At 38.5% G+C, this 72,089-nt stretch overlaps 1 protein-coding gene across 4 annotated transcripts; it reads right to left on the bottom strand.

Moving 5' to 3' along the window:
• Positions 1 to 21,050: 21,050 nt before the first annotated feature.
• On the bottom strand, positions 21,051 to 63,627 carry RAMP3 (receptor activity modifying protein 3). 4 transcript variants are annotated; one of them, XR_009419925.1, is made up of 5 exons: positions 62,983 to 63,092; positions 46,223 to 46,252; positions 43,054 to 43,186; positions 38,329 to 38,498; positions 22,306 to 22,523 (listed from the first exon to the last, which is right to left on the bottom strand). XR_009419925.1 is itself a non-coding variant. In XM_059488067.1 (4 exons), exons 1-4 carry the CDS (start codon positions 63,493 to 63,495, stop codon positions 22,268 to 22,270), a joined length of 471 nt encoding a protein of 156 aa, XP_059344050.1. In that variant the 5' UTR covers positions 63,496 to 63,627; the 3' UTR covers positions 21,051 to 22,267. The 4 variants fall into 4 exon arrangements, 2 of the variants coding, with proteins under 2 accessions (XP_059344050.1, XP_059344043.1); XR_009419926.1 differs by having other exon boundaries at positions 38,329 to 38,394; XM_059488067.1 differs by lacking the exons at positions 38,329 to 38,498; positions 62,983 to 63,092 and adding an exon at positions 63,444 to 63,627 and having other exon boundaries at positions 21,051 to 22,523.
• Positions 63,628 to 72,089: the final 8,462 nt, after the last annotated feature.

The following is a 72,089-nucleotide window of genomic DNA, read 5'->3' as shown; positions in this document are numbered from 1 at the left end:
GTTTGGTCTCTCTTGTTATGACTGCAATCTCTTATACACCTAATTAACAAAAATTTCATAAGAATATTTTTTAGCTTTTTATCTATCAAGGTAAAAATATGTAAGACTTTCAGTGTTAGGTGGAAAAGCCACCATAATCTACTGTAGGCAATTCAGCACACCCCGACAAAGCACTAGCTGAAACAAGGGGTGTTCAAAACTCAGCATCACAATTTGGGACAAGTCATCAGCAGCTGTAAATCCTTGTAAATAATTTGAATCAGCTAAGATCTGCATTGGAAACATTGTTCAGTTCATGTTTAAAACCTTTCCCTCTGGATTATGAAGCAAAGCAAAATTATGATCAGCAAAGTACCTGTTCTTCACATTATCAGCTACTGATATCAATGGCTTCCATTGGTTTTCATCCAGAAATAAAGCTCAGGATATGTTCACATAAAACATATCCTCTCATTTGTCAGTCACAATTCCAATGCTCAGGACTACTAGGAATGAAAGGTACACAGTCTATGGGCAGAAAGCTGAGAATCTGCAAATAAGATGCATGCTGAAAGTTTCATTTGGACATAGTTGTAGACTTAGAAATAAATCGCACTTTGTGAAAAAAAGATCCTCTTCATAAGTTGCTTAATGTCTGTAGAACAATTTGAGGTGATAAGACTGCAATATTTTGCAAAAAATTAAAAGCTCTTTCTATTTTCATCATTATTATGAACTTTCCTTCTGAGGCTCTTTGTGTCCTTTAAGAGTCTTTGTCTCTCACTGGTTTTGCCTATTTAAGATTTGCCTACTTAAGTGACATCTTCAAGACAGGAACCAGTACTTAACATTCTGCAGCATCATAGCTTAATACTCTGTGGTCCTAACAGCTACCTAGATTCAAAAAGGTTACAGATATTCTATGATGTCAAGATTAATTCTCCAAGTAGTTTCTGTTTAAAATAGATGCTAGGATTATTTTTCAGCTAATCTAAAATACTTGCTGGTCTCAATCACAGATACAGAAACAAAATAATTTGCATTAATCGGTAATTGTAAAGCAAATTTTATCTGATGAGTATAATTTACATTTGTCTCAGGGCTCATATTCAGGTAAATTGCTATTAAATACAGCTAGAGAGACAGGTAGCTTCTATATATGGTGGGGAAAATCACAGTGTGGCTCTTCTGCTCATTTTGCCATTTACAAAGCTCCAGAAGAATGTGCATATTTAAGAGAACAGGTACTTTGGACTTAAGCGCTTCCTACTCCAAGACCAGCGGTTACTTCTCCACACCAAATTTTTCTCCCCATAGTAGTGAGAACACTGCATTTAGCTCTTCAGGACGTTTGGACAGGTTTCCATTTCGGCTCTGGCCTTTCCCTTACGTGTAACACAGCACCCATGCCCCAGTCTCATAGTAGTCCAACAGTCTTCACTCTGAAATATTTGTCTTTGCTAGCACTGCAGACAAATTTTAGCCAGCCTTGCAACTCCTTAGTTTTCTTCCACATTTGCTGTCATATCTCAACACCCATAGGTGCAATGACTTACACCAGCACACCTGCAGGGACTGTCAGGTGCCTTTGAAATAGGTCTCCCCATCCTTGAGGACTTGTTGACCATGAGTGAGCATGATTTTATGAGGACTCTAACTGTGAATACCTCCTGAAAGCATTAGAATTGAAATAATCTTTCCCTTTTATGTTTTGAAGTTTTAGTTTTTGGCAGTGTAAGTATTTGACCCAAGCCAGATGTTAAATATTCTCAAAGGGAAATAACCACATTACCTTTGGATCTGGATTTTCTGAGAGAAAACATTTTACTGGAGCAAGACCATAAAGAGGTAGTTAAAGCTGAACTTCAAACATGAAATGTGCAGTACAGATGCAAATGGTGCTCTAATTCTTAGACAGACTTTGTAATTATGTTAATGATTCAACTGCATTCTTCTAACAAGACTGATTCTGGGTTTGTGAGCAATTGCAAGGCATATTTCACTCAATTCTAACACTTCCTAGATCAGAGAAAATTAGAGAAATTCTGGTCTTTATTAAATTGTTCCTTGAATAACTTACATAGATGTGACTGAGGAGGAAGATATAAGTGAAAGGTCTTCTTACTGGAGGAAAGGAGGTAATTTCTACAAAGTAACAGAAGAATCAAGTATTTGAAAAAAATCTCAAATGTTCAACATACCTATTTTAGAGGCAGGTAAAGGTATAATGTGACTCACTACATATGAACTAGTTTCATAGGTATTCTATACCAACACAAATTTCTTCAATTATATTTAAGAAGTTTAGGTTTTCTTTTCCTAAATAATCCTTTTCCTACATTGCTGATGATTTTTCTTTTTTATAGCTCTATAAACAAAGCCTGAAGAAAGATAAAATTAATCAATTAATTTAATTCCAGATTTTTCCTAAAAAAAATCTAATTGGGAGATAGCTACACTATTTTCATGTATCAGAACTTAAGTGAAAGCTTACAATTAAAATGAGTAGAAGCAAAGAACCAGTGCATCGCCATGGTTGGAAGGTACCTCTGGATACTCTCTGGTCCAAACTTTTGGTTCAAAACTTGATCAGCACGTTACTGAGGACCAAGTACATAATCCGATTGTTTGATAACTGTTTAGCTGTAGTTACTTGAAAGTCTTGATTAACAACAGAACAGAATTTACAGCTATAAAGCTAAGCTTTTTTAAAAAGTAAAATCCTGAAATTAAAACATGGATACTGAAAATAGGAATTTGTTTTACTTTTAATAGTCACCACAGTTCTTAAATGGAATATATGAATGTTCAAGAAGTACTAACTGGAAAGCACAAAGTAAATAGTCGAGATTCCTTGCATTTAAAAATTACGTTTCCATATTAAAACCAGCTTTTAATGTGGCTATGATTTTGTTTTACCAAACACATGAGTCAAGCTTCAAGGTGCAAACAGGAGAGAATCTGTATTTATTTTCATTGCCAGATTATACTCATGCCCGTATATTTGCTGACAATCATAAAAACAGGTAATTCTCACCACAGAGAATTAAGGCTAAATTAAGGTTAAATTAAGGCATCCATAGGCTAAATCAATCTATTAATCCACAACATATTGCTCTTGTTTAATCGGATCGCATTTATACGCATTTTCTATGTCAAAAGAAATGTCAAAAAAATGTGTCATTTATACATATTTTGTATGTCAAAAAGAAAAACAACACATTTTATTGTGTTTTGTAGCATGTATACCCAGGCTATGGCAATAGCAGGAGTGCTGTACTTGTGCACAGAACTGCCAAAAGCACTCTTCATGCACTTCTGAAAGAGTAAGCATTACTTACAGCAGTGGTTCAATAAAGCCATGGAGGAGCTGGAAGACTGGTTCTAATTTTAAAGACGAAATTTGGAGCTATAAACAATAAATGCAACAAATCTAGTCAACTCCTTGATTAGGAGAGACTATGTAATTTAGACAGAACATACACTTGGATCAGTTGCTACTCAGGAAAAGAGGAGTCATCCTATTCCAATTTATTTTTGTACTAATCTTAAGTAATAGCAGCCATCTAAGATCAGGATATACAATCTTCCATTCTCTCCAGCGAACAATGTATGTAGATTCTAAAAAATAAGGCCTCAAAATAGCCTTGTTTTGAATGTGCTATATGTTTTGGTACAAGGAGCTGACACCATATACTGCTAAAAGAAGGCTAATCTGATTTCCAGTACAGCACAAAAGTTCTATCAGGTTGCAGCCACTACAGACACTAATGATATTCTGGAACCTCCACATTTCCTGTAAAATCTGTTTTCACCTACAGCAAAATAATTTTACGCTATCACAGTTCTATCGGAAAAAGGAAAAAAACCAAAAAGGACGGCAAGTGCAGCCATATTAAATCATGCTACTTAGGAGGAAACAGGATGGAAACCTCTAGAGATGTAGCTGGATGTATAGGGGTTTGTACTGTAAGAAAGTGAATTGAATCTTCTTATACAGCCTGATCTTCACCTAACTCAGAATAAGTCAGCTTGTTCTGAGGGTCTGGGCCAAATTATCAAAATGAAATTTGGTCTTTTGTACACTGTTCTTTGCTGATCACCTCCTGTAAATAAAGTGATCAGCACTTTTCCTTCAGTAAAAAGGAAACACCCTCTTGCCTATAAGTATTCTCTTTCACTAGTTCTCCCATTCACATTTCACCTCCTGTTTTGCAAGGAGATTGTGTATTTAAAGAAAAAGAGAGACACAGAATACATATGTGCGTGGCATTGCTTTGCTTCCAGCAGTAAAAGCAATAACCATAATTCTCTGTAACACGTTACAACAGGAATGTAGTCATTACATCATTACATTATTCCATATCCAGTGGTGTCTGATAAAGAATGACTTTATACAGTCTATGATTTAAATATTTATTTAGTTCAGAAGAATTTGTTCTTGTTTGTATGCTTGTTTAAACAGAACAACAGCATGACAGTTGTTTATCTTTGCAACGTTTGTTCAAAAGAACAATGGTCTTGGAGGTACTTCACGCTCTATCTAACTTGGTTATACTGGAGGGAGCACTAAAATAGAAAGTAGTTGTTTGAGGCTGATGAAGGAGATAACACATTGATATAGTGTTTCTTTTGTTTCCTTACTTCCCTGCTAATTCAATTAGAATGTAAACCTTCCCTAGTAATAAACTAGCATAGGCTCCAGCGCCAACAGCAAGTCTGGCTTTTTGAAGATACCAGGTTATCAGACATACAGAAGAACTGAGTATTTCAAACAGGGATTCAATCAAACAGGGCGTTGCTATCCTTATCTGTACAACTAAAGATACTAAAATGATTCAGTTTTGCTGAAGGTTTAATCCCTTTGGAATTAGTTTCATACTGAGATAGGGATCTTATTTCTTTTCTAACTTAGTGCTAAAAGAAAAGACCTAAGTTTGTTACTCACCTAAGAAATACTGATTTTCTTCTTTTTTTGAAAAGTTTCCTTGCAACCATAAAGCTGTCCTTTCCATTTTAATAAAACCCATTGGAAATGTATTGCGGCAATGCTGTTGTACCACTAAACATAAGAATTTTCCTGTGCTAGTGTTCTGCACCTCTGGGATTAATAGGTCAGTAATAAACATTTATGATTCCTACATTCAGCCTTTGACTGTGAATTTTAAAAAATGAAATATTTTCCTGTTTCTGGAAAACCAGGATGTTATTCATAAACAACAAAAGTGCAACATTTCCACTCCCCATGTGATGGCTAAGAACTGCACTTGGGCTCTCCAGTTTCACATAAAATGAAGAGAACCCAAAGCCAAACATCATGCTTGGATCCATACACTCAGCAAGCCACTGAAAACCTTTCCAGAATGTAATGCTGTTCCTTGCAGACTCTATGACAAAATTAAAGTTGATCTATACAGCAATTTTGCTATCCCCATGCAGCAGTTCAAGTACAGGATTTAAAGCTTATTTTACAGCTACTTGTGCCCAGCTATGAACTGAAAAAATAAAACAGCTGTTCTGTAGCATTTTCTAAAAGAGAATGGTTTCCAAAGCAAAGGTACTGTAAACTCCCTGAGAACAGTGTGACATAGTCAAATTACATTTGGATCCAGCTTTTCCATTACAAATCCCATAGGAAACTATAGTTTGCAGATGGAAACTAAATGTTTCAATGAGATGTGATCTAAGTGGTCCAGAGAGGGTTTTTGTTTTTTTTATGAAAAGAAAACTAAAAAAATAACAAAGTTATTATTGATTTTCTCTTCATCCCTATTTCTCTCTCACACTCATTCAAAATCTTACTCTAATTCACAAAGTGATCATTACTTTCCAGGGATGTTTTAATTACTATTTTACAAAAGAAATACAGTATTTTTTTATTAATGTGATATCCTTCAGACATCCCAAATAATATGTTTCATTTAATAAACCAAAATCCAGATATGGGATGAATCTTTTTCAAAGATTGCTCTACTGTTGACTTCACAGATTCAGAAAAATCGTATTTTGTTGTTGGAGAATTCATTGCACCAGTTACAGTAGTTAGCCAAGTCATGTGCTAAAATCCCAATTACGTTGACAGGCACTTAGATCAAAAATGTATCAAGATTATTGTAAGTGGAAGACCTCAGATCCCTGCAAAGATCTGCTTTATTCAAAGTCCTTTAAATACTTTTGCTCATGAATATCCAAACTTACTTCAGTTTGGTACCACCAGTGATAAGAGTGGCAATAACAGCTTCACTTTTCTTCACTATTCTCTTCAACTTCATAATTTCTCAAACCATAGGCTCACCTTCAATAAGAAATTGTTGTAATATATCTCCAAATTTTCCAAACAAGGGCTCTTCTCTGCTAAATCAACATTTCAAGAAATGTATATATCACTGCCCTGTCTTTGTTCATCACTTAGCTTTTCTTGATTATTGAAGAATTTCTTGCAGACTAACTATGCACAGGAGAGTTACTGGTTTATTTACTTTGGGGGCATAGAGTTTTGGATTATATGTCTTTAGTGATGTAGAAGAAGATGATGTCTGTGTCCTTGTCAGGAAAAGGCTTGCAACCCTAAACTCTCCTCCCAGGGAAGACAAAATTCAGTTCTGCTGCAGACTGCAAACTGTGAATATCAGGATTATGCACCACACACAAGTATAAAATGCCAAAGTATGGGTTTCTCAACAGGTAACTAAAATACTGGAAAGAACTGGAACATGAACAAACCTACAAAAATCTTCAGCATGCAACAGAAGGGGGCATATTGTAGCCTAAAGATTAATACAAGAACAGGATGTATGCCCTGTAAGACTTACATTTTTAATTTTTGACACAAGACACTAATATTTTTCCTTGTATAGTTTGCAACATGAATGTGGATGTTAGCAGCTCTATGTATAGCAATGGAAAATATCTATTGAATTGTTCATCCAAGTTATCATAACTGTTGTTACCTGTACACACCACTTGTCATTAATTATCTGGCACCATTAGCTTAAGTCAGAAGACTACATTGGTGAGGTAAGGCATATCACAGGGTTCTTCCTCATATATGCCTATGGCAAAGAAGACAATGTTTTGTTAAAACCATGAACATATTACTTTTTTTTCTTTTAATAATGTAGGCCTGTTTGTTAACAGTACAAGGGAATTTTTATGTTCCTTGCATAACTGAATCCATACAGCCGACTAGTAAAGTACAGCTGCTCTCATTTGGGGGACCACCTCAGTAGAGAGGCCTACAAAATGACAGTGTGCTCTTTGGGTAAGCAAAGCAGCAGCCAAAAGAGCGTTTCAGTTATTAGACACATAAAGTCAGCAAGAGTCAATTGTCCTAAATTTATTTGCAAAATAAAATTAGTTTTCCAATTGAAAACATATTCACAAGAGGAAGCTGAATTAGAACATAAAGAACGTCTGCATCCAAGAGGGAATGAAAGCATTGGAAGTAGTACAACAGGGTAAAAATTTGCAGAGTTGAAAAATTAATTAGCATACACAATGAACAGGCACAGACAGATGTTCCAGGGGACAGGGCACTAGAACTAAGTTCAGAGGGCTTTGTTCTACCATTAGCCTTAAAGGAGGCTGGTTTTAGGAAGTACTGAGTGTCCAGACTCTGAGAGGTTGGCCAGTTTAAGGTAATAGGAAATCACAAACCACATCAGTTGATTCTGGAAGTTCCCTCTTTGCTTATGAGAACAAAGTATACCCAAGATATAGTTCTGAATTTATTAAAGTATAATGCCTTCCCTAGCTCTGCTCCATGCACCTCTTTCCCAAGGAATCCTGAAAGATGCAGGAACATCAACAGCAGTACTGCAAAGCAAATCATGAACTGAGCCATTCAATCCAACCCTCTACACTCTAATGCTTTTCTTTCAATGCTGCCAGGTTTGCACCTTTTACATTCACAGAAAGCATGTTTCTCCACACAACAACTCTGTGAAGAGCAGACTTTGTTTACTATAAAATTTTTATATTCAGAAATTTTTTTAAAAACCCAAACATAATTCATTACCACTAATTGTTATTTTGGAGTTGCTCAGTCAAATCAGTGGATTTACTGCAGAATAAAACTGGCATATTGTGATGATGAATCAAAGTCTTAGCCTTTGATAATTTCAGGTTATTTGTGGCCAGTGAAATGGCAACTGCTTATAAAATCACTGTAGCAATCAATTTTTGACCTTGGTTTTCCCTATAATTTGAATCATGATTTAGAAGAAAAATCCCAAGGAAATTTAGGCAGGTATTAATCTAATGGGAAATGAGAATCATGTAGATTAGGTTATGTAAGCAAGACTGTGACCAGGCAGCAAAGAAACAACCCTCACAATTCATGACAAAAAAAAAACAAAAAAAAAAAAATCAGTAGTCTTACTGAAAAGTTTTGAAAATGGTAAATAAAAAGCTTAAAAGGAAAGTCAATACCTGATCCACAGTCCTACAGGCTTTGCACTCTTCTAAAGTCCTAAGTACATTACTTTTGTAAATATTGTTTCACATAACGGAGTATCAGCATAAATATCTTGGGGAATTTGGGAGTCTGTTTAAACCATTGCAGTCCAAGAACATAAATACAAAATCATCAAACTACTTGATTCACAAAAAAAAAAAAAAAAAAAAGGAAAATAATTAGGCCAGAAAAGACATAGAAATACAGAATCACAGGATGGTTTGGGTTGGAAAGGGCCATCAAAGATCATTGAGTCTCATTCCCTTGCCAGGTGAAGGACTATCTCATACTAAATCCAGTTGCTATAAGCCCCATCTAACTGGACATTGAAAACTTCCAATGATGGAGCATGCACAATTCCTCTGGGCAACCTGTTCTAGGATTCCACCACCCTCACCACAAAAATCTCTTCCTTATATTCAATCTAAACCAACTTGCCTTACATATAATTTCAAAGACCAAAACACATTTTGTTTGCAGAGAATGAAGGATATTGCTTAATGCAGAAAGTACTTCAGATTTACAGATCTAAGTGAGCAGTAACTACTGGTCACCAGAGCCATCCCATTCCCATTCTAAGATTGCTGGCACATCACATAAACTGCAAACATGTAAAATGTTTCTTGAAATTAGCTCACTTGTAGCCTGCTTGTTCTGTAAAAATAAGCATTAAATGTCTGGCAAAGCAGAGTTACACTAAAATACCTCAGCAAGCTGCTTCACAGTCACAAGCAAGACAAGGCTTGGAGTGTCCAGATTTTTATTTTATTTTTTCTTTTATTGTGAGTAGCTTTTCTTTTGGAAAAGCAGGGGAATGTTTGAGGATGTATTTGTTAAGAACTCTTTTCCCCTTCTCTAATGCTTCCTTTCACCCTCGCAGAAATCTGCAATGGCAAATGAGCTAAAAGAGCTCCTTTGGGGAAAATGTCACATCAGTTTCAGATACTTTTCTCTAGATTTAATGACAGTTTATTACTCTCTTCTCTAAGGTCACACTTAGGAAAGCTAGTATTTCTCCTTCTTAAATACCTTCTCAATCTCCAGCAGTCAATGTATTTATTTGACTAGGTAAAGAGCCCAAATATATTGTGTATTAAAGAGACCAAATGAAAGTTGAAATTTATACATGAATTACAAGAAGCATTCACACATTTGCTTTGATTTCAAAGTCACTCTCTGCATTGTATATAATTTTTTTATTTCAATTTTGAGGCAGAAACCTACCTGGACTCCAGAATTGCCAATGACTCCTGTATGCTTTGGTAACATTAATATTCCTGATTTCCATACAGTCAGACAATTTAGTTTTTGCTGCTGCTATCTTATCTATCTCAACAAATTCCTGGGCCAATAAGTTCCACAGTTTAATCATATTTTGTGTGTAGAAGACCACTAGATTTGAATTTTGTACCTATTAAACCTATTTAATATTTCCAGAGCCTATGTTACACACCAGGGAAAACGTGGTTAATAGAAAAAGCTAATTGGAAAACTGAAGACTCTTTGCAGCATCTACTGGATTTCATTCAAAATCTGGATTCTTTGGCACCACTCTGTCATCAGTGCTTTAAAAAAACTTGGGCAGGAACATGAATGGAGATTTTTTATCTACCAATAATATGAATATGCTTCCTTCTAACTGGAAATAACTTTGTTTTCAACAAAATCAAGCAAATTATGACTAATTACTGCCAAATCTACTGTGTGCTTTTGATCCATTCAGCTAAGCTTACTGATCTGTGACATCCTCATAACTCATAAAGGCTAATTCCCAAAGACTATGACTGTGTAATTCTCATCTTTTGATCACCAATTAACATTCCCCAGGAAAACAAACAAACAAACAAACAAACAAACAAACAAACAAACAAACAAAAATCCAAAAAAACCCCAAAAAAACAAACAAAAACCAAAAACAAAGCAAAAAACAAAACAAAAAAAAATTTCTGTGTCATTTTACTGTACCATGTCTGGTAATATTGCTTATGTATTTGGTAAGTGGCAAGTTACTTCTGCAGACTTTTATTTTAAAATAATTATCATTGGCATACAAATAATTAATTTATTATTTTAGAAGGTTTTGATGCAAATTTTCATCCACTTAGAGCTGTGTTTCATTAATGGATTTTCTTAGTTCATCTCGAAATTCTCCAGTATTCATAACTATGAGATTGTTGCACACACACACATACACACACACATATAGCACAGCAGGACTCTACTACTCTAATTTTTGGCCATGGTATTCAGCTAAAAAATAGCAGTAAATTCTTTGCAGTAGCCATGCCACTTTATACACATGATGTGAAAGCAGGTAAGCATGATCAATGTTCTGTGGCCACTTTTCTTTCCCTTATGTAAGTAATAATTTTGGAAGAGTATATAACCAGTTATATATACAGTATATAACCAGTTATCTTCCCAGAGCATCCAAGAGAAACTTGTGTGGCTCTAATGAGATATGTACAGATGCAGGACTCCCACTGCCCAGACCTATAAAGCCAATAGAAAGAGGCAGGCTCCTCTACTCTAATCATTTGCAATGGGTTTATAACCTGTGTGCCATCCCTCATGTCCTTGACACTGACTGCATTGACAGAGATCCAAAGCATGGTACCTTACAGAGAAAGGATCAAATCACTCCCCTGAACTCAATAGTTATATTACACACCTTAAAGGAAAATGGTTTTCAGGCACCACAGTGAATAAAGGGTCAAGCATATCCACTGAGCTAATCTTCTGTCTGGGTCCACATGGACAAACTGATGCATGGGAAATCTGGAGAGTGCCTGGTTTGCACTCAAACATCATTGCAAAGAATCCACACCAAGGAAAGACACATTAAGTATTAGTGGAGTCTCTTATGCATGATGTCGTCAGAGTGAACTTGCCCGGGATTCTTCTTCTTCTTTGGAACCTCCCCCAAAACACAAGCCAATTAAAATTTTAAATTTTCTTCTGAATTACATTATAAGCCAGCTGCAGTAAAAGTGACCCTCTGCCATCATGTAGGCTTCTTATGAACTGCATTGTCCTTGTTAAATGCTTGACTTCTTGTCAATCTAACCCCAGTCTCAAAGAAGGACTATAAATAGAGAGCAGTTATTGCACACTTCCATCCACTGCAGCAGCCAGGAACCTGGCAGTTTCTTAAGAGAGAAACACACAACACAAAGCTATAAATATTTCTATTTTCTTTTTTTCTCAGGCACTCTTTTCACCCCAGAGAGTGGAAATAAAATTGAGGAAGCTGATCATATGACCCTGGGAGAACTGAAATGATTGCTCTGATATGAACAGTCTTTGGTAGGATCCTAAGGAACAGTATGCACTGGTGACATTGTCAGCAGTCATTAACTTTTTGTCTTGATCATCGGTCCCAGGAAATCTGTGGCTTGCAGCATGTCTCATATTTACTGCTGCTGGTCTAATATATGGTTTACCATGACAAGCAATCTTCAATTTTGGGAGGCCTGTGGTTGTCTCCAAAACATCATGTTTAGTGGGAGAATTTAACAAGAACTTGTATTCAGTTTTCAAAAAAATGGGAAACGTTTGACACAGATTTCTGTGATTTCAGGTGTATTTTCTGTAACATTCTGTTAAGCTGTAAGACAAGATATGGTAAGGGACAATACAGTTGCAGCTAATTTTTTCAGCCCTTTTTTTACTATTACTTTTAAATCTCATGTATTTTTTTCCTTAAAAACCAAAACTTCTTAAGAGACTAATGTCTACATAATGACTACCAACACACAGACTAATAATTCCCACAGCAACTGATGACTAATGCAAGAAGAAGATATCTGCTTGAAAGTTCTTCTGTAGCTGGAAATGTTCCCTTGCCTTTTAATTCCTTCAGTCATCAAAAAGGGCAAAATTTCCTCACAGTATTTGGGGCTGAATTTGTGATGGCACTCACAAGACCAAGTTTGCGTTACTTTGAATCAAAAATTCATCATCAGTCAAAGTCAAACCCTATTTTGGCATTACTCTTTCTCTTCCATCAGTTTCAGAGCTGGATCCAAATTTTTCTCTATACATGTCATAGTTCTGGCATGATCCAGCCAAAGGCAGGTCAGCAGACCAACTCAACCGACTTCACTGGTGCATGAGTAGATTCTGAAGTCATTTAATAACAAGTGAGGAAAATACCATGGAAATGTACAAGCTTACAAGCAACTGAATCCATCAAAGACACTAAATTTTGAGCAAAAATAAACAGCTTCCCAGATCAGGGATTATAGTCAGTAGGAGTACTGACTGGTGGATTGCATGTAATAGATTGTTCTTTCATGCAAGTTTGCCTTCTGGCTTCTGTTCAATTAAAACACTCCCAGGTTAACCAGGCAATTTAGGTCTACTGCTCTTATTACCATTAACTTATAAACATTGTGACATTTGCCCTGGAGACCGCTCTTATGTTACATGCTGCTAATGCATTCTTTCACTCAGATTTGTAGGGGTTTATTTCATGGAATGGAAGGGGACAGAAGCATCTCACTGTTGTTGGCAATCACAAGCTTGTGAGAACGATGTCATGCCCTTTTGGGGCAGCAAAGTGTGTACAATAAGTTAATCAGTGTTTCCCTGGTGTCCAGATGTCAGGGAGCAAGGGCAGGGCAGTGCACCCTCATCCCTGTGGCACATAATGGGAAGTGATGGCAGGGACTCGCCAGGCTGCAGGGATATGCCTGGAATGTGACCTGGCTGGCAAGCCATGGGGTCAGGAAAAATCTTCTAGAGAAAACTTTGCTCTTAATGTCATACTTGGTTTTCATCAAGGATATATATTCTCTAGCCTGGCTATCACAGTGAAATGTGACACTTCCCAGAAGTCACACTTTATAAAACGACTTGGAAAACCTAGTGCATGAGTTACACATGACAATCACCTACCCTAAGAAGCAGATTCATTCTCTATAAAGTGCACTGCACAAGGGCAAAACAGAGCCAACTTTTGTTGGTTGCTCATCACACTGTATTGTCTGGTTATTTTCAAATTCCACCAGACAGGCATCAATTCCCTTGCCTATATCCTTGAACACTGAAATAATGCTTCAAAAGAGACACCATGAACTGTATTTTTCTTTTCTTTATTCCAAGACTTTTACTTTGGATAGTACTTTACACACGGGTAATAAATGGTGCATTCCATTTATAACAAACATTAGGAAGAACAACAGCCACATTTTTCCTTTCAACTATGTATTCCCATAAGCAAGAATAGCATATATTCAAAACAGAGACTGATGCTCTATTTTTGTCTATGAGCTGGGTGGTCCAATTGGTTAGTGCATTAGCCTTTCTTCTATGAACACTTTGATTTTAATAATAGCTTTGGGCACAACAGAATATGAGTATGACAAATTCATCCTACGTGTCCTGACTTGTTACAAACCTCTGTACAATATACAATGTACTTTAATATACTAGGGAAATTTAGAAACAAGGGAAAACTGTCTGTAACTTCTGCATAAATTAGTTTTACAAATACAATAAAAATTTAAATGAATACTTACATTGATTATATGATTTTTGACACCACACTTGTTACAGGAACTGTAAAATATATGTCAAGTTTTACATCACCAGGAAACTTCGTCATTTTTCACTCAAGACAATATGTCTGTTGCCTTTTACTTCTCCTTCTATACATCTTTCTAACCTATCTAGAAGTCAAGATAAAGGGGAATAGGTAATATTTTCCATTTGATAACATTTATAAACATCAGCAAGATTTTAAAGAATCTTGAATGCTATATTTCTGAAGGGTAAAAAATTTTAAGACTCTGGAGACTGCACTATGAATGAAAGAGAATTAAGACATGCAGTGGTGGAGATAATGCTTGACTGACATTTGTTTAAAGCCATTGAGCTAAAATGAAGGTTAACCTTATTAAAGGAGACTGTTAAGACAGGCACATGCTGTGGTCCAAAAGGAAAGTTCTTGTTCTTTGAATTCACTTCTCTTCAAAGGAATTTGAGCCTAACAGAAAGGATGCACTGCTGTACTTCTTACCACACTTCTCCCTGAAATTCCTCATCATGGCAATTGGAGTGATACTAATTGCAAAGGACATCTATTGTCTCCAAACAGAGAGCTGACCCTTTTTGTTACTCCTCTGAGAGCAAGGGAATCCAACTCTGGTTTACCATAAATTACATTGGCAGAAAATGAGCATGCTCATAACACTCTATAAATACCATACAATTAGAGAATGTAAAATAGAGTTTGGACCCATAAAATTAACCCATCTCTAAGCAAGTGAAATCAAAACTTTCATATTTGCAAGCCTAAAGTGATGAAAAAAGAAAAACTGATGAGCAATGTGGGTTTTTCAATGTAGAATTGAATGCATTGTGGTCTCTGGAATACACACATTACTTAAGTTGCACTGTTTTTTAAATTTTACTTGATTAACTTTGTTTCTTCTCTTCAACTTAATGTTCTTAAAACTTCTGGAACCCAGAACAAGTAAGCACAGCAATCCATAGCAGGGCAAAAACATTTGACAGACTCAAATCAAACACTGTTTACATTTGGGAAACTTCAGTAGCTGATGCAGATCTAGGCCTTTGCTCTTCCAAGCATTCATCTAACTGTATCCCTGCTCATTACTAGGGTTAGGGTTTCATTTTTTAATGAAAGCTTCAACTAACATCATAAACTATCGTATTGGACCCTTCATGTAAGCAAATACTATAATGTTGATTTTTCCTCAGCAAAATCCTCCTGCTTAATTAGTGCACTTCTGCAGTATTAGAAATATTTGCGACCTATTGTTGCCCTTGATTTGTATTTCTAAACTGTTACCCTAGAGTATGCATTGACAATACTGCATATTACACAAAACAGCATTTCCTTCAGTCTTATAAGCTACCAAAGTATGCAGACAAAGCCAGAAGCATTTTCCATCATGTTTAAATAAAATAATTTCATAATTATTTCAGATAATATACAGCATGCAGATGGAGAGGATCCAGTGCTCAATTACCACATCTTAAGTCCTGAAATTATGCTTAATGGTTTCTTTTCTTGAAAAGAGCATAAGAAAATCAAAGTGTATGTAGTAGATTTATGAGAGTATTTTGTGTTGAGTATAAAGGCTTTAGTAATTAGAAAGGACTACTAGTTCTGCTAGTCTGCTAAAGAAAGTACTCCTAAATCACGTTATTTTTGCTAGCAAAACCAAATCGTTGAAAGACAGAAAAAAATCAGATAGCCTGCAGATATTCTGCCAATGTGATTGTCAAATACTGGTGTTTCTCCAAGTGTTTTAAAAAGTAGTTTTAATGCCTAGATTAATTCCTAAAAAGGGTAAAATAAACTGGGACAAATTAGGCATCCAAGAGAACTGGGATTCACTCTCTGCTGACAGGAAAATTCATTGCAACCACCTCATAAATGTTATACTCTAAGCAAATATCTCTCTTTAGAGACTGAAACTCATGGGAATGCACTTATTCAAAATCCCAGCATGGGGATCCCAGTGCACAGGTCTCTAAGATGCTGATCCTATAGTTTCTATAAACTGTAACCTCAATTGCTAATAGTTGTCCTTAAAAATTATTCCCTTTATCAAAAGACAGCAAACTCAAGTCTTTCCAAGTGAGGCTTTTCAGTCTGCAGAGTGTCTCCAGATAGCCCCAAGGAGCACTCTACTACAGTGCCCCACTAGGGTTGAGAAGGTTTCCTTTATAATCTGACTTGGCTATTCCTTCAGGTCTGCTGTGACCCTGACAGTATTTTCATCAAAAATAAAACAGAAAGCAAGGCAACAGTTGTCAGTATTAATACCTTCATGTCTTTGAAAAAGTATCCATGCTGACCTTAAAGAAATCAATGTACTTTTATACAAAGTCAAAATTGCAAACTAAACCAGAGCAATAAAATCAAATAATTTATTTAAATAAATTATCAAAATTCTTTATACTTCAAAAAAATTTGTTTTTTTTTTCCTTACTCTTCTCTCTTCATTCAGGTTAAAATTCATGCAAAGGACAGAGACCAACTTAAAAATCAAAGTGCAACTTTGCATGCATTATTTTATCTATAAGTGAATATTTAGTTTAATTAGCCAAACATTAAGGCTCACTCAAATCCAAGCCTCATTACAGTAATTTGAAATAAGAATGACTGAATGTGCAATTGCTTTCAAATTTAGTTCCTATCCAAGTTCCTAACAAAACAACCTGTTTGTTCAATTCTCATAAAATATGCATCTCTGCTTTTACAACAATTAGCCACTATTGTCTATCAAAACCTGAATATTTTGGTGTTACAGGAGTCTGATCAGACACAGGTGTGCTCCAAGGCTGATATCAGTTGGTCTCCCCAAGTGCCTTGGTTCTAATGAAGCTTGGCACTGTGCTTATAGGTGCCTCCAATGGTTTCTCATGAACATAAACCAGTGGGATCTCCTCTTTACAGTGACAGGCACCCACATAACATTTTCTGGTTTATAGAGAACTTCTTTATGCATCAAATGTTGAGCAGATACATCACTCACACTCTCCATAATGTCAACAATATGGTGATTGATCACTGGATCCTCTCCATCTGCATGCTGTGTATAAATATAGCTGGAAAATAGGAGCACATTTCCCCTGCAGTTATGTTACAGTCCTGTTGAAGAGTATGGAGAAATAAGGTACATATTTACATACATAATTAGGTTTTCCCCAGTTGTTTTTGAATTACAAACTAAGGTTGTTTTTATGAGGTGAGCAATTATATGTACCATAATTTCCTAGGATTTAAAGAGATTTTTGTCAGTGGAATTATCTGTGTTCCCACTCACTCTCTCTGCACCTATGCAGCTCCCTGGTGTGTTCTCCAAGAATAATTCAGTTAGTTTCCAAGTCACTCAACATATTTCACTTTTAATCAGCTATGTGCTAAAAAGCTTCCACTGTTGTCATTCTGAATCTTAAATGGTATTGAAACTGTCAGGCAAAAATTGCATTCTCCTGCTTTTCTGAGCAGCAGGAGAATGAAGATGACAGAAGACCCATGTTAATGTTAATCATAGATGAGAAATACAATGGCATTTTTCAGAAACTTAGAGCTCTGCTTTAACAGGCACAGGCTCCTTATTTCCCCCTTCTAGCCCATTAATTTTAAAAAAGAAAAATTGAAAATAAAAAATTATAACCAAGAAAAACAATTAGCCAAATTGACTGAATCACGAAAATTCTCCCTGCCTGTATTTCCTATTGGTTTTCTAATTGCTGTCATTTTGAATCATTAGATTGTTGTAAGTAGGTTCCACAACTCAATAATCTTTGAGCAACTTGTGATCATTCACCTTCTTATGCTCATAACATCCTTCTGAAATTATTCCCTACTCAGATGGGGCACTGAAGAACAGAGGTCTAAGGTACCCGGGAGCATGATTAACATCCTCTATAATTTGGATATCTACCACATTGCAGCTGAAGCTACAGCGAAACTGACATTTAATGGTTCTTTGAGAGCATTTCTGACCATTTACCTCATGAAAACCAAGAGTGTCCCTTAGAGCGTGATGAAAACAAAGTGTGAGACCCTGTTCTCATGCAGACATCTACACCCTAGATATAAAAACTAGTAAAGAAAAAAATACCCCACCATGAAGGATTTAGACAGAACTCATATCAGAATGTCAAACCTTAAGGAGTAATTCCAACTATGCTGCTGCCATCCCTGCACATTCCAAATAAACCCCTAGTACCCTGGAAGTCTTGTCTGTATATGCACACTCCCGGGAAACTCTACAAAGGCACATCTACAAACTCATTTGAAGCTGTCCCCACTCCAGCAGCCAGGCCATCACGTTAGGCATGTTTTCTGCATAAGGCAGAGGGCACATCCCTCAAAGCCGAGTACAGCACCGCGTTGATGTGTCTCCCGACAATTCCGAGCAGAGTCGGCTCTCCCAGCCAGCTCTAAGCAGGGCATCATCTCCATACTGCCTGTGACCACCTGGTTCTGCCTCCACTGCCCAAGGGCTTTGGCACAGTTGGTGTTGACAGATTATGCCTATTATTCACCATTACTATTTGTATTCTTTCAAAATGTTCTGCTGAGAGTTCAAAGACAAGGTACTAGCCTCAACACTCCCCAGATTTCCTACTGTCCAGAAAATTTCCTTTTCTTATCAAATCCACAGAGCTATTTGAGGATCTCAGTTTCTTATTTCAAAATTCTGTTAGAATAGCAGAAACACAGACTCTTTAACTAAAATTCAATAGCTTTTTCTATGTCCACTTCTGAGTATTAAGACACCATTGCATTTCCATCAAAGCACATAGAGAGCTCCATAATTCTTGTATTCAGAAGCAACAACAGTCACTAATTGTCCTTATCCTTCCAAACCACCCCTGAGTTAAAAAACAGAAAGTTTTCTTTTCCTCCTATGGAATTCAGGCTTTGTAAATACAGCTCAGGACCTTTCATTTTCTGAAATACCCTCATACTTTTGATGATCAAGGCTTAAGCAAAATAATATCCAGCACCGCTGCATTACATCTTGCTGCCTTGCAAAATTCATACTTTGCTTCAGCTTCCAAAAGAGCCAATGTATTGGAACAGGTGGACATCTGCTGCCAGGATGCACAAAGGACATTTAGGCAGGAAGAGACACCACCTACACCAGTCAAAAAAGGGGCACACCTGCTGAGCATTCCTGTAAATTCATCTGGAAGCCCAGTCCCTGTAGAAGGGAATTTACACCATATACATTCATTTAATTGTGGGGATGCCAGAAATGAGAGGCTGTTGATTCCCTCCGCATGAATGCTGGACAGAAGCAGACAGCATGCAGGATTTCCTCACCATTCCCTACCAATGCCCCAAGAGACATTTGCTAATAACCTGCTTATGGTGAGGTCATATCCTGGAAGAAAGTACCACTTTTTTTGTGTACTTGACCATTTTTGTGCTTGCCCTGAAGGAACTCTTCCTTTGGCCTCCTGCTATTTTTCTTGAAAGAGATGACAGCCCTCTTGGCCTTTGCCTTGGTCCTGTTAGTCATCATCTTCTGTTAACTCTTTGCTGAAGCTCTTATATCCCACAGAAACACCACTTCCACAGTTGCTACTAAATGCAAAAAATCCCATAACTCACAGCAATTAGCATTGTCAGCTAGCTGGCACTTCTCATATTGCTGTGGATCAACCATAGTTGCAGTTCTAGGAAGGATTCGGAACAAGTTATTTCTTTTTAAATATCATTATTCCTGAGACTCTGTTGTGATATCAAATTAATCTGCAATTAATAAATGAGCCAGGTTCTTGGTACCAGATGTGATTTTCTTGCCAATGGAAATAGGCTTGGGGGAGACATAAAAAGGTCCTAAAATGCACTAACTCTCATCAACACATAGTACAACCTATGTCAAAAGATTCAACAATTATCGTTCTGGGTCTCTGTTAATGTACACAACTGTTAAGAACTAACTACTGCAGCTGCATTTTTCTTAAAAACACTAAAAACATTTCTTAGATTTAAAACATTGAGACTACACTGAATAATCTGTGTTGTTTCCCAGGCACTCTTTCAACTTCCCTGCCCTTCTGCAGCCATATAAAAAGTAACAGAAGATCACACTTGGATGAGGAAGACACACAACAATGATTAAATTTTCACCTCCAAAGCACAGACTAGTGTCAGCATCCTCTACCCCTACTGTACAGCACATGAATTAAAATCTACTATTCCTGTCCCTTTGAATCTTATATTTTAAAAGACTCTTTGAACCAGAGATTTTAAACATGGCATTCTTTTAAAGACCACAGTACACATCTGGTGGTATGAATTCATCATGCTTTCTTCCCAACTTAGTACCCAGGCCAATCCATTTTATAAATTAGGCTTATGAATTAAGCTGACTGATATCTCTCAGCCGACCTGTTCATTAGGTGAACATGATTTCAAATGAGTCAGAAACTGTCCATAATTTGCCCCAAACATGACAATTAGGTTGAAATGAATGTGGTTTTTTAAAAGTAAAAATTTTTGCTATGTGGTTTCCAAACCAAAGTTTTGAAACTTGCCTTGAAGCTTGCTGAAGTTTAAGTAAATGAGAATTAAAATGAAACTCCGTGCAGAATATAAAATTGCTTGGTTTGGCCACACAAAATGCTTAACCAAACAATATTTTGGATAAAATGAATGGGTGGGTGTCTTAACTGACCACTAGTTTTGGTGGTCCAATGCATTTTAATACAGAAAGTAAAATTCAATAGAAAATGAAACAGAATTGCTTAATACATTATTTCATTCTTCTATTTTACAAAGAGCAACTCCTGCTAGCATGTAGAGAATGATGAAGAGTCTTTGGAAAAACACACAGGAAACACTTTCAAAATTGAATCATCCCAATATCAGAGTAATGAATAAACAAGTTGGTGCCTTCAACCCTTGTGAAAAGATGTGAAAACAAACCAGTACAGCTTATAAGGGTTATTTATTTATCTGTACACAATGTATGTAGATAAATAATCTAGTAAATTGAGCACTTCTAATTTGATTTAAGCATGGAAATGCTTTTCATAATCATAGACCTAAGTCTCAAAAATGGAGCCAGAACCTCACAGGAGAAAATCTAACTATAAAATATATAAAGCACAATTACTCGGCCATTCAACTGTATTTTATTTGTGTGCATAAGATATGGGAAAATGAAAAGTCACTTGTAACAGACATTGCACAGCCATAGAAGAGCATTGAACGGAAAGGCATGTTGTGAAAAGAAGGTTTGCAACAGAGTAGTTCTTTTGTTTTGAGCATATGATCTTTATTTCAACTATTACATAACTTTATAGAATAAGATTTCTGAGTTGAATTTTTCTCTTTCCTCCTACTACTATTCCAAGTTTTGATGTTCATACTTTAATTCCCACACTCTTCACAGGACAAAGAATTATTTATGTACAATACTCTGAAAGGCACCTCAATCAACATGCCACCTTTATATTTATTTGTTGAATATCATTTGCATAAATTGGAGTGAGAACACAAGTCATCAAGAATAATAATTATAAAAGAGGAAAAATAAAGAGTCTGGTGTACAAAAAGTCTGGTGTTTCTTCATTACTCCTTAGTGTATTTATAATCAACCAATTTCCTTTCACATTTTCTGGCTCTGTAAAGTAGGACTTACATATCCTCCCAAAGTTTGTTTGTAAGACATATGATTCCAAGCAGCCATGCTTAAAGGAATTTTCTGAACTATTTTATAATGTGGAAGGATAATTTCCCTGTGCAGATAGTGACTGGACACAGAAGTTATTTCTTTGCCAGAACAATGCTTCCCAGTTTTGATAATGATGATTTTGACTAGCTTCTAAGAAAAGCTGCCACCTGGTTATATCCATAATCAGTTCCTGTGCCAGGGATCTCTCCAAGTCACAGAGTTCACAGATGAAAACCTTGAGTGTCCTGCACAAAACTTCAAGAGATATCACTTCCCCCACAGTAAGTATTACGCACATACAGCTCTGGAAAATTCTACCAGCCACCTTTGCCCACAGGAAAGTAATTTTACTCCTTTTGCAGACATGGGGTCCATTTGCCTGGAAACCCTCCTGTTTCTGGGGGCTGCCTGTGAATTCCATGCTGATGAGGCTTGATGGAAGTAGAGCTTTCCACCAGCAAATACTCATGGTCAAGACAGAAGCAGTGTCGCAGCAGCAGCAGGCAGCTCTTCATTCACAGGAGCATCTCAGTATCTCACTGGTTCTGTTTCAGCAGATCTGAAATCTTTATGCCATGTTCCTCTCTTCATCCTCCTTTCTTAGTGTTTAGGGAAGAAAGAAATGAAGAAAAAAAAAGCCCAGAGGAAGAACTTACACTAAGATATCACTTCTTTTGCTGCACCATACTACCAGTGTTATCATGGCACATGTCAACAACACCGGGATCAAGATCAGTGTTATGAGAATTTCATCCGGTGGATCTTCCCAGTGAACCTTTTCTGAAGTACAGTTTGAAAAGAATTGTTTATGAATTCCAGTGATAAAGCCTTCTGCAAGGGGGTTTGGCCAAAAGCAACTTGCATTGTTGGCTTCACGTTCTGTGCACTGGGTAAAGTTGTCATAATACCTGGGAGTAGAAGAAAAATAAGAGAAGTTGAAATAGAATGTATATAGATATTACACTTTGAGAAAGCTACAGAGGGCACCATAAGACATCTCTAAGAGTGTGTCTATCATGTAGATTTTCTGCTGAAGGACCTCCAATGGAAGCTGTGGCACAGCGAGGCAGAAGGAGAACTGACTCACATGTACTAATGCAACTGAGAGATTTCAAGTGAAGTTCTGAGATCCCAGATGGACAATAATCAAACCTTGACTGCAGCCAGGACCTCCTAATGCCACTTAAGTACAAATAGAACTCCCTCACTAGAGATATCTACAGATTCTTTAAAAAACATGCACACAAATGTGCCAAGAATAGGACATGTTGAACAAAGTATGGATATTTCATGCCTCAACTGCCACTAGACATGATGTTGTCGTGACAATTACGATGTGGCACGAGGACTGAACCACAACATGCAGTGTTGTAAAAATTTTGGTTCTGTTGCACTCTGATGTAAGAAAATTATAGGAAAATAAACACACAGAAAGTTAGCTTTTGACAAAATTTCTCTTCTTTCCAACTCCAGCAAATGCCCAGCAGGGAATAAATAAAGACATAAATTCTAATTACATGTTTGCTTATGAAAGGCTGGGAATTCCTTGTAATACCAAGATGTGATTTTGATGCTGCATGTGCTTAAATTTACCTGTCCAGAAATAACTTATATTTAGGAGAATTGGCTACCTCTCGGGGAAAAAAAAGGCAAAAATAAGCCTAAATGAGTTTTGTGGTGTTATTATAGGCCAAAGAAATTCAGGAAGTGAATTGATATGGGGGAGGAGATCGGAAATTATGAACAGTGTCTGGTCAGTGCATGAATAGGGCAAGAAATAAGGAAGCTGAATTATTGTCTGTTGCATTTATTTTAGTCCTGTGTGACTCAATAAACTCATTTCAAAGGGGAAGTAAAAATAGAAAGGAGAGAGCAAAAACCCACATGACACCTCCAGGGACAGCATCCTATTACAGCATCTGAAGACCCTACTCTCCCTTACATTCCATATAAATATGGACTCCTGATGATTGACTTGTTCTGACATTAAGTCCTATAGGAGACTAATGTTCACTCAATGCTTTGCTGTAAACTAAAGGAGAAGAGACATTCAGTGTTTGGGCCAAGACTGAAGTCTACTGTCTACTGTATGTCTGTCAGAGGAAATGTCTGCCTGCCGTGCTGCAACCACACAGGTTGGGAACACAGCCTGCTGAACATCTAAATACTCAGGGCTGTGTTCACAGAAGAAGAAAAAGCATCTCAGAAAGAGCCTTCTGAAAGTTCCTTGTAGTTCTCATTCTCATGGAGTTTGAGCCAATATTGCTCCAATCATAAGCAAACACACTGGACAATCTAACGCTAAGCACCAGCACGAAGATGCATATATGCACAATGTATGTGTATTTTAAGCAAAGTGACTAGAAAGGAAGCTTTTGTGACATCAGCGACCACAGGAAAACAACAGGAAATAAGCTAAAAATAAAATACAAATATCAGCTGCTTGCTATTTTAATAGTGTCATTTTAATGACCTGGTGGCATCCATTCTTTACATCCTTGGACTAAATTAGGAGTTGGAGATGTCTAGCTGAATGTGGGAGATGCAGTCCCAGAGGATCTGAAGAGCAACAGGTCTGAAGGCGAGGCTACAAGGTTCAGCAGGCCACAATGCAGAGATGAAGGAGCATCCATCTGCCCAGACAGGTCAGTGCTCCACCCGGCACAGACACTCCAGAATGCTGGACTCTGCTCCAGCCTGCTCTGGGCCATGCTCTCATGGGCACCTTTGTTTCATCAATGGCTGCTGTTACAGCCACCTCAATAAGAAAATCAACAATAAATCCAGGTGATTTCAGCACAGAAGTACCCTAAGCTCAAAGATGTGTTGATGTAATTTTTTTTTTCCTCTGTGTTAAAAATCCTATAGAAAATTCAGTGTTTCTACAAAGAATTCTGTAGATTTTTTTCTTAAATGTTAGATGGTGTAAACAAAAATACTTCCACTGATTTTTGATTGTAAATACAACATAGCTAGAAAAAGTTGGTTAAGTGTTGCCAAAAGGCCAGATAAAAATAACTTGGGAGATAAATTGTATTTGAAATACTGAATCCTAAGGGCCAAAGTAGAATAAAATGTTATTGTAATAGTTGGAATACCTTACAATTTTTCCTTAAAACCTTCTGTCATGAATAAAAAAGGGGTGGAAAAAAACTACCTGCACTATAACTCTTAGTTCACACAACTGTGAGAATGTAGATAAAGGAAAATCTCAGCTACTGGGAAATTGCATGTCTGCCAGTAAAGCTGAAATCACTTAAATATTTACGTAGTTTTGTAATTTAGAGTTTATGCACTGCAACAGAAAGTTCATACAAAAAGAAAAAGATCCTCTCTGCATAGCACTGTGGAACAGCTGCCTCAGAAGGGAGCACCTGCATCCTCATTACTACAGCATGGGTGTTTTTGTAGTTGATCAATTGGTTTGCAAGTTGGGATTTTTAAGAGGGGGATTGGGGGTTAATAGATATTTAATTTCAGTTCAACTCTCCTATGCCTAATCCTTTCATGTCTTACATAATTCTCTGCATTCAAATTGTAAAGGCTGGAATAGGAAACGTTTCCATTCTGTACAATAAAATGGCTATGACAAAAGATGTCCTGGCCTCTGGAGATACTTCAAGCAGAAGTGCATTAAAGTTCCACAACTTGTGAAAGGAAGGAACAAGAAATTATAGTTTCTACTTATTCCCCAAAGAAATATCTGGAGAGCACACTGGAGCTCAAGCTCCATCACTTTTCAGATTATAAGAGGGTGTGGGAACATTCTTTGTGCTGAGACACGTTTTCATCTCCTTCAGGCTAGCTAAAAGGGACCTAGGTAGTACTTAGGAAAGGGATATTCACAGGGAGCCAGGTCACAAAAATTATATGAGTTTCAACTCAGCTAAGTAGTCCAATACAAAAACCCCAAAATCTAAGCACAGTCTGAGCAGCAAAATTCACATAAAGACATGCTTTGCCCTGATATGTTCAGGACAACTGTAGGTTCTGTTGAGGAACCAACTCCTTCGTCAAATTGCACATTATTGAAAATACTTTCAGAGAACACAAAAAATAATTCCTTTCAGAGCAATCTCTGGACTATAACACATTTGTCATGAAAGATAATTTTCAATATTCTAGAACAATACCTCATTTTCAGAGCACACAAACTTTTTCTGCTGTTCTTAGGTTTTCACTAAACCAGATAATAACAACGGTGTCACTGAAGTTTTTTTGTTTAAACTGTGCAGTACTTTATTTTGTACTTTATCCATGAGAAAATATATTTTTACATGTTACCTATAACTAAGAACCTTGACAGGAGGAAGTTATTATGAGGAATGGTAGTGGACACATTTGCCTTAATGGGACAGTGTTTCATGGAGTGTCCACTGAAACTATTTAAACAGAGAGCTAGGTTTATTCCATCTAATCTATCTTAGGGTACACAGTTGCCTCTCAGGGCACTTCTCAGTCTAAGTGGGGCTTGACTCTCATCTGTAGTTTCCCTCATTTCCAGGGAGGAACGTGGTAAATTCTTGCTCTTTCTTCCTCAATATCCCTGCACAGGAAAACTGCAGAGATGAATGGTTTACAAAAACACAAGCCCCACAGTCCCCTCCCCCACATTTTTGTGAGACTAAGAAAACAAATAGATTGTTTAACTAAGAGTTTTAACAAATAAGCATTTTCCAATGCAAAACTTATTTCAAAGAATCACAAAGAATTATCAAAAAGCTGAATACAATATATATATATTACTTAAGAGAAACATTTGAGGGCATTTTCTGGCTGCAGCCAGTAGACCCACTGTCAGTTCCAATAGAAGAATCTTTCCACCTCTCCAGCATTTATGGACAGATCACCACAGAGACTCTCAGCACATAAGCAGTCAGGAATGTTTTGCAGTTGCTTAATGAGGAGGGCCAAGGATTAAAAAGCAAAACACCACATTTCCACTACCCCATTTTAAATAACTTCATTTCATGCTTCCTGATATGATTATAGAAGGGTAGTACAAGATATATATATACATTGTAATTTTTTGTTATTTTGAGTCCACTAAGTACACAGAATACAGTGAAAAATCTCTCAGCCATAACTGAGTCTTGATGCAAACCAGGTAACAGATACACCAGGGACACTCACTCCTGCTACTCTACAATCCCAGACAGCAATGTAGAGGCACTGTTCCAGGATACTACAAGTCATGTGGTGTATTTTAATAAAGATGCTTTAAAACTATTTGTGCTCTCCTAGATTATTCAGCCAAAAATTTCTTTATACACAATCACATATTAAATTGAATTATCATCCTTGTAACCTCCACCCAGACTGGAATACAAAACTCTGAAATGTAAGAACATTAACAAGAAACATCATATGATGAGAAAGGCTTTTCTTGCAGCATTTCCAGATGAAGGGGAGGCAGGAAGTAGAAAAAACCTCACAAAAATAAAAAGTCTATTCTTATGTGAGATGCAGATAGACTGTACAGAACTTCAGGGCATAGCAGCCTGGATGAACTTCAAATAAGGGTCCAAACCTTACGATGATCATTTCCTGAGGTTTCACCACCATACTAGAAGGACATATTTAATTTTATAGAGAGTTAGGAGTCTGTAAATATGGTGGAATATTTCCAAGATTTTCTCAATCAACATCTCTCCAAACAATTTGTGTCTGTGTCTCACGATTCCTTTAATCATATATCTTCTGCCAAGATGAGTATCCTCATTTTTACCTCCCTAACCAGATCAGATCTACTGTTGTGCAGTTCCAATACAGAATTCAGCCTCAAGAAAATGATGTGCTACAAAAACACAAGGAAGGAAATTAATGGGGGTGGGGAAAAACGGGTTTAATGAAAAAATTATAAAGTACTGTTTACTCTCACGCCACTAAATAATGGACATTGTGACAGATTTACTCACTTGGGTTGAAAATAATAAACAGATTCTGGTATTCTTTGAAGTAATTACAGATCTCCATCCTTAGTTTCACATCAACAGCTGTCTGGAAAATTCAAAATAAACCGAACTAAAACCCCAGAAATGCACAACTATTACTGAATTGCTGCTAACTCCCTAAAGATAAAGCCAGAAAATATAAATATAAAGAGCAACTACAGATGTAAGCAGTTACTTTATACACCTAAAAGCCATTTCTAATGAGCAGCAGTGTCCTGGTTCAGGGGAAATTTGGGAGAGAATCCCCAAAGAGGCTCCTCTAGGAAAGCAGATTCAATCAGCCCCTCCCCCCGAGCAGTCCAGGAGAAAATACCTCCTTGGAGAAAAGTGGAAAAAAGCTGCTCATTAAACAATAATACCCAAACAGTAGTAAACAATAAAACCCCTTGCTGCTCCAAAAGAGATGACAAACTGAGAAAACCCCGTCCCCGGGTTGCAGCTGAGCTCACTCAGTCTCTGATCAGTCCCTCCGGTGCTGGAATTGTTGCAGGCCAGGCCTGGCCCGGTGGGCCACAGCTGCAGCTGCCGGTGCTCCTCTGGGTGTTCAGTCCAGAGCAGGTTTAAACGGGTCCAAAGAAAAGGAAAAAAACCACAGTCCAGGGAACTTCTTTGCCTCAGCTAGCTAACACTAACTAAAAGCAAAGGAAAGCTCTGTCCTGCTGTCTGTCCATCCACAGACAACACAGTCCAGGAGCAGGAATGTGGAGGAGTGAGTGCAGTGTCTGAAAACAAACTGCGCACTTCTTCTCTCCCCCACTTCACTCTCTGGAAGAAGTCTTAAAGGTGCAAAACTTATTATTCATTATAAACAGAACAAGACGATTGACGATAAAAGCATCATATAGTCAACCTAGGACAAGCAGAAACTACTATATTAAGCAAATGTAGAACAAGGAGGAAAATGCGTCCTGACATACGGTACTGCATTATTCAGATCAAATATTCAGTAGCACCAGAATTTTACCAAGCCAAAAACTTCAACTGGCAAACAGGCTTTACTTTCCACCACTCCTGACTAGATTTTAATGACTACTTAATTGTACACTCAGCCCATTTTTGGAGAACACCCAGTAAGAGGAGAAGTAGTCTCTGAAGCCATTACTTTATCATGTCCTCAGAAGCCAATCCCATAACTCCCTTGAGTTAGACAAAAATCAAAAGAGTAAGTGAAGGCAAATCCTAGTCCCACAAACACTGAAGCATACATATCCAACTTCTTATAAGCACAATATCTCATAAGTAGCCATCACTGATGATATATGGAATAGCATGAATATAATCATTATATATCTACTCCTTACAGTCAAACACATCAGGCTTGTGATTCTGTCAGGTAAATGCAAATTTTAAAACCTCTTATTTATGGATCAAATTTAAACTTGAGTTGGTCAACTAGTGCAAGCCTTCATTTTTTTTGGGCTTCTCACCAAAGGAGACAGCATGTTTGTAGGGGCAAGCACTGTTTTTGTGTACATCAATAATTTTACAGTTAAAATTTTAAACCTTGTACTAGAACATGTGAATGGAAGCAGGAAGCATTCCAAAATCCAGATCCAAATTATCAGACCATCTTCTGATCTCCAGTAAACGCTTCTCAGCACTGAAAATGGCAGATGCACTATCTCTACTACCTCATCTGCTTTCTCTCTATTATAGTCAGTTTTTTCTCTATTTAATTCAAAGTACTTCAAAATGACAGGCCAAAGGCAATACCTAACTAAGATCAGGATTTTTTTCTTTCCTATCAGCTATGCATCTCCCCTCAAGTGTCATTAGGAAAACCATTAGCATTTTCTGGCACATATCCCCTTTCAAATGCCAAGCATGACGGAGATGAGAGCCCTGAAAAGCCAGTAACACAATTTGAAGGCACATTCCATATTGTACAGGTACAATAGTAGGAATGTCATGTACAATTTCAAATCAAACTTCTGCATACTTCAAAACTATGTTGCCTTTACAGTCGGTCAAAGACTGGTATAATTGTAGGGCATGATGCACAACACAGCTTCTTTGATGCTTCCCCTGCCAAGGAAGGGAGCCCAGGACAACCAGTACTTTGGAGAGATGAGTCCCATACCTGTTGTGCCTAGCAAAAAAAAAGCCTCAGTAAAAAAAAGCAAGCTACTAGAGAATTACACTCAAATCTGCCACTGTAGTGAGGGAGAGACATGCAAGCAGCATGCTATCCTTGTATCTTTCTCGCTCAACTCCTTCCCAAAAGCATTTCCACCTGAGTTACCACAGATTGGCACAATCCTCACTCCAGTCAGCATGAATGCAAGTGCTCCCGCTGCAAGCAGGTGTTTGGGTCAGCCACTGACACAGCCACCTCCTGAGGTGCTTCTGCTTTCTCCCAAATACATCAGTCACTTTGTTCATTCACCTTGGAAAGTTTGCTGCAATTAACAGCTTATTTGTCTCCACTCTTCTCAGAATGTTCCAACTGCATGATAAAACCATCAATCCAGCACTGCTTCCAAAATTAAATGCTCAGCCAGCTTCAATCACATCATCCAACACCTGGGGAGAAGCCAGAGTCAGGAGGGAAGTTGCTAGCCTAGAACCACTCTGAGCTCATGCCACATTTCAGGAGTTCAAGGCTTTTCTTTCCATCTAGACGAACCAAGCTGACAGGTGAGCAGAGAAAATGTGGCTTGAATTCAGACTTGTGCTCCACAGGTGAGCATCCAGACAGCCACTCAAAACAAGCCACCATGAAGATAAAAATTTTTCTGACCAACAGACAAAAACTCACAAAGAAAGAAATAACAGAAGGGCCTTTCTTTTTCATTCCAGCTTATATCTACAAACAACTGCTTCATATTCCATTTTTATGAGGATATTAAAAAGTATTAAAGTATCACCTGCTGAGTGGAAGCTGTTATTAGATTCCACTTAGTCCAAAGTAGCACAAGCCTTTTATAATACCACAGCTCTATTTTTTCAAGTGGAAAGAGGGGAGAGAAATATCTGCTAATATGCAGCTGTGAAACAGAAATCATCAGTCAATCAGGCTTAGATTTTGAGGAACACCCACTGTAGGATCTCCACAGATGAAAATTTTCTTTTTAACAAAAAAAAATCAACACATAATCTGTTACTAAGTTGAACTTTTCATCATTTTCACAGCCCGCCTCATAATTTTTATGAGCATGTAAAGAATGTACACTTCTCCTGATTATTTATGGAAGATGGGTTTTATATAAACTTTTAAAAATTTCCGTAATTAAAAAAGCCACTTGCTTTGGGGGGAGAGTGGCTGTTGTGTTCCGCTCCAAGCAGAGCACAAATAATGGGAGTTAAAAATCGGTCGACTAATTACACATCTCAAGCTTCAGATTATGTCAGCTACTGGACTAGTTGAAGAATAAATCCTTTTTGCAGTCTTGCATAATAAATGTTATGTGAAATCACAATCTAGGCATGGACAGCTCACAAACGAGACCAAAACTGATGTAAAAGTAACCATAAAATCAGAGGAATTGTAAGAACATTAGAAATTTATTTAAAATTAAGTATAAAGACTGTTAGGGAAGAAGCCTAATATAGAAAGTTCTGCTTATCTACTATTCAAATACATCATTATGATTTAGCATGACTTTGACAGTACAGCATGTTCACCATTGAATGTGGGTTTTTTCCTTTCTTATGTCCTCCCCTCTTACTTGTGGTGGAAAAGACATTCCCTCTCCTTACGTAACTACTTCTTGTGCCTTGTGGCTTTCCAAGACTGTTCCAACATCTCACACACACAACAGAAGCAAATGGTGGACCCAAAGGGCCTTACTCCTTATCCATAACTGGGTATGAAAGATTTGAGTGTTGCAACATTCCCTGGAGTTGCTTAAGGGTAAGCCAGCAACCTCCTAAGCAGCTGCAAAAAACATTATGTCAGAGGATTCTGGATAAGGTCCACCTAGACTGTTGGTAGATTAGAAGCAGAGGGACCCAGCATCTTTCTGTCACCTGGGAAAGGTAGCAGTTTCGTAGCTCCTGGATCTGCTAAGTCTATTTAACTTCATCTTGGGCCCAGCTAAACTCTACCTCAGTTTGAGGAAGAACAATGTAACACGGCACACATCAACAGTGAAATGTGACAAACCCTTGAGGTAAGAAAGCTGTTATGGGGTCTGAAAATATTTAAGCACTGTGAGTAACCAAGTAGTAGGGTATTTTCTGAAGCTTTATCCAATTCCTCTTTGGCTGATGAAAACAATGACTTATTTTCATAGTGATGGTTAAAAACCAATCTGTTTCCCTGCACAGAAACAGCCAACACCAGAAAGAAACTTACATTTTTGCACCTACTTTTTGTAAGTAGTAATACTAATACCTTATCCCTGCATACTATGAATCAGCCTAGACATGTATCAGATATACTCCCCAGTAACAGGAAGCAAAAGTCCATTATAGATTACAGTGCAACATGGTAAGTTATACATAATACAGAACCAACTTAAGATCATTATGCTTCTTAAGCCCCCTTCCTGCAGATAAAAATTGGACTCAGGACCTCACTGATAACTCCCAGTTCCACAGGCAGACATAGAAGCCACTTTTAGATGCCAGAACTCTCATTTGAATATTTCTATGTTTATTTTATAATGACACCTTAATATGAAATGTAGCAGTGAAATGTATGAAAGATATCTTATATCTGAGAGAAATGCAAAACATCAATTTTTTGAGAGCTGCAAAGAGCTGTGCTCATAGTTGTTCATCAATGCACTATTGCCATGACAACCTTTGATTTCCACTCCTTCTATACTCAGCACTTATCTTAGAGAAAATTTTTAATTTTACAAAGCTGCCATATCTCTATTATTTTTATAAGCACTACAGGCATCTCATACATTGCCTTCAAGTTTGTCAATGCAGCCAGCAAAATATGTCTGCCTTTTGTAGATTACACTACAGGCTGAAGAAAGTGACTTATCTTCTTAAGAGTGCAGAAGACTGCACTTCATGTCTTGAAACTACTTTCCAATACATAATTACTACTATTCTGTAAAGATAAATAGAAATGCCAGAGCGCTGGCAATTAACCATGTAAAATACATTTTTTAAAGTATTGTTACATAAAAAACTTCTGTAATTGAAACAAGACTCTGAATACAAAACATAGTAGTATTAATTCATACCTATTGTGTTGTCAACAGTTAACCACATGACTAATACCACATGTAGCCTGGAGCAAGAAAATCTATTTTTTTTGTCTCTTTGTCTCTGCTGAGTTAATCTCCATTATTGTATTTTCATGGTTGATGCATTTAGAAAACAAGAATGCAGAAATTGTTTTGCAAACCAGAAGTAGCAGTAAAGTTTGCATTAACTTTTCCTTTTCATAATATATTTATATATTCATTTTAACTGCCTCTAAAAATATACTGTCCAGTATATTTTCTCTAAAAATATGCTGTGCAGTATTTTGTATTATGCATTCCATAATACAAAATACTCAGACTATCAAGTTATACCATACTATTTTACCACCAAGCAATTTTACACAGAAATCTTATGCAATGGTTTTTATTAAATACAGCCCTTAATAATAAACTCCATGAAGACTGGTTTTGATTACTGATCAAAATAAAATTCACAATAAAATTACTGATCACAATAAAATTCAAAAGGTCATGAAAGCTATTGAAAGGCATATCAGCTGACAGTCCTGAGATTTGACAGCAGAACTGCTTTCTAACATCACCTCTAAGTTACTTACATTATTTTTTCCAAGTGACTTAGAATTAAAATATTCTTGTGTCTTGAACTATTTGTCAGTTGACTCAGAAATATCAGCACTGACATACTGATGCCACCTTGTGAGTGTAAGCTACCACCATTAGTCCAAGGCACCTACTGAAGTACACATCAATTTGACCCACAGCATCCTTGCTAAAATATTGTTACTGGGGTCTTCAGGTGACATTGACTTCAATGTTGAAAATTCTTTTAGAACTTCAAGAAAATACTGATATTTATATCACTGACCTCTTGGAAAATGCTAGATTTCACTCCCTTGTTGAAAAAAAAAAATACTCGGGACAAATAAATGTAACAGGTGTTAAAACTTGCTGAAAAAAAGCTCTTGAAAAACTGAAATCTGACATTAAAAACTGAAAAGTTTTCAGATAATGCTTCCTACTTAGCAGCAGGCTCAGAAGATCCTTCTCTTTTTTCATACCAAGAGAACTTTCACAAAGATTTGCAAAATTATTGATAAATTGAAGAACAGAAATATTTGAGCCCTTAAAAACCTTGAAAATATGGATAATGGGCTGAAAAAGCACGTTATTCTGGCATGATACAGTCATTATATGTTTTTTAATGGAAGACCCAATGTCCCCCATGATTTAACAAAAAAAGAAACAGTTATCCCTGATGAATAAGAAATTCCAGTTGTTTTCCCTCCTCCCCATTCCACTCCACTGGTATCCTTGAATGGTGGCTTTTGTAGACTATGATTACAACATGTATTGTGGTATAAATAACAATTATATAGTTTTACTTCACCAAATCTGAGTTCTTGGTAGTGAGTGTATTTAATTCAGCAGCCTCCCAAAATATTGGCAAATTTCTCTTTATCCTCTACAATAAACCCCTTTACTGGTTTCAAGTGAGCTCTGCAAAGCAAGGTTTTGTTTGCAAAAAGCAAGATTTTTCAGTGTCTAAAATGAAAACCCAATAAATCTAATCAAGTAAAAACTGGTAAGGCTTTGCTAGTTTGTAGCATAGCTATGTCTATAACGTGCTGCAGAACAAAATCATGGCTTGGAATTTATAAGCTAAGTGGTCTGCAGGTCATCACAGAATTTAGAAATGTCACTGTTCTTATTATAGCATTATAATTCAGAAGTCAGAGTAATTCACTAAAACATTCAACATTCATTAATGTTTTTCACCACCCTTCTGCATCATGTAAGACAGCCACAGAAAACACAGTGTTAGAAAAGCATTGCTGTAAATCTCCACTAAAGAGAGAAAAAGTATTAGAAATGAGTATTCAAAGCCCTTCCAATACCTTACCTGGAATTATCAAATACAGACTTTATTTTCACAGCCATGTATTATATAAAATGACTGTGCCTCTCCTTCATAGCAAAGGTGAAAACTATAATGCACTAAAGAACCATATTTCAGCCTCTGCATCTATCAGGATGAAAGCAGTTATATGGGAATGATGTATTCCTGTCTCATGTCGAGCCCTGATGTCTGAATTCAAACTAACCACTTTATTTCTATTCATCAGGACATATACTTATCTACACAATACAAAATAAAGCAAATACATTTCACATGAAAGTATGATCTGAAATTGAGGTCCTATGGAAGATACTCTTTTATACCCCCATTAAGGGACCCACCGTGCCTTTGCATTAACCTCACAGCAACTAGGAGAGCTGATCCCAAAACAGCAGATGATTGTACACATTCTCAGCACAGCCCTGGACCTGAGATTTTATAAACTTTAGGTTTCTTTTATTCCCAATGTTTTAAATAATAGATGGCAAGCATTATTATTTCTGCAATGAAAAATTGCTATTGTCAGCTACCAGCATGATGGCAACACAAGTGCTCAAACACGATGTTCTTCTCGATTGTTTTACTTCCTCACACCTAACTGATTTATTAGCTGCTTTGCTTTTGTTTTGAAAAGAAAGGCATGAGTCACAGAAGAAAAATAATATGTTCTTGGGATAACAATTACCAGCCTGGTTTTGCCATTGCTGCCATGAGTTTTAGATGGCTTTTTTAGTACAAAACTACTGTAAGTTTTGATAGGTAAAGAGGTGAAAGAAATACACAGGTAAAAAATATTAAATATGAGTATCATCTTCATTTCACTGAGAGCTTAAAAAAAAGCAGCAACTGTATCTGTATGAGAAGCTCAAAGGAAGACAATCCTACTAAAGAAGACCAAATGCTGGCATCTACCACACCAGCCCTTTTCCTATACCCAACTGAACACTAAATGCTAAATCAGCTACACTGACATGAGGCCACGCAAAGTGCAGGTTTACTCAACCTTCCATCACAGAGACACTGAGATGACAAATAGTATTTTCTTCTACAAAATCTGGACTAACAAATCTGGGAGGACTTGCAGCTGGCTAAATAAGGGATTTTGGTCCCTCTTCTCAGTTAGATCTTCAGGGGAAAAGAAGACAGTACTCTTCAGATACATACAGAACTTGAGGCAACAAAATTGCAGAAAATTATCCAGACACCAGGCAATACAATGGCCTTTTGTTGTGCAAGCACATTTGTTATTTGCAGCATTTTCATAATGACTTCGCTCAAGGTAAACCATAACCAATGTACTTGTCTGTCTACAGGCATATGAATCCCAACACAAATACAGAGTACCCCCTCCTAACATGACACAAATGAGGAAGTGGGACTCCCTTCAATCAGTACTGCTCTGGATCTAAAATTATATGTGCTGGTCACCCAAACATCCAGTTTCCAGCAGCCCCAGGTTGCCTTTCATGTGAGAAAATCACATGCAAAACTCCAGATTCAAGACTTTTCTGATAATATTTAAAAGAATGAACCAAAGGTGTTGGCTTTCTAATTGTGAGACCAATACCATGGGAACATATTAGTTCACATGAATCACTGGCTCACCTCAGCTGCAAAACAAACCCAGTGGTTTGTCTGAGATTTTCACTAGGGATTTGTACTGAGATTTGATATAAAGGAATATGCCAAGCCTACCTGGAAGGAAACAGAAGAGGTATATACCCAGGAAATGAGAAGGCTGAGGTACTCTAATGACACTTTTGCCTTGGTCTTCCCTGGCAAAAACTCCAGGAAGTTTTTGCAGTCACTTGCAGAAGGCAAGGCAGGAATTTGGAGAATGAAGAACTACCCACAGTAGGAGAAGATCAGGTTCAAAAATATGTAAGGAACCAAAAGGTCCACAGGACCTGATGAGAGGCATTTGAAGGTCCTGAATGAACTGGCAGAGGAAGTGGCTAAGTCATTATCCATCACATTAGAGAAGTCACAGCAGTTTGGTGAAGTTCCAATTGGAAAAGAGGAAACAACCCTCATTTTTAAAAAGGAAAATTAAAAGGAGCACCTCTCCCCTAAAGACAGGCTAAGATATTTAGGGCTGTTAAGCCTGTAGAAGAGGCTTTGTGAAGCCCTTACAGCACCTTGCAGTACCTGAAGGGGACTAAAGAGAGGCAAGAGAGATAGTAGTGACAGAACAAGGGCAAAAGCTTTAAACAGAAAGAGAGTAAGTTTGGATTAGATATTAGAAAGAAATTTGTTATTGTCTAAAACAGCTTGCCCAGAAAAGCTGTGGATGCTTGTCCCCAATCGTCTTGTTCTGTTTATGCTGAATAATAAGTTTTGCACCTTTAAGACTGATTCTGAGAGTGAAGGGGGGAGAGAAGAAGCGTGCAGTTTGTTTTCAGACACTGCTTTCACTCCTCCACATTCCTGCTCTTGGACTGCGTTGTCTGCGGATGGACAGACAGTGGGACAGAGCTCTCCTTTGCTTTTAGTTAGTTTAGCTAGCTGAGGCAAAGAAGTTCCCTGGACTGTGATTTTTTATCTGTTTATTCCCTTTTCTTTGGACCTGTTTAAACCTGCTCTGTGATTACAACATGGACTGAACACCCAGAGGAGCACCAGCAGCTCACACCAGTGGCCCACCAGGCCGGGCCTGGCCTGCAGCATTTCCAGCACTGATCAGAGACTGAGTGAGCTGAGCTGCAACCCGGGGAGAGGACTTTCTGAGTCTGTCATCTCTTTTGAAGTAGCAAGGGGTTTTATTGTTTAATACTGTTTAGGTTTTATTGTTTAATAAACAGATTTTTTCCACTTTTTTCTAAGGAGTTGTTTTCTCCTGGACTGGTTAGGGGTGAGGGGCAAATTGAATTTGTTTTCCTAGAGGAGCCTCTATGGGGGTTCTCTCCAAAATTTCCTGAACCAGGACAATACTCCATCTCTGGAAGTGTTCAGGGACAGGTTGGATGAGGCTTTGAGCAATCTGGTGTAGTGAAAGATGTCCCTGTCCACAGCTTGGAACCAAATGATCTTTAAGGTCCCTTCCAACCCAAACCATTCATCAATTCTATGGTTTTCACAGTACATTCCTCTTCTGTAGAAGTTTTGTCATTAGCAGCTGGATGCAATCGCTGATTGGTGTCTACATCAGGCTTCGTGCAGCAGTCAGTGGGGAAGATGAAAAAACTTAGATAACCAACCAAGAAAATTACTGAGTTTGGAGGGTTCTTACATACACAGCAGAGGTTCTTAGCTCCGAGCTTTAGGAAGTGTGGGCATGTCATTTCATTTTGGGCTGCACATGTTTCTCACAGAGTTTGCCTTCCCATTGATCTTAATGTGATCTGGCTTTCTTTCATGTAATATTTTACTAAGTTTCTTTGAAAACTAGGCACTTTTACAGCTAGCTTAGTTGGGCCAAATTTTAACAGGCAAAACTCTCACTGACTTAAAAATTGTGCAACAGAATTAGTTTTCCAAATTACATCAAATGTAGTAATACAGATTTTTTTCCTTAATTCTTTTTACAAATCCTTGGCGTCTGTATAGAACATGGGTGGACTCCCTCATCATCTTCAATGGGACTGAAACTGTTTATAGAATTAACATTTCATGTGAAATGTTGTAGGAAAACTACACTAAGGCTGTACAGAAAAAAGAATAGTTATTTACAGTAGGCACAGACCTTGGACCATGCACAGAGTAAAACAGAGAATTTCATCACGTACACACATACCTGCAACAAATCTGCTTCAGATGTACAGTTAAAGAAAAAATTTGCCCTCTTCTATTCTGCTATGAACTGAAATTTAAAACATCAGAAAAATGAGACTTTTAACATCTTCCAGGTACTGTAAAGCAATGTCACAGAGCCACTGTCTCACAGCAAATCAGGGACTTCTAGAGCTGTGAAAAGAAATGCAGAGATTGGAGGAAGAAGTTTGTTACAATCCATTCTTTTTCTCAAACACAACATCCAGATTTGACCTGTGTTACATGCACTACTTTGATAGAACTCTCCTCCAAAACACAAGTTGCTATTTCACCCTTGGACTCTAAACCCAATGGCTGGTAAACACGGAATGACTGACTGGGAGCTCCCAAAGCAGCAGGCATGCAACCCTAGCAACCTGTGGGATGAGTGCTGCAATAACGGTATTGGCTTGAAATAAGAGAATGCCCCACTTGTAACAGATGACGCAATCTGTTTATAGATGTAATGGATCAATAGTAATCTTTTAAATGAAGAGTTGATGCCTTTCCATACTATAGTCACTCTCACAGGGCTTAGAATGCTGATTATTGGGCAGATTGTGTGGCCTGTATTATGCAACAGTGCAGACATGGCCACAGCCATCTCTCTGGCCTCAAAATTACTGAGATGCTGGTAACTACACTCAGAAGTATTTGGAAAATGGTGATGCAGAAGAGAGAAAACTGGTACTTGGGAGCAGGCCAAAAGCTTAACAAACCACTGAAAATCTTCTTTAGTACATTTTGGTCTCGCATTTCCATAGGGATTAGGCCTAGGAGACACATAAAGATTTGTTTAGAGACTGTTTGTTCTAGGTAAATTGTTTCCAGGATCCAGTCAGAAGCATTTGAAAAACTGTTTAATGAGTTAAGAATAGAAAATAATCTAAGCAATTACAATAAGGAACATTTTTTCAGGTTCATGTAAAACAGCTCTGGGCACTTCCATCTTCATCTGGCCACTTGCTTCAGGAATTAGTCATACCTGGCCTCTCAACTGTAGTCCTACACCAGGATTTATCACAGCACACAAAAAAAAGTATGACTGTTAATAATGAATTTTGGCATGTGGACAGTAGTTGATTTTACATATTTAGCTGTAATTGCTAAATATTAAGAAGACAATGAGGAAATACAATACATACTTATTATATATAATGCAGCACTATTAACATAGGTGTTACTATAAGTAGGCATAACAGAAATACTACACATGAAAAATAAAAACCTTCCTGCAATTTCCAGTCTTCTGGCAAATGAAAAGTATATTTGCTTTTGTTAATTCCTCATACAGCTTTCACCCACACTTTAGTCTCTGCTTATTCACCTTCCATGTACCATAATTTTGAGTCTTTTAAACAACCTTGTTGTACTTTCATCTTCAGAGCTCTCTCTCCATAATCTAAAGGCCTCAGCAAAACTGCAACTAGGCAAACTCCTTCTCTTCTGTCAACGAACACCTCTGGCTGTGTATCGAAGGTTTAACCCTTTTTTGTAAGCTGTTTGTGGTTATCCTTCATATTCTGATGTCCAAGCTAGAACCACTAAAATCCACCACATCTAAATTACTTAAAATATGTTAAAATCTCACTGTGATCCCTCATCGTATTTAAGCTTTCAAATACTTTAGGGCAATTTGACCCAGAGTACTTGTATCCTAACTAACTGTGAATTCTCACAGAAATATGCAAAAATTAATAGGGAAACTTTCATCTAACAGTGCTTCTGTAAAACTTTACCTGAGAACTTACTGTCTATATGTGATCATCTTACATTTCCAGCAAGATCAATATCAGCTGTGGAAGCTAAAACTCTCATACTGGTTTGCAGTATCAGCTGCCACAGAAGCCTCGTCTGTTCAAAATCAGTGAAAAGGCTGCTTTTTAAAGAACACACGTTTGTTAAGAATGTCAGAGATGTCAGAAAAACTTACAGGTTAATTAGGTTACAGCAAATTGGAGTCACTGCAAATTCTCTCACAAATGTTTAGCCAAATGGTGAAGCACTACAGATAATTGCTATTTACAATCCCATAACCAAAGGACAGCCATTGACACTGAAGAGGTAAAACTCCTCCACAAAACAAGGAATTTAGAAAATTAGAAGATTTCCATTATCTGTTACATTTTAATATAAGTTACAAAGATTTATTTCAAAGTGAAAAGTGCCATGTAGAAATTACTGCATGAAGAAACAGTTTCTTTTACATAAAACTCACAGTTTTAACCCACTATCTGATCCAGACTGATTGTTACTGCTGGAGGCTAGATGTAAAATCAGCACAAACTAATATTACTACATTTAAATATATATCTATCCATGAGCACTTAAAATTCAGATAAGTTTTTTAATAATTTGTCAGATTACTCCAAAGAAAGAAGTCCTTCTGTCCCATCTCTCAGGGTTCTTTCAGTGAGATGGAATAAATTAACCTCTATGTGTCCCTGCTCACAGCAGAGGTGTTGGAACAAGAGGATCTTTACAAACACTTCAAACCCAGGTCATTCTGTGATTATATATGCTTCTTATAGAATGCATGACACCAAATAACAATGTCTATTCTCAAAAAAGTAAGTATCTTAAAGGTAGATGCACATTTCCTGCCTCTTCAGTGCAATGAACCCTTATGATAAATTAGTAATCAGACTTCTAATGCTTGATTAACGCTTGATTCAAGAGATAAATTTGACAACAAATTCCTCCTGCTACTCTCTTCTAAAGAAGAACGTGAAACATCTAAAACAAGGTTTTTTAGACAATATATATTATGTTAAAAATGTAAAAGATTTTTAGTCTTTAAGAGCCTTGAATTCTTTTGGTACTGCTTTTGAGGAAAAATGAGCAAAGCCTCAGACTGACCAACTTCTTCAGAAAAATTTTCTTGTACAGGGAATGAAAACAACACCAAACAGTGAGCACAACTGGAAAGGATAAAATCAAGGTGGATTCTTAACTCTAATTAAAAGTCAGGAAAACTCAAGAGACTTCAATCACCTCCAAACCTTGAAAAATTCTTGCACATAATATGTAAAATCTTGAATTAATTTTAGCAGAAGTCTCTCCAAAAGCTGCATGTTTTTTCATCTGCATTAATAGAGGTACAGTCTAGTATTTTGGATCCTATAGGTACTTTTCACTGCTGAAAGTAATCCCATTAGCTGAGGTCAGTTACTGATTCAAGTAACATTTCACAGAAGAAATCTTGTTTTTCTAAAACAATTATAATGAAGATAAAATGGAGCAAAATTATAAATAAAAAATAAATATAAATAAATAAAACATCTATTATTGCAGTCAGATTTGACTGCAATTTCTGCAAGCTGGTTTAGAAGAGCTAACCCTCTCTTACTCTTCCCCACAGCTGGAGAGAGCTGCATAAGTGCATCTTTCACTCCACTACCACAAGATTTAAGAATCTACCTTTCAACAGATTGCAAGATTTTAAAGCCATCAAAGTGTGTGAATAAATGTTCTAAGAAGGAATAGTATCTAAATTGATAATATGTCAGATTATGAAACAGGTGGGGCATTTCAACACAGGTGTTGGTGCTAAGGGAGTCATGGGGAACTGATGCAACACAGCACTGCAGTCCAACATTTCATTATCTGTCCAGTCTGTTGGTGATCAGCAAGTTAAAGTCTGCATCACATGACACAACACTAAACAGGACACAAGACCATTATCCTACCAGGACACATCTGGGGCTCAATGACACTCTAACAGGTGTGGTGACAGCTGGCTTGAGGCTACTCTGCCTCCACAGCAGACTCTAGAAACAACACCAGCACAGCTTTAAATGCAGGAAGTGTTCTGCTTCAGGCTGGCTCATACCATACCAGGTCTAGTTCACTTGAGGCTTGTTTTCTGAAGTGCTGAACACCTGCAGCTTCTTCTAATTTCAGTTGGTGTGGAGGGTACTCAGCACTTCCGATAACCAGGCATTATGCATGAGCAGACATGGTATTAAGAAGCAGATGTTCCACAAAGCCAAAAATGCCACCAATTTCACAAACCCTGTGAGCTTTTTCCAGATACAAATTTGAAGTGTGCAGCTTTATAGAGAAATGTTTAAATACTTCCCATAACTTTGGAACAGGAAAAAGAGATTAGAGAATAATAATGCCACCCTCACAACTGTCAGTCTTGCAGTATTTTAGACATCCAAACAGAATGGGTGGTGCTCGCTTTCTCCATGCTAGCTGGCAGGCAAAGAAGTACATGACAGCAGGTTCAATAGGACAAATCACTTTAAATTTGGATAATTTCACATGAGGTGAATTACTGAAAGAATGTCATCTTACTGCAGAAAAGGAAATCAGAAGAGGGAACTGCATTCCTGTCATGAGAACAGCATGATTCTAAAAGCATTATTGCTTTAGTGGTTTCACAGAAGAGATTAGTTACAGAACATTTGCTTAAAAGGCACAGAAATATAGATTAAATATAAACACAACTGTCTGAGGTAATGCAATAGCAGCTAGTATTAAATAGCCCATTGGTTAGTTTTCATTAAAGTAGACCATTTTGCACACTGCTTGAGTTAAGAGCCAGGTGTCTCTGTGTGCACATGGCCTCACTGCAGGGCTAAAGAGTGACAGCTTAGCCCTCTGCAAGGGGCAACAAAATACAGAAGGTTTTCTGTATTCTGGAACATAAATATTTTATATGCATTAGGGAAGAAATATTAAAACCAAAACTATATCTTACATGATAAATTCTGTAAGGTTGCACCACTTTTTTGAGTCCACTCTCTTCATCATCTCTTCAAAGGATTTTCCACAGGCAGGCAACTTTTCTAACATGAGAGATTCATTGCAGAGCTCACTCTGTTGACGTGCACCTAGGAAACATCAGATGCACCTTTAATCACAAACACTGAAATAGAAGCACAAGCACATCACTCAAATTTGTTCACATAGTCCAATATGCCATTTACATTCTCATAGGCTTAACATTTAATTTTCTAAGCACTTTTAGAAAATAAACAAAACACATATTTACATAAATATGTTAAAAACATAACTTTGTATAAAAAACTAAAGGTTAACATATATAGTACTGCCTTTTAAATCTAGCATAGAAGAACCTACCTAATCACTTTTTTAATCTTACTTAGCTACTACTCATATTAACTCATTACCATCCATTTGCATTTTTAGTTAAAAGCTAACTGGATTTCCCAATCCCACATTTCAGTGTAAAAAGCACTTTTCAAGCTTACACATATGCATCACATTCAACTACCTATATTACTGTGAAATTACTTTAACATTGGAAATATTTGTATGTCTTACCAGCTAAAGGGTGTGAATTTCCACAATCAAAGCTTTTTCTTTAGTATAGCCACTAAAGGAATTGTCTAGAGATCAAGTCCTGTGAGGAGCAGCTGGGGGAGCCTGGGATTGTTAAGTGTGGAGAAAAGGAGGCTCAGGGGAGACCTGACTGCTCTCTACAACTTCCTGAAAGGAGGCTGTAACCAGGCAGGGTTTGGTCTCTTCTCCCATGCAACAAGCATTAGATCAGCTCAAAGTGCCAATGGAGGTTTAAATTAGATATTAGGAAAAATTTCTTCACCAAAAGGGGTGGAACAGGCTACCCAGGGAGGTGGTTGAGCCACCACCTGTGGAGGTATTTAAAGAATGTGTATGTGCAGAACTTAGGGACAAATTTTAGTGGTGGAGTTGGCAGTGTTGAAGTAACAGCTGGAGTCAATGACCATAGAGGTCTTTTCCAACATTTCTATAATTTTAAGAATAATCTGTAATTATCAAATGCTAAAATTGCAGCATATAGCTACTTGCAAAGAAAGAGTTAATCTTGACTTGAGCAAGCCTGTAACTTTTTCAACCTATAATGGCAACTCCAGTATATTTAATCAGTCACATGTTTTTCTCACCCAGCACATGTCTGCACTGGAATACAAAGATAATATTTTAATATTTGTTATAAAATTGAAATTTTGAAAAAATTCTCTCTCAAAAACTAATGTGTTTGATTTTGATAAGGCTGAAACATTTTGTTTTGATCAAGCCATTAAACGTCTTGCTTTACCTCTACAGATGCCACCATTTTGACCATATATAAAAAAATGCATTAACATTGAAAATTATCTGCAAATATATGTATATTGACATCTTTAATACAAATGCCTAAATTAAATTAGTCAGATTTTTTTTCCCCTTCACAGCAGCTCAAATTCAAGAAATGTGTTTACCTGAACAAAACTGCAACCCTAAAACAAACTGGTATATCAGGGAATCCCCCCCGAGAATTCTGCAGGAACAGCTTTTTTTAAGGAGAACAGACCATTTACTCCTAAAAAAAAATTTTACTGAGAACATGTTTACACCAGGGAGAAGAGGTATTTCTTTTGCTTCTATTAGTTACTTTGAAAGCAGGATCCTATCACTGCTGAAGAGCCAGTGGTTCTAATTTTGTGTGGTAACAGCCAAACACATCGCCTGAAGCCAACTGAGGTCAAAATCAGGCAGGACTTTGCTTGGTAAGAAGAGAAGTCCTCATGGCCCCATTCGTTACCATCTAGTAAAGAAAACTGCAAACTCTAAGGCAAGATGAGTGGTCTCAAGCTTCACATCACAACCCAGCCATCAGATACTCAGAAGCTTGAGTATCTCCATTAGAAATGAGGCATGTGATTGTGAAACAGGTTTGAGCGAACATCATTTTACACAGGAAGGAGCTGGTTCCTTTGGAGCCTGGGCAGGAGCACCTTGCAAGTTCACTCCAGGTATCACGGTTGACTCCTTAGCTGGTGGTCACTCTCTCCGTGATGCTGTATGACAAATCTCATCTGGCCAAATAAACACCTTGCTTTCACATACTTGCCAAGAGCAGCTGGCCCACAACAGGACAGCCTGTGATGCACCTGAAACCATAACTCTACAACTCCCTACAGACCGCACACCTCTCCAGGTGTACGGCTCACTCATTGGGAATAATCCTTGCTCCTTCATCATATCTGTCAGTGCTCTTAAAGCTGCCATGAAGCCTTTATCCATGTTGGCAAGAAGTCAGAACTGCAATTACTCACCAGTGATAAAAATGGTAAAAATTACCACACAAGGGCAGCATAATTTTATCCATGAGAAGTTAACATGATAACATGGATCCTGTCTTCTTAAGTGTTCATGTCGATTCATCGGGCAGCCGCAGAAGTTACCTGTTACACTTTCCACAGACAGACTTGCAGATGAATGCTAAAGCTGTGCAGAATTCAAAACCACATACAAAAATTGCACAGCTCACAACTTAAATCCTGCACTGATGCTTTGACAAACGTTACACAAAGCTGCTTTTTCTGGCAGGGTATTCTAAACAACCAGCTATCATATGATTTACAACCAAATCCAACACAGCACAATTTTTTCTTCCACTATGTCACATGTGCTGACAATTTACTCCAGCCCCTTCCCAGAAGGATGTTTAAATGGATTTTCCATGCCATTGGTGTTTCTGCTTGTCTGTATTTAAAATTTCAATATTTTGCAGGGTCATTAAAAAAAAACCCTCCATCAGAGTCATTTGAGCCGAATCTGATGACACAAGAGTTTCTGTCTAAATCCATAACCAAAAGAGGTCAAAATCATGGAAAATTCTGCAAATTAATCATCACTGTAAGGCTGCACCTTAAAACAAACATGTTTTAAGAACAATTCTAAAAATCTTGTGTAAATATATTGAGAATGACCTTTACAAACACTACAACACCCTCTTGCATACAGCCAATGGATAAGACCAGTTGTAAAAAAATGCATGACAATTGACTAATTGAGATGAGATAGGATGGAAGTGTTTCTCAAAGGTCAACCATTAGCAAAACAGAAGCAAAAGCTTGAATTTTTGAGGTAAGACTCACCTGCGAATCCAAGCGTCATTAGACCATTAACTAAAAAGGGAAAAAAAAAAGAGATTAGTTAGATGCCTCACACTCTTCTATAAAAGGATTAGTGCAATTAAAGCAAAGTAGAGGATAACTTCATTATAATAATGTAGAATTAGAATGTAGAATTAGAATTAGAATATTCAAAATGCCTATTCAAATGTTAGTTTGTTTTCTTAAAGAATATGTCTGAAAGAAATAATGAACATTTAGAGAACATTATGTTTTTCAATTCCTTTTATCTATTCTTTAAATGGCTCAGTCAGACTTGTTATGGGTCTCTATATACCACTCCTTCCTCTAGTTTCTAATACTAAGGATTAGGGACAGGGCAGTTTTTACTTCAAGCTTCTTAAGAAGCTTGGGTGAAAAAGCTGAAGAAGGTAACACACACACTCAAAACATAGGTGTACTGCACATTCTAACATGTAGAGAAAAACAAATCCTTTCATTGTTAAGCAAACACAACCATAATTAATTGTGTACTCTTCTCCTTAAAAGCATGTTGATGTGTTTAAGTCTCCAGCTTTTGCACAGTGAAGTCACACATTTTGAAAAACATTACAATCAAAACCTATAAGCTTCTTATACAGAAGTTAGACTAAAACAGGTATATTGGAAGAGAAAACAAATGGAAACAGACTACACCAACAGAAGAAGCATTCTAATTAGTGATTTTCAGTATATCCAGATGGATTAAATTAACAGAAGCCCACTGTGTTTGCACAGCTCCGGCCACACCCAGGATTTTGGAATAGCTAAGAGGGACATGGCTTCAATTATTTTTGATGTCTCACTGAAAAATAAAATTGCTGACAAATCTTTATAGTGTTAACCTCACATCAGAAATTAAATTAATGATTTTACACAGATGGGTGCCTCCCTGTTTATACAATACATGGCACCCCAGTAAAACAAATCAAGATATACGTAAGCAAAATATCAGTAGCAATCATTAATCTGGACCATGGTCACTTGGATGTGCCAAGCTGTCAACTGAGTTAACTGAAAATTATTTTGTACATGCATAAGATAAGAATTTAGATCCTTCTAAGGAACATATTTTTCTTCCAAAAAAGCATTAATCTCTGTCTTAGTTACTAATGAGCCAGAATGTACTGTGAAGAGCAGGAATCCACACATCGGAAAATTGTCATGCATCCAAACACACAGGGATGAAACTCCATAATACACCCTGATGACTGTATCTCTTTCACAAATAGAACACTTTCTTTCCAGACTATTAGCAGATGGACTAATAAATAGATTGATTCCCTGTTTTTCTTGAATCTTGATTTGAAAATGTGCCTTATTGACCGCAGAAGAGTGAAGATCACATTAAAAGTATGTGCTTTACAATGAATCTGAACCCATCCGTTCTAGGTAAACAGTGTAGGGTGCATAAAGATACCCCAGGTACTCCCCTGGCAGATCACAGACTGCACCTCCAATTCTTATTCTATCAATTCATATCACTGTGCTCTAGATCTGCAGTAATCCTCACAAGACCACAGCAATACAAGAGAGGGTTTACAACTAGAATAAACCAGACTACCCCAGCATCAGTGAGGAAAGCTGTGAAAACCAAATACTGAATAAAGACTTACAGGTCAGTGCTCACAAATCCTCCTGCCCCCAAGAAAATGTGCTTTTTGCATTTTTTGATCTGGTCATAACAAAGTAACACAGGATGTTTTTCACCTATTCTCAACCAAAAGATTCCAGATACCTTCAGAGAAGGGTGAAACAGCCATTCAGATTACCACACACCACTCCTCTATTTTCTTTGCTCTGAGATACTCAACAAAGATTTAATCAGGAGACTATGGCCTTGATAGTTTGCACAGAAACTTTCCAGTAGCTCTTTTAAGATGGGGCAAGCTCAGCTTTTTTCTTGGAAGGCTGATGTCATGACGTCTCTCATTAGAAGATTCATAGAAGGAGCAAAATAGGTCAGTGTTGGAAGGTGTTACCAAGACCCCAAAATGAAACAGTTGGCATACACTCCCACCAAAACTAACACTTAGGAAGATAAAAGGAGGTTCAGTTTAACTGTAGTAGGTGCCTGAAGAAGTGCTCACTCTTTTTCTCCATACGCGGTAGCAGCACGTGCGGTCATCCCTAGCATCAGCTGAATCAGATGGGAAGGGAACAACCAGGTTAGAGCCAGAGCAAAAGGTGAAGCAAGTATAATCAAATGAAGGATGAGGAAAAGTAGGTTTGAAAGGCTTTTGGAAAGAACATGAGAAGATAAAAAAAGTAGGAGAGAGTAATGGAAAATAAGAAAACTGAGGAAAAAAAGCCCATTTTTTTAAACACAACCTTCTTCAAGATATTGTATATGAAACATCTCATCCTAGACCTTCACTAGAACCTCTTATTATCTACTCTACTCGCTTTTTACAGCTCTCCCTTTTGTAAAAGGAGAGTAGAGAGCAGATAATAAGAGGTTCTAGTGAAGACCTAGGATGAGATTTTTCTCCTTTTTTGTTATTCTGACACTAAAAAAGGAGTTCAAATGAGATTCATAGCCATACATAAATTCACAACTGGGATATATGAGAGGGTAACTGTCCTGTAATTTTGTCAAGTATATAAGCTTTTTAGGTGAAATGGAAAAATATTGCTCAATGTTTATTTTTCTTTCATACTGTTACTATTCATTGGTGTTTTCCCAGAGGCTTAAAAGAAGCACTGAATGTCTGTCTTGCAACTACTTCAATAAATCTGAAGCAGCATATGAATTGCTATGTGTTCTCCCTACCCCACCTTTCTCCAAACATGTTTTAAGAACAATTCTGAAAATCTTGTGTAAATATATGAGTGAAATGTTACAATTTTCCCTTGTCTGAATGTTTCTTCGAGATGCTGTTACTGACAGCATATAGTAAGATATTTTGAGTGGCTCTCATACTTTCTCAGAATAATTCTTATTTTAACAGATAAAACCACTCTATGCGCCTTTTAACCAGCAATTACAAAAGTGTAATATTGTGCATATTTTTAAAAATTTGTGATGTTTATTCAAAATCTCATTTTTCTCAATCATAATTTTCATAAGCAAAAAATGTATGAGGACTTCAAGTCCTTATTATACATTATTATTATTTTTACATTATTATTATTATTATTATTATCATTATTATTATACATTATTATTATACATTATACCTCATGTCAAGAGCTTACCTCTGTATCTCTAAAGAAAATCCTGCCAATTACCATCATCTAATGTTTATCTAAATTAGGATAGATCTCGATTGGAAGTTATGTACGAACCAAACAGCTGCCTCCCTGCAGAACTTGAAGTTTCACTGATAGCAGGCACATAACTGTGCAAGAACTGTCCTGACATACAGTTCACAAAAGCAAGTAAAACCAGAGTTTGAGATGGGAATTGCTGCTCTGCAATCATGCACATATGATCTGTTGGAAACATAAGCGAGAGATGATTATTATTAATATTTTATATATATAAATATATTTTTCATACTGATAAAATCTCAATTTGTCATACTGATAAAATCTCAATACTCACATTTTCTTATAAACCTCAATTGAAATACTGAATAAGCCAATCTCACAGCAGCCTAATGTTTCTCCAGGTGTTTTAATGTTGAATAAAGCTACCTGTTGCACAGGTATGACCAAAAATCATGTTAAATTCAACAATCTTTTATGAAAATCCCAAGCCATACCATTACAGGTTCTCTAGCAAGAATGCAGACACTTCAGGGTATCTAATGCAAAAGAAATTACCCACGGAAATTACTTCTCTGGCGCTCTCACACAATGTCAAGAGGCATTCTACTACATTAAAAAAATTGGTTACAATTGGTATAGGTTTCCTTTATTATCTGTCTCCTGGATATTCATGATTTTAAGAGATTCATTTCACTAGGGTATGTCCAAATGAAGAAGGATAAGATGAGCTAACACAAGCACCACATGGTTCTTTCCAAAGCCTTTTCTAAAACTCATCTACTGGGGTCAAGTCCAATGTACGAGGCCAAAACACAACACACTCTGCAAAGGCTAAGAAATCCTACAACTTGATGGGAAAGCCCAGAGGCCACTATAAAAGTGGAAGGAAAGGAAAAATAATGGTATTGGTACAAAAACTAAACACCTGTCACTCTTTAAATAACTCTCTGCACAATATACAAGGCTCAGAAGGTCATCTTTTGTTCTCAGCTACCAACCGTCCTTCTGACACTTCATAAGAGGAATGGGATGGGGAGAGGGGAACAGGACACAAGAACAACATCACATAGTGTGAAAGCAACGAAGGAAGTGAGGCAACTGAAGTTCACAGAGACAGGCAATGACAGGAACTCAACACAAAGGAAGGATGCCAGGAATAAACAGAAGCTTGCAATAAATAGAGTACTTGAAAAAAGTGTCACACTTGCATTCAAAATTGGCCCAGAAAAAAATGTGTCTCAGCGTATGGGGTGGCAGAAGCAAGGTAGATCAATTGGCAGGGTGCACTGATCTGTCCCTGTGTTCAAGTAGTTTTCTTGAGAGCTAGTATAACATGGAACTCAGCTTTGCATTATGCCCAGCTTTGATGCTGAAGCTCTTTTTAATGCTCATTTTATCCCCTTGTGTCAATGGTATGGAAGATGCATATATACCCATAGAAATATAAATACAAAACTAAAAGGGCAGCTCAATCCTTACTTTATCACCGTTTGAGGCACTACATTATTGTTTTTAAATTGCGAAGGTAATTTCAGACTGTTAACTATTTTGAACATTACAGTCTTCATCCTGCAGAGCAAGAAAAGCATGAGAGGAAGCAAATGAAGCCTTTTCATCACTAGAAATCAACAGGGAATGCATCAGAGGGTATCAACTGTTCCGACTCATGCTGGTACAGAGTTCCCCAGGTTTCCTGTGACTGCAAGGCAATGTGACCATTATTCTGAACTCATGCTTCAACTGAAAATCTTTCAGAGTAGCAATACCAATTAATGTCCTTTACATTGTTTTTTGAAGTCCTTAAATCACTGCTGGCAGTATATTAAGAATGAGGCACAATTTCTGAAGAGTCTGTCTACTTCCAGAAGTGTTGGATGGGTTTTCTACCACTTTGAAACTGGTATGGTCTATTTAAATAAATATATAACCAGTATTTTAATAAAATATTTTTCTTTATTAATAACTAATAATTTATCAAATAAATAATTAAATTAAACATACCAGTTCAACAACTAACTTGTGAAGGGATTTCTCAGCTGTACACTAATATCTGTATTGTGCTCGAAATTGCATGACTCAACCTGAAACGTAACAATGTTTTCTTCAAGCCTTTTCTGTCCCATTACGTTTTTAATGAAACAGTATGTAACTGAAATGTAAAATACTTTTTTTATAGCCACTGACTTTCAGACAGTGAATACATTAAAGACTCCAAGAGCAGAAGCAATTGCTTGAAGTAAACTTCTTTCACACTTTTACAAAAGCAGAATACACAAATGTGATCCTTGACTCGAGATCCATCCTTCCAGGAAGTAAAACTGAGAAAGGGTAAGAGGAGTACATTTGTTTTTAGACTAAAAAGAAATCTGCGGCATTAGAAACAGTTTAAAGATGACATCTAGCAAAAAGCAAAGCTTCATCAGCCAGCCCTGGGGGTGATTGTCCCACTCTGTGCTGCTGTGGCCTCACCTCAAGTCCTGTGTGAAGCTTTGGGCACCACAACATAAAAAATACATTAAGCTATTAGAAAGCATCCAAAGGAGGACTGAAAAGATCACAGAATCAGCTAGATTGGAAAAGATCTCAGAGATTATTGAGTCCAACCTATGACCACATCAACTACACCAGAATAGTAAGTGCCACATCCAATCTTTCCCTAAACTTTTTCAGGGACAGTGACACAGCCTGAGCAGCCCATTCCAATATCAAATCACACTTTCTGTGAAAAAATTCTTCCTAACATCCAGAAATTCTAACCTAAACCTCCCTGGCACAGCTGAAGACTGTGTCCTCTCGTCCTGTCACTGGTTGCCTGGGAGAAGATACCAACCCCCTCTGGCTACACCCTCCTTTCAGGCAGTTGGAGAGAGCGATAAGGTCTCTCCTCAGCCTCTCTCCAGGCTAAACACTCCAGCTCCTTCAGCCATTCCTCACAGGAGTCCTCTATACCATTCATCAGCTCCACTGCCGTTTCCTGGACTCATTCTAGCACTTCAATGTCCTTCTTGAAGTGAGAGGTCCAAAACTCACACAGCACTCAAAGTGTGGCTGAATACAAGGGAGAATCAATTCCCTACTCCTGCTGGCCACACTACGTCCAATATAGACCAGGATTCCATTGGCCTTCTCGGCCACCCTGGCTCATGTCCAGCTGCTGACCAGTATCCCTAGGTCCTTTTCCACCAGACAGGCTTCCAACCACTCTGCCCCACCCTGCAGCACTGCATGAGATTGTTGTGGCCTAAGTGTAGGACCTGGCACTTGGCCTTGTTGAACCTCAGATCTATTCATCCAGCCTGTCCAGATCCCTCTGCAGAGCCTTTCTATTAGCAGATTCATATTTGCATCCAACTCAGTGTCATCCATAAATTCACTAAGTGTAGAGTTAATCTCCTCATCCAGATCATCAGTAAAGATATTAAACTGGGTGTAACACTGATCCCTGGGGAGTCCCACTAGAGCCAGACACCAACTGGCTGCAACACCGTTCACCACATGTCTCTTGGCCCAGCCATCCAGCCAGCTCTTAACCCAGCAAAGACTGCACCTGTCCAAGCTGTGGGCTGCCAGCTTCTCCAGGAGCATGCTATAGGAGTCACTGTCAAAGGCTTCATTGAAGTCCAGATAGTGAAAGGGGGAAGCCATACAAGGAGCTGCTTAGGTCACTTAGCTTGTTCAGCATGGAGGAGACTGAGGAGAGACCTCCTTGTGGTCTACAACTTCCTCATGAGTGGACGTGGAAGGCCTGGCACTGATCTCTTTTCTGAGGTGCCCAGTGACAGGACCTGAGGGAATGGCCTGAAGCTGTGTTAGGGAAGGTTTTGGTTGATTATTAGGAAAAGGTTCTTTACCTAGAGGATGTGCACTGAAACAGGCTCCTCCAGGAAGTGGTCACAGCACCAAGCCTAAAGGAGTTCAAAAAGCATTTGGACAATACCTTCAGGTACATGGTGTGATTCTTGGGGCTGTCTTGTGCAAGGCCAGGAGTTGGGCTTCAATGATTCTTGTGAGTCCCTTCCAACTCAGGTTATTCTGTGATATAAGGTGGAAGGAAGAGAGCTCCACATGATTACACACATCAGGAGGTGCCTACAGCCAGCAGAAGCAAGCACAAAATTCCTAACAAACCCAAATCCACTGAATTAACTTCTGCGTGTGTCACCTAGGACATAAGGCAAAGACTGTTATTCACCATGTATCTATGGGCCTGCCAAAGGCTTTGTGCTCCTGGTTTCATCTAACTTCTGCTGGCAAGACCTGGTCTTCTAAGTCTCAGCATACAGTAGCTGCCACGTAAGTGTGTAACATCTAGAACAATGAGACCATAGCTCTTCATGATTTATGACTACAGGTAAATACACAAATGGAAGTGGAAAATCTTTTTTTCACCCCCTAAACATCTCTACTTCTTCAGGTTAACTACAGCCTTGTGAGGTACTGAGGTCTCCATTTTACATGAAATGTGGAAATAATGACAGAACTAGTAACAAGTCTGTCTAAGGTCACAAGCAGAAACCAGCATCAGTCATAACTACAGTGTGAGCCAGCAGCAGTCTGGTGCCAGTACCCATTTCACCACTACCTCCTCTCAGAAAATGTGACCAAATCAACTGAAGAACGTCATCTCTCTGTGACAGCCCCTGAAGCTGGCCATCTGCATCCAGGAACACAGCTTGACACTGTATCACATGATCACCAGGATGCACACATTTGATATATCTAATGGCTGCTTGTTATTGCAATCCAGATGCCTATCATTAGTCAAAAAGGCAGGAAAACACAAAAGAAAATGTGATGCGATGTAAGGTTTCCCTATAATAAGGAAAAAAAGCACAATATAGACTTTATTCCATACCTAACCACCTGTGAAAGAGTGTGAAACACCAGTCCCTCAAGGCCAATAGAGACTTCAGTTTGCTCCAGTGAGGTAGCCTGAAAGAGAAGTCCACTTTTTTTTTTTTTTTTAATTACTTTGGGAAGAAAGTTATTTAAAGAAAGAAGCAACCTTTTTTTTTTTTTTAATAACTTTGGGAAGGGGAAATGACCCATGAAGATTTCACAGACAAGGGTCACTGCACACTCCCTCCTGAGGAAGTGTTTAAAACCATGGGATACTTGAAGACACTTAAAGTTCCTTCTTCCCTTGACAGGCAGAATATTTAAATCAAGATACTACAATCATAGAAGGCCTGGGAAAATTATTTTTTCCTTTTCTGACCAGATGACAAAAATTCCCACCCTGAACATCCCCCTTCTCTTCATGCTGCATGTACTCCTCTCACAGATTCCTAATGCTGTTTACATATTACCATGTTGAGGCATTACACCCAACATGATTCCAGTGAAGACATGTTTTGTTTCAATTCTACACCAACTATGAAAAATTAAGTTGGCCTAACCACCCAAATGTGGGATATTTCTCTTCAGCAGTCTAGCTACCAGGGCTCCAGAGCCCTGGATACTCACCTACATGATCACAGAACCTTTTAAATTACATGCTGCCATGAAGAACTCATAAGAACAATGAAACACTTAGGAAACTTCTGAGCTTCACATGTCTACTTATACTGCTGTACATGTACCTGCTCATAGTAGGTGTGAGTGGCTTTTCACAACAAAACCCTTGCTCCAAGGAATAAACACTGAAAACAGATCCTTGCATGGCAGCATGATCCCTCTACATCGTAATTTTTCATAGGTGTATACAGGTATATAGGAAGATGCAAAGCAGCGGATTCTGGCATAGGAGATTACTTAGGCCAATCTACTGGAGTAAATCATTCCACTAGGTGCCTATCATGCCACTCTATTACAGCCCTCCTCAGCTGGACAGGAGGAGACAAAATATAATTAAATGCTCATGGGTCAAGGACAGGAAGAAATCATTTAACAGCTACCATCATGGGCAAGAGACCCAACAGGGTAAAATAAATTTAATTTATTGCCAATTAAAATCAGAGTATGTTAATGAGAAATAAAAATCAATTCTTGAAATACCTTCCCCCTACCTCTCTCTTTTTCCCAAGCTTAATTTCACTTCTAATTTCTCTACCTCCTCCTCCTCCTGGAGCAGCACAGGGGGATGGGGAATGCGGGCAGCAGACAGTTCATCACGCATTGTCTCTGTCACTCCTCCCTCCTCAGAACGACTCCTCATACTCTTTCCCTTCTCCAGTGCTGTATCCCTTCCACAGGAGACGATCCTCCACAAACTTCTCCAATATGAGTCGTCCCAACAGGCTCTAGTTCTTAATGAACTGCTCCAGCGTGGGTCCTTCTTCTGGGTCTCAGGTCCTGCCAAGGAGCCTGCAAACTTCCCACAAGGTCACAGTCTCCTTTGGGAATGGGCCCCTCCAGGGGTTGTAGGTGGATCTCTGCTACCGTGTGATCCTCCAGGGGCTGCAGGGGCACAGCTGCCTGACCCTGGTATTCAGCACAGGCTGCAGGGGAATTTCAGCCCTGGCTCCTGCAATACCTCCTCCCACTCCTTTTGCACTCTCCAGAGTTGCTTCTCTCACATGTTCTCACTCCACACTTCTATCTGCTGTTCTGCAGCATTTTTTTTCCCCATCATAACTATGTAATGTCAGAAGTGTTCCCACTGCCACTGATGGGCTCGGCCTTGGCCAACAGCAGATTCAACTAAACAATATTGGTTATTCTCTATATTCACCTAGAGATCAGGGTTTGCTTAGCTCCAACATGATCAGCCCGTGAAATAGTTCACCTAAACCTGCCTACCTTCAGAGGTAGAGATGTTCTAAGGTTGAGATTTTCTGTGGCTTTGCTCCCATATGACAGACAAACTTTTTCACCTAAAGCCTGAAGGAAATCCTCCTAAGGACTTTGAAATCATGCAAAAAATAACTAAAAAGGAGATTACATGAGTACTCCCCTCTAGTTTTGCAAATGTGTCAACAATACTTTCACTCATGAAGTTACAAACAGCTTAATTTATTTATACAGCTGTGGAGTGGTACACTCTGACACCAGGAGGAATCCCTCACATCTTCCAGATCTTCTGTAGAACAAGGTGAAGAAGGTCTTACAATAATTTATAGACTAAGCCTAGAACATCTACTTCAAGGCAGATACTCTTCATAAAGATTTCCAGTGTACATTTCATGACTGCAAGAATCCCCCATTTCCTACAAGAGGTGTTTATTTTACATTGTTCCTACCAACACTTTTTAGTGCTTTGATAAGTTTTTGTTTTCTGAATCACTGCATGATAAAGTATGAAGTAGTTGGGAGGGAAATAAAACCTAAATATTGCACAGGCATATTTGGCATGGAACAGCATGAGCCATACAGCAACAAGCATCCTTATGGTCTTGCAGTACACATTCCACCCGTTTTGTACTGCTCTATCAGGAAGGTAAGACAAAAACTCACTGAAAATAAGAAGTCTAAAATGTCACATTACTTCACAGAGAGAGATTCCTCTCCCAATTTTAAAAAATATTTAAATCCAAGAAAAAAGCACTAACATTTCTTTCCAAAAAATCTTGAAGTACAGAAAGAAAACAAGTATTTTGAGAAGCTTAATTTTAGTTTTTTACTTTGCAATGCTCAGACTTTTTTGCTGTTTCTGGTTTACACTGGAGCCGGTTAAATAGAAACTGTACCGACGGCTATTCCAGCAATATTTTCTCTACTTCATCGTGCATCACTAAGTGTTTCATGGTAAAAATTCCCACCCCAAACATAGCCCTGCAATTATGTTCAGAAGCCACATTTACTAATGGCAAAGGTTACCATTCCTGAATGCAAATTTACCTAGGTCCACTGTCAAAACTAAGAGATTTACATTATTTTTTAACATGATACAGTAAGTTCTGACTTTGCGTGAAATACAGACATAGCTTATAATAAAACTAAATATTGATGTGCTAGCTAAAAATAAAAGAGGAATAGAGGCAATTTCACACATACTGAATGACAATTGACACCCCATGGAAATAAAAGCTTTGAGCATCTCTTCACTGAAAAAGAAAAACTCATTTTTCCTGTTTCTCTTGAAAACATAAGCTTAATGCTTTATCGGTGTTAGTTTACACTACACAGTGTATCAGTGTTAGTTTACAATACACATGGCTAAACACATTCAAAGAAACCTCTTCTAATATTAAATTGGACTGGTTATGTTCTTGGTACATGGAGATTGTTGAGGAGTAAAGCTGGAACAGCTCATGAACTCAAGAGATGTGGAGAGACAGCACTACACTTGCAGTCGCTTGCCAAAAACAAGCATAAAGAGAAAATCTGTTCCGAGCCCCCTGTGGCTACCAGACAGCAAAACCGTGACGTGAAGGCTGAGATTCCCTTCAAGCAAAGGCCACCTCCACCCCACAGCTGCAGAATGTGTGTCTGGGTAGGCCAGAGACAGCCACAGCTCCTCAGACAACACCGACTGCAAGCGGCCGCATCAGGTGAACAGCCAGTCACAGAGCGTGAGCAAGAGGGAAAATTACAGATCAAAGCTTAAGTCCAAGTCCTGAAGTCTCAGAAGAAACCTGAGCTTTGTGTCCTATTGATGACCACTTGTATGAGTTCTATAAGGCTCCATTTCCTGTTCCAGTATCGCCCCATTTCTTCACAACATTTTACAGCTGTGAAATTTCTTCCCCTTTCTGCTGAAGGCAGGAGGGCGACCGAAAAAAAGGCTGCACACCCTGTCACTCCTCAAACTATGTCTTTTGACACAATAACAACAATGAAATAATATTTTATAACTATTAGAGTCTCTAGGATGAATCTCTCTGGACACAAAAGGATACAAAAGGGATCTGTCACTTGTGACATTTGGAAACAAAATTATTTCACACAGTAAGTGACAGTCATTACAGGGCAATGTTAATTTCACTACTTATTCTGACACTGACCACAGATAATGCTCTGCAAAATAAAGGCAAATTAGTCACATTTATTAGTGTGAAAATCTTAAAGACAGATGCTTTATTGTAGGGCCCAGTGCTTCAGCACAGTCCTTTGCTCACCCAGCTTAACCTGGTTAGATGCAAACATGTGCTTTCATCAGCCTGGTGCTCTGCTATGGTCTCAGTAGCACCTACCACATCTTCCTCTTCAGGTGAGAGTCCCTCTGGCTCAGATCACAGGGGAGCAAGTGACACCCCATCTACAGAAGGCCATCAATCTGTCTCCATACAGGCAAAATTCTGTTTTCCTGGAGACAAACTGAGGCCAAGGGCTGTTATGAAGTCATGCCACTCATCCAAGACAATATGGTAGATCATGTTAAGCTGCTTTGAAGAGAACAAGGAATCCTCTCCACCTTTTGAACCATTTCTAACAGTGCCACTGCATTTTCTTTTGAGGTTTTTAGCAAGGAAAAAAGCTGTCTCCTCTTTTAAGACTGGTTTCAAGGAAGCCAACATATGAAGGGAGATTAAGACTAAAAACTTCTGAAAGGGCACCTTTCTCCTATTCCACTTTGCTACTCCTTTCTTTCCTACTACTTGCACATTTTCACAAAAGAGTCCTTCAAGCAGCTTTCAGGTTGCTCTACATATATATACACATTAAAATAATGCAATTTTTTTTCCATATATATTTTCCAGTTTATTTCAATGAAATCCTAGCTGTGAAGCGATTCTTATTTAAGAAAAAATACAGGCTGTTTCCATAAAACACAAAATAATACACTTCTAAATTTCTGTTCCGAAATAGAATGGTTCGTGTAACAGCTTTCACTAAACTAAAAGGGTGTGAATTAAAACAAGCTTCATTATACTTGTGAAAATTAATCTCTCTGAGCCCCAAATGAAAGCACAGTTTGCTTTCTTCAAGCGTCGCTCAAGTAGTAATTTCAATAGCCAAGACACAGATGGTAGCAAATAGTGTTTTGTAAGACACCACTCATTCAATTTTTTTCCTTGGTAAGGCAAACTGGAAACTGATTCATCTGCAACTCAAGCCATGAATCATCTCAGTGACCAGTAGACAGGTGGGAGAAACTGAAACACAAATGGTACAAAAAACTACCGGTGGTGCAATGTTTAAACACAACTCAACTGGCAAAACCTCCCATAGCTCCCCTTGAGCTCAACTCGAGACCCTTTCCTTCAAATAATGCAGTTTGTGTGTATCTGCACCTAGAGCAGCACCTGCCTATCTCAGTGTAGAAGTCAATCTCCACTACATAGTCTCTTGAGATTTGCCTCATAGGCAAAACAAACCTACAGGCAGAGTCCTGCGACACCAAAGGTATTTAAAACCTCAATAAGGATGTAGATAGCAAGATCTTACTAATTTAGGAGCAAGAGTTTACATTAGCTAAATGGTCTCCAGGATTGGATCTCATGGCAGTAAATCAGGGTTTAAAAGCCTGGAGTTACCTTAAAAAAATGGAGTGCCATTCCTCCTGAGGCCTGGGACTAAGCTGGAGCTGGAAAGAGCATTCAGTGCTCTGTGCTACCACCTGCAGTCCGTTTGACATTACAGGGACAGTCCTGCGATTCACCCTCTCAAGGGAACTGGTGTGAACCTGGCCCTTGTTGCACACGTAGATCTTAGGAAAGAATCAACAACTTCCCAAATAAAAGAATTAGGAGACACAAACAGGGTGAAGGGTGGTGGGAAGAATGCCTGGATCCAACAGCAAATTGGAACACAGGCTGCGTTTACACCAGACGCTTTGCTTTCAGGATGGATGTTGGTGGGGTCTGCTGCCTGTCTTCCTGCTTGCCTTCTGTGGACAATCACATCTTTAGAATATGAAGCATCATTTTGGTAGAGAAGTGTTTTAGTTAGAACTCTGTTGTTGGTCTCAGAATAAGACGTTCCGTTTTGCAAAGGTTTATTTGTTTTACCCACACACACTTGCCTCGGTCTATTAAATTCAGAACTCCTACGACGGTATTCCCTTTCTTTGTTCCACCCTTTGCAGCTGCAGAACAGCATGATATTCTTAAGAAAATAATGGGAAAAAACTCCCTTGATTTGGTTTTCAAACTTTAACCTGCTAAAATTGTTTCCTGTTGGATATTTTTTTTCCATCATTGGAATCCAAACTCTTCAGGACTTACATACGCCATGTTTCACACAAGGGGAGCTCAGGACCTTAGAGAATTTGGACTTTTATACACAGTTTTTTCATTATTGTTTGCAGATGAGGTATAGTCTTTAAAACAGAAAGTAAAAATGTAATTAGGACCAGGCTGTTTCCAACTGTTCAGTTGCTCACCTGTGACCAAAGCACTAAGCTTGGCTAACCTCTGTGCAAACAGCATTAAGAAATGCAAAAACCTATAATCTTTGAAATCTGCATACAAGAACTGCTCCAGATAAGGGTCATACCATCTCTCTTGATGTACGTTTATACAAATATATTGAGAAAGATTACTCTAGAATTTAAAAAATACCCAGCTTTACTCTGGTAGCATCTTTTAACTCAAATACTGTGACAGCAGCTCTCCGGCCTCAAAGAGCAACAGACTTCCCCAGGCATTTTCCTGGGGAAGGCTGTGAGAAGACCAGAGAAAAGAACAAGAAACAATTCACACCTCCACGTGCTGCACCTGTGTGACGGTGTTTGGATGGATAGACCAAGTAGGTCAGAGCTGTATCAGACTGTCTGCAAGGCTTATGAGTTTCTTAATAAGTACAGTATAGTATAAGATGATATAGTATGATATTGTAGAATAAAGTGATTGATCAGCCTTCTTGAATCATGGAGTCAATGCTAATTATTACCCGGCTGTAGGCCTGCGGCAACAAAATACAAATGTATTACTGAAATGAAATTACATAAAGAATGAAGGAGAAACATTTGGACAGGGATTCCAAAACAATGACCTGTGTAAAAAAAAACACTTTGCTAAAAGTCCTGGTCAAGCCCTTACATTTCTTCTTACCTTGTTTCCATTCATAGAAGTATAGTAAGATAATTTGGTATGATGGTAAATACAACACTATTTCTTAGATTATTTCTTAAGTCAGTAGGTGTCTTCTAAGTATCTACAGCTCTGCTAGGCAAATTAGAGATTTCACCTGACAGCTGGTGTTTCCAGCTCTGCCCCATTCTGGATGCCATTGCACTTCACAGAACTGATGGCATGCCTGTGTACCAAGTACCTCAGCTGATGCATTGTTTCCCCTCCACACTCAGCAAACCCAACTTCTCCTACAATCACTGCATTTTTGCCATCCTCACTAAGGATGGACAACAACACAAGTAGTTATGCATAGAGATAATGTGTCAAGAATCCTAGGCAGAAAGATCCAGAAAGTAGTCACCTGAGGTTACAGAACAGTCCCACACCCCACCCAGACAGGCTTCCCACTGCCTTCAGTGAGCTCAACACTGAGAAATGGTGGTTTCACCTAAATGGCAGAGGTCACAGCTCTCCCCTTCATCAAAAGAAGTGTGAATTATGAATGATCATTCAATTAAAGTAAAAATTCTTCCAAAATAACTAGTTTTAAAACGGTATTTGTATTCCCAAAAAAGAAATTTAGTTTTCTACCACTTTAGGATTTTCTTATTAAAAACCCTTAATTTCACATCCTAGAACTCTTAAGGTTTTTCCACTAGGAAATCAATCTCATTTCATTAGTCCTTGATTATATCTACCCTTCCAATTCCAAGCAAAAGTAATGTATTATCAGTTTACAGATATTCTTAAAATCTTTTGTGTGTGTGTTATTCTATTAGGAATGGAACTAGCACAGTTAAAAATATCTAGCACAATTGATTTATTGGTGTCTCTCTGCTGAAAAATATCTGTCTGTAGCTTCCTGAGCCACAGGGACACTGTCCTTCACTCCAGTAAATCTCTGAAAATATATCTCCAGTGGGGAATTCTTCTTTGCAAAAAACACCATAACATCAAAAAGTCTCCCCATACAAAAAGATTATTGCATAGTTCCCTAAATTCAAGATTACATCTTTTACATATCAAGACAAGTGTTGGCCATCTCTTTACTCCTTTTCAGCTGAGGAGTAACAGAAATCTGAGCAACTAAGGTAAGATTTTAGAAGTCCTCAAGCCATAGAGAATCAGAAACTTGTGCATGTGACATGTCATTCTTTCGACAGACCAGCTAAGGATGATGCTACTGAACACTGTCAATACTGTCTATTTGTTTGTGGTTTTTTTTCATAGAAATACATGCAGTGTTTACCAGTTTTGTACTTTGGAAGGGGTCTAAAAGAGCAAACAAAGTCCTGAAGTCCTCATATACATCTTCTAAAACTACCAGGCCTGAATTTTTGTCCCTTAAGTGTGACTCACAGGGAATCAACTGTATCTCTTAGTTTAGTGTTGAGTGAAGATGATCAGAGCCGACTTCTGGCAACTTTAGACGACTGCAAGACATTAAATCTGAGAGCCCCAAAACAATCTACCTGACAAGGAGCAATAAAATAGTTTTTCTAGCAGCCGAGGCACTGTAAGAGAAAGATCTGAAGGATACCTGCACTTGATAACTACGTGCTTGGAACTCAACTACTCTAACAGAACGAGTCCTTCAGTCTGCAGGAAAAAACCTTCCCCAACAGCCAAACACACCTCCCCAAAATCCGAGTGGGATCCAAGACGGAAAGCCTGACGAAGGCGAGAAGTTTGACATCGTTTTCCCTGGGGCCTGGACGCCCTGTTCGAGGACTCCCCTCGGCGACGTCGGCGGCCCCGAGGCTTCGCCCAGCCCCGCTGCGCGCCCGGAATGCTCCCACTGCGAAGCCGCCGCTGTGCTCGGAACGGAGAGCCCCGGAGGGAAAGCGATCCCCGCTGCGTCCCGACACGCCGGCAAGGGACGCCCGGAGACCCACTCCCAAAGCGATGCTCAAGCCACAGCGGGGGCGCTCCTTCCCCGAACTTCAGCCCCACGCCCCGGCTTGAAGCACTGCCCTCGGGGCCCGCGCACACGCGAGGATGCCCAGCCGGTCCCGCTGCAGCAGTCCCGGGGCGGCAGCGGCGAGCCGCACCGCACGCTGCCGGGACGCCCCCGGCCGGCCCCGCCAGCCACTTACCCCAGAGCAGCAGGACGGGGAGGTGCCGCCGGCGGCTGCCCTGCACCTCCATCCCGGCGCGGGCGGCAGCGGCGGCGAGCGACCGCGGGGGATGGAGCCCGCATGGGGCGGCCGGTCCGCAGCCGCACAGGGCCCAAACCCGCCTCAGCCCGCCCGCCGGGGAGGTTCCTCTTCATGCCTCGGCGTCCAGCCCCGGGCGGCGGCGGCAGCGGGGGCGGGCGCGCAGGGGAGCGGCTCCCCCGCCCCCGGGAGCTCCCAGCGCCGGCGGGGCGGGCCCGGCGGCCGGGCCGAGCGGGGCCGGGCACGGGAGAGAGTGGGCTGTGTGTGGCCACGGGAGCGCGGCCGTGCCTCCCGCTCCCCCAACAGCCACGGCAGGAGCGGTGCCGCTGCCGACCCATCGGTCTGTGTGGCTGCCTGGGGAAAGGCACCTACCCTGGACGGGGAAGGTTCTGGTCCTAAGTGTCCGAGGGATTCAGGAACTCTTCACCTCTTGCCTGGGAGCCAGAGCAGCTTCTCTCCTCTTACCACAACATCCTGGCGGTGAGGGTGAAGGCATGAGGAGCTGGAGGGCCGCCTGTGTTAGTCCACCTGCAGCCCTTGCATGGCACCGACGTCTTGGTGTGCTCAATATTTACAGCTGAACGTGGTAGTGAGCTGGCTTGACTCCACACAGACCCAGAGCAGCCTGGAGCTCTGAGATGCTAAGTGTATTTTTATGTTGAATTTCATCTTTGCCTGTCTCTTTTCAGAGATGGTACAGCTCCTGATTTTCATCAATATTTAAAGGCTGTGTTCCTGGAGCTCTCTCTCTAGGAAATTAGCATCTCCATCAAGAAACAGCAGACTGGGAAGCTGCTAAAGGCAACTTTTCTTACCTAAAAATAGTAGTATTGCTCAGTAACAAAAACCCAGACTGTTCCTCTGGGTACATGGACACTCCACCTCAATAATGGCCTTTTAGTAGAACATTAAATCACTGCCATTATTAAAGGTCAAATGTACCATAAAATTTCAAATTTCAAAAGATATTTTCCAGCCACACACAAGAACAAAGGGTACTTGTATGTATCAGTCAGGTTGTTAACTTTGTGTGTTTGCCTAGCACAGTGCTCCAAACACTTTTGGAGACTGGGACCCCAACACTGGAGCAGAATTATGCAACATGTGCCTTTGTAACCACTGTTTGAAGTACACAACCTTTGTCTGATTTATGCTGAAGGAAATTGAAAACTTTGGAAACCACAGAGAAGGCTGGGAATCCAATGTTGAAACAACTCTGCAGATGTTTATGTGTGTCACTTAGAATGAACCTCCTATCACTTGTGCGCCACTTCTTCCACTTGGCTGGAAGCAAATCTTGTAAAATACCATAAACCATAAATAAACCATAGCTCAGGGAGATCATCCTTCAGCAGAGGGGCTGCCATTTCTGTTTTGTAAGGAGTGTTTGCAAGCTGCCCCTGCCAGAAGGAGCTGCAGCAAAGTGACAAGCGTGAAGGCACATACACCACAGACTTGTTATACCATCTATAGCATCCTTTCAACTAAGATCTTGATTTCCATCACAAATTCCATTTCTTGCAAATCTGAAAATACAGTTAGTATTTTCAATAATTTAGACTGATTTCCAGGAGGTTAAGCATCATGCTTTACATGCAATATTATATGTTTAAAATGTTTAAAAAGTACAGTATATTATACAGTATAAAGGCAATATTTTTTTAACACACATGGAGATAATACTGACAGGTATTTTTACATCAATTGCATTTGTTTTCTTCGCCTGTTTCAGATGAAAAACTGGCAAAGTTGGCAAACTGGCTTCTTCCAACTCTCAAGATTCAGCACATACTTCCCATTTTGTGCTTGCGGCACATAGTTTAAAGCTGCAAATGGTACCTCTGAGGTAGAATAAATAGATAGAATTTATAGGTAAATGCACTAATGCAGCATGTTTCATTGGATCACAAGCCAGCTGTGCTAGGTGATATCTGCAGCAATGTGGTTTAAAATGAGTAAGTCTGATTCACACTTGAACAAAACAGTGACAGCGTTAGAACGGTCAGCAAGATGGTTCAAAAGTCTTTGGCAGTTTGCAGTTTTTCAGTAAGACTGCCTACTCCCCCCAGCCCCATTGTATTGCAGTAATGTGAACAGATTCGCTCCAGAATGACTGCAAACAACTTTTTTTGCTCTGCAAATCTGCCTCGGTAGCATCATGTACCTACACCAGTAGCAGAAATCGAATTCACCTTCAAATAAGAAATTCTGTAAATGCCCTTTGCTGTACAGAGCTCTGAATCCCACCCCTGACACAGACACTAAGAGTGACCTCAGAACCATAGTCTGTTTTAATTTCCAGACATACAGCCTTCAGAGACAACACTGACACCTTCTTAGGTATCCTGAAGACAGTGCTGCAATCACATTACTTCAGGTATTTTCTAAAACACTTAAATCTGCTGACAAGACACTGAGTAGAAGAAAATATAACAGTAGACATGTAGGTAGTTGTTTCAGTATGGCAAGTTCCTGGGGAGTCCATGGTGAGAAGACATGGAAGAAGTCAAGCTGCTCAGGACAGGTATTATTGCCTGCACTACAGGGTTCAGAATGGTGCAGGATAAGGTAATAAACTTTCTTGCTCCAGAATTTAAATGATTCAACAGAAACTGGAAAAAAAAATTAGGAAAAAGCTGAAGATATTTTGCTACAGAAAACAACATTGCCTTTCCTTGTCACCTCGCAAATGGCCCAGAGAGAGGGGCTGCTTGCCCGTATGGAGGGACTTTGCCCAGTGTCAGATGAAAGCTTTCTTCAGCTCTTCCTAGCACAGCAATTTTGTATAAAAAGCACATTAAGATTTCAAGACCACGTTTTAATGGGATTGCTTCCTGGATTGCTTTGAAAAAGTAGGTTCAGTTCGCCTGTGGTTTTTAACTAAAGTAGGTCATCCTTCCTATTTAGTGCTCCAAGAAGCATGCCATTCCTGCTCCAGAAATTAAAAAAAAAAAAAAAAAAAGGATCTGCATGTTATTAAAATAATTCCTGTCTTTTTACCATCAATATAGAAATGTATAAGCATGATAAAACACACACCCCAGTTAAACAACTTCTTTCTGTGAGTCAAAGGCCTCACTGTCAAAGTCCTCACTGTGGTATATTGACTGCACATAATACCCAAATTTAGTTTACATCAGTCAGATCCGATGAGCTGAAACTCTTTACGCCTATATTACCTGAAGTGAAGGAGGAGAAAAAAGAACAATTTTTTAATGTAAAGATCTGAGACTTTTTAACATAAGAGCAGTCATGGAATACAGAAATACACAAATATTTTGCCAGCCTTCTAAAGCTTAAATTTTAAGCCATGTATGGTTGTGCTCTGTGATTTCAGCAGGGTTTCTATGTTCAGAGCATCTAGGGAGTTTTCACATATTTCAGACTATTTCAAAAGTGCTGAGCTATGAGTATTTAGCACCTCTAGGACCTCTAAGCACCTCTTATTTTATATACCTACCTCTGACATGACAGCTTTCCCACTGCACAGCATGTGGGCTTTGTTTGGAGGAAGTGGAATATGCAATTACTCTGTTTCCGTACTAGTTTCTAGTACAGTAAATTGTTTGAGTAAAAAAAAAAAAAAAAAAAAAAACCAACCAAACAAAAAAAACACTACACGGAAAACAAGGTGCCATCAACACCAACACCTACCAAATAAAAATTACACAAGTGTCATAATGCAGGTCAAGGGAAAGCAGACAAGTTTTATGGAATGATAGCAAATGCCTCTTCCCTCTTCTGGAGAGAATCTCCACAGTCAAGGATCCTCCACCGAGGCACCCGACCCTTGTTTTACAGACAGCAGTGCAAAACCCAAGTGCAAGTATCTAGGAACTGGGATGTCTTGCTCATTCCTATCTGTTGTTCTTTAACCAAAAAGAGTATCCCAAGACCACTGGTCATTGTATGTATCCCATACATGGTTGTGTCTGAGAAATAACTCAGAAAATCAGGGAGAAAGATACAAGAAGCTAAGTTGAAGAAACACTGTTGAGTTGGGTTTTCTTTTCCTTTTAGAAATATTAACACTGTTAGAGTTTATTTTCAAACAAAATCTTATAGAGATGAAAGCTGAGATCATCTGAAGGAGCATTCAAGGATCATTTTATAACCATCAGAACTCAGCTGACTCCACAGAGATTCGTGAGACAGTAACAAAAATCTACTGCAATAGAAAGCAGCAAACCCTTTTCGAGTTCAGTCTGAGCACAAGAATTCTGATTCCACATGTGGGCTCTGATCAGTGCAGTTCTGAACCAGCATCCCCTTATATGGAAACATACTAATTGTACTTCTTAGGTGCATGAATGGCTTTAGGGCTGAGCAAGACAGATCCTAAAATACTTCTTAAATGAGAAATTCCATAAATCTCTATTCCATGGAAAAATGCAGCACTATATAAAATGGAAGATATTACTATAGTAAATAGAATGTTATTTGGTGGCACAAAACAAGTGCAATACATAACATTTCTAATTATCCAGTCCTAATCCTTAGTATAATTGTTCTTCTAAATGAAAGTAGAAAATAAAAAAATAAATCATAACATGTTTTCATTAAGTCTGAGTTCAACCTCGATTGCATTCACACATATTTCTATCATAATAAATCATCCTATTTTAATCTTGTCATCTTTACAGCCCCAAGGCAACCCCAGTTCATGCACAGAACACTCACACCTCTTTCACTGACACATCTCACAGCATTTGCTACAAATTGCTTAAAATGTGAAAGCAGACACAAATATGACCTCATGCTGTTCTACTTGACCAATTTCCCTCAGAGTGCCATGGTGCAGATCCCTAACTTCCATTACTTGAGGAGAGGACCCAGAGAGCTTCCCCTTCATCATGCATTCACTTTATTAGTACTACCTCCCTTACTCCTGACTTGGAAGAAATGCCTAATAAATACTTTCACTTACTAATGAGAAAATTGGAGAAAGTTTGTTGGCAGTGTGCCTGAAGAACATCACTGATTGTCACTGCCATTTAAAAAGGGAAAGGGAGGAAAGAAAGGTGGTGTTTCAGAGACACCATTGGTTGTGTTTTCCATCTCTTTCATAATTTGTCCAGGGTTGCAAATGTATCCATTCACAAGGGTTCTTTCACTATTTCACCACATACTTTCATGTCTTGGGATTCCCTTCAAATGATTTCAGTAAAGGAAACCAATTTCCCTCACATAGAAATGGAACTACTGTTTGCATTTACAAGTGCATCAATTAAAGGTTTAATTGTGTTTATTGCATTTGCAGAAATGAGAGCATCTGCTCAGGTTCTGCTGGCCTCAAATGACAGAGAGTATCTCAGTGTGACAAGTGACCACAGCTCTCATTTGAAAAAATGATGTTTCTCAAACATCTGGGGCAGCACAAAAATAAGAGCAGGACACAGGTGGGAACAGTGGGTTGCAGATTAATCTGGTACCACTCACTACATTTGCCCTATATCAAACAGCAGTGTAGGCTGCTGGGACTGGTTTGTTCAATCTCTGATTCACAGAAAACCAACATAAACTTTAAGGAAATTCCTATTATTAAGGAAAGTGTGTATTTATGCATTAGTTAACAGGAAATAATATCAATCCTCAAATGAAAGTGTAAATGATAGAAGAAAGGAAATACTATCTTTTCAAATGTTTATTTTTTATGAAACGCTTTGTTCATCAAAAATTTCACTTTACAGAATATGTAGCCCTTCATATTTAATTGAATTGCTGTGAACATCTCTCACTATTTTTGACTCTAACAGTAGAATGATCTGCATCTTATGGAAGTATCAGTTCAATCTTATTCAGGATCTCTTCTTATCATCACTTCTTTTTGCTTTAAATTTAGAAAAGATTTTAAAAAGTGAGATAACAAGAGTTCCCATAACAAATTTACTAGATACTAAATTTTTCCATGTAAGGGAAGTGAACAAATAACAGATGAGCAAAAGTGCTTTAAATAATCTAGATTGACTGACATAGGCAGCTATTTTATTGGTAGACAGAGATATAAAATATTTCAAAGATGAGCTATCTTTGTCATTGTTTCCAGAGATTTCTAAATCAGAGGAAGGATGTGAGTAAGTGGACAACAGGCACACCAGGTAGTGTACCACTGGCCCACATGCACAATTGACATTTTCAACTACTATGTCAGCTACTGAGTTGCAACTCAATGATTTCAGGTGGAATTAGCAGCTTGATCTTAGCAGGCATATTACAATGCTGCTCTAGAGGAAGTGGCACCTATCAGAAAATATGAAATCTCCCACAGCCCAAAAGTCAGACCAAGATTTCAAGTTCACAGTAAAGTCAGTGTTGAACACATCGAAGGTAGGGGTTTTTTTGCACTGCTATTGCAAGAATGTAATTTACCTTCATCATACACTAGAGCTTCAAATAAATGTGAGATTCCAAACAGAATAACCCATAACAATAATAATAATAATAATAATAATAATAATAATAATAATAATAATAATAATAATACATAATCACAATTCCCCAAAAGTGCCTAAAGCGCATGTTGGGGGGTAAAAAGAATCCTAAATATTTAACCAAAAAATCAAAACCTGTTCACACTGTAAATTAGGCAACTACTTTTAAAAGACAATATCTATGTCCCAATTCTTTGTCTATCAGAACCATCACTGTTAACTTTTTGTCTACTCTTCAGAACACTGCTATTCTAATTCTGAATGAAAGACTATGACTGAGCTTGTGATGAATGCTGGGTTCATAATTTGAGCCAGAAAGTTCATTTCCTAAATGAATAAATTTTCTTTAATAGATTCCTTGTCATATTTCTTCCTTTCTGGAAGAAATAAATAAAAGGATCTGTCCTAGTTTTAGCTGGGATAGAGTTAGTTTTTTCTTAGCTGGTACAGTGTGATATTTAGAATTCAGTGTGAGACTGATGTTGATAACACACCGATGGCTCAGCTGTTGCTCAGCAGTGTTCACCCTGAGCCAGGGGCTTTTCAGGTTCCTGTGCTCTGCCAGTGAGGAGCTGCACAAGGACCTGGGAGGGAGCATGGCCAGGACAGCTGACCCAAACTGACCAAATGGATATTCCAGACCATAGGACAAAAAATAGCATCATGGTTCAGCTTATGTAGAGTAGATAAACCTGAGAGAGCTGGCTTGGAGGGGAGGATCACTGCAGGGTAATGGGCTGGGAATCAGTCAGCGGGTGGTGAGCAATAGTGCTGTGCATCACTTGTTTCTATTGGGTTTTATTGCTCCTTGTCTCTCTTTCCAATTACAATCAGTAGAAGGAGTAGTATATTTTATTTAGTTTGAGCTATTAAACTGTTCTCACCTCAACCCAGGAGCTTTGCCTCTTCTTTCCAATCCTCTTTCCACTGGGGTGAGGGTAGCGAGGCAGCAGCTACACAGCTTTTGCTGGCTGAGGTTAAACTGCAACAGACACTTTCAGCAGTACCTGGAGGATTGAGATAACCACAAATCTGATCAGAGCTTTTTAAAACAAATGAAGGAACCGTTGAATTGTTTAATCATTGCTGGTCACCATGTTGTTTCATTTGTTTCCTGCATGTGTGCTCACTCACAGGCAAATTATGGAACACTTCTTGATGCACATCCCTGTGGTGATGCTGATCGTCGATGGGGTGTGGGCTAAAGTTACAACTCTGTTGCTCTTCGCAGGAGTGGTTTATGGATGGAATCACTGGTCATGAACCAAATCCTGTCTGCCTGCTTGGCACTGCATTACCTCTGAACCTCGGGAGCCATCTGGTGGAAATTATTAACAATCACATCTTTCAGCTGCTGCTCGTAGCGTTAAAAGGACCTTAATTTCCTGGACATTTCTTTAATTTGTCCGTTTTGCTGAGTATGAATATGACAATTTGCGACATGAGCTCAGAAAGCCCAATTGGGAGATTTTTCTTCAGGTAAACACTCACAATGACTTACAATAAATCCATATGTGTAAGAGATGGACAGGGATGTTTTCTGAAATAATAACACATAGATTTACTTTTCTCAAATATTTTTTTCTGGAACGTAAAAAATGTTAGGTAATTGATAGAAGAGCTTCCATGAAACTCCAAAGATGCTGATCTTAAGAAACTATGGAATAATGTGCTGTTCAAACAGTAAGTGAGAAGACCTAAGCAGGAAAGCATTAATATTATCTAGACATCATATTAATGAATATTAATGAATTTCCTTAATCTTTGAAGAGAATTTTCTTCACCAGATTAGAGAAAGTAATTATCAGCGGGGAGAGGATGTGGGTCACAGCAAAAAGGATGCCATGTTGTACCAGGAAGAGACACCCCCGTGGAAGCAGCCTGAACTGCCCTTCCAGCAGTCGCCTGCAAAGAAACAGCAGAATTAATCATATACAGGGATTAAATAATTACTTATAAAACCAACTCTTTTAATAATACAGGTAACAACGGGACAGATATTATGTAAAAGTGGCAATTTCGGTTTCCAAAATGCCATTCACAAATTTAAGCTCATCTTTAAGTTCACAAATCAGTGTCGATCTTTTTCATGTATTCCTCTCCCCTTGCCTGAGGTGTGACTGTCCATGCAGCCAGAGCTCTCATTCTGTCACAT

This window comes from Ammospiza nelsoni, chromosome 1, assembly GCF_027579445.1.
Source record: "Ammospiza nelsoni isolate bAmmNel1 chromosome 1, bAmmNel1.pri, whole genome shotgun sequence".
NCBI classification, from domain to species: domain Eukaryota; kingdom Metazoa; phylum Chordata; class Aves; order Passeriformes; family Passerellidae; genus Ammospiza; species Ammospiza nelsoni.
The sequence above is the reverse complement of the archived record's forward strand: the minus strand, read 5'-3'. Positions and strand labels throughout refer to the sequence as shown.

Excerpts from the sequence above, each read along its gene's own strand:
- RAMP3 (XM_059488060.1), bottom strand. The coding sequence starts at position 63,043 with ATGTCAAACTTCTCGCCTTCGTCAGGCTTTCCGTCTTGGATCCCACTC. Across the intron at positions 46,253-62,982 it reads CCCACTCGGATTTTGGGGAG|TTAATGGTCTAATGACGCTT; the intron begins GTGTGTTTGGCT and ends TTCCCTTTTTAG. Across the intron at positions 22,524-43,053 it reads AACCTTACAGAATTTATCAT|GTATTATGACAACTTTACCC; the intron begins GTAAGATATAGT and ends TTCTACTCCCAG.